Here is a 60,948-nt window from a genome sequence, read left to right as displayed (position 1 = left end):
ACATGTTGTTTTGAACTCATTTTTGGCTTCTGTACACATGACTTTTGTACACATGTTAGCACGTATATATATGTGTAGATCTGTTGAAGGATGATGGACTCATATCAAAAATATAGTTTCCTTTATAATATCTTCTTCACTGTTGATCTATTGCTTATTAGTGATCGAAACGATCATCAACCATGATGATCAATGTTGATGAAAGGATCCATCATCAACAATGATCATTATCGGTAATGATCGGATCCATCACTAATAGTCATGATCACAGGTGAAGATTGTACTCTCTTAATATCTACGCACTTAATTTTTCCTTTCTGATGATGATGTTAATATGCATGAAAATATTCGGTTTGATGTGTTTAGATCTAAGCCCCATTATTTTCCATTGAAAAATATAGAAAAACTTAGTACTTAGATACTCCCTATACACAAATAAAGGTTGTGCATAACCTGAGTGAGAGTTTATTCTCCTACACTAATTTGCTTTGTCTGTGAAAATTTCGGCCATTATGCTCGGCAGTGTGCCCACAAAAAGACGGTAATTTCTCAGTCACAAGAGAGTTTGTATGTAGGCGTTTGTTCTGAAATCCTTTCCGTTGATACTATATCTAACGAGTGAATTTTGGATTTAGGCGAAACAAAGCACGTGACACAGAGTCGTCGAGGACTCAAGGAATTCCAGCTTGTAGCCAAAGGAAGTTACAAGCTATACATGGACAATAACGCTGTTGAAGACGTACTAGGGATTGACGTTCTCCATCTCCGTACGCGCATAGGGCAAACAATAATCCTTCGTGATACTCTTTTTGCATCGGGGATGCGTCGGAATTTAATTTCTGTTTCTAGGCTATTATTTGATGGTTTTGATATTCGATTTTTCGGGACTAGAGTTTCTTTAAGACAGAATAACCTCATCTTTACATGGAAAAATTTAATTTCAGATTTTTTTATTCTAGACGTAGACTGTGATAATGACCCTCTTGCTTTATCTGCTATGTCGAATAAAAATGTAGTATCTAAATCTCAAAAATGGCACGCGAGGTTAGGTCACATCGGAAAGGATCGTATGACAAGACTAGTACGTTCTAGTCTGTTAGACTCCTTATTTAAAGTTGATTTGCCATTTTGTGAACATTGTGTGTCCGGGAAGACATCGAAGAAACCATTTCCCAAAGCGGTTAGGTCTAAGGGCACACTAGAGATAATCCATTCAGATATCTGTGGACCCTTTAATGTACATGCCAGAAACGGATGTCAATACTTTGTTACTTTCATTGACGATTACTCGCGCTATGGATATGTGTATCTCATCTCACACAAATCTGAGGCTTTTGATTGTTTTCTTAAATATAAAGCTGAGGTGGAAAATCAGCTTGAGAAAAAGATTAAAACCCTTCGATCTGATAGAGGTGGCGAGTATACATCTGAAACGTTTAAATTATATTGTGAAAACGTTGAAATTGTTCGGCAGTACATAATGGCTTACACTCCACAACAAAACGGTGTTGCAGAGAGAAGGAATAGGACACTATTGGACATGGTTAGATCGATGATGGCACAAGCCAATCTCTCTACCATATTCTGGGGAGACGCACTGTTAACAGCCGTCTACGTCCTTAATAGAGTCCCATCCAAATCCATTCCTAAGACACCATATGAGATGTGGTCTGGGAGGCCTCCTTCTTAGCCAACCTACGTCCTTGGGGATCTTTGGGATATGTTTTGCTACCTACTCATATAGAGGTAAACTTGATAGTAAAACCATTGAATGCGTGTTCATTAGGTACCTTATGCATTCAAAGGGATACGTTCTAGTTTATGAGGACCATGGACAATGGATTGAGATAGAATCCCGAGACGTGACCTTCGTTGAAGATAGATACCCAAGCCGAATGAAGTAAAAGGTTCCAATAGAACTTTCTGAAATACTCGATGTATCTCAGGAGAGTGGGAGTTCTGCTCCTCAAGATGAAGATGCTCCTATAGTTCACCAGGACAGTGGGAAGACATCTCAGCAGGCTCCTGAGTTACGTCGAAGCGAAAGAGGATTGATTCCCCGAAGATACTTCGATATTGAGGGGCTAACATTTTCTTGCGTTGCAGTTGATGATGATGAGCCTGATTCATATCAGAGTGCATTATTATCTTCTAACTTGGCCGATTGGCCTTCCAATCGCAAAGCGATAGGTAATAAATGGGTACTTAAGATCAAAAGAAAGGCAAATGGTATAGTGGATAAGTATAAAGTACGATTAGTTGTTAAAGGTTTTACACAACAAGAAGGCATTGATTACGAGGAGACCTTTTCACCTGTTGTAAAGTTCTCCTCAATCCACATGATCTTGTCCATTGTCGTAAGTTTAAACTTAGAGTTATATCAGATGGATGTAAAGACCGCATTCTTAAATGATGACTTGGATGAAGAGATATACATGCAACAGCCCATGGGTTATGTGGACAAAAAGCATCCAAAGAAAGTCTGCAAGTTGTTAAAATCAATCTATGGGCTGAAGCAATCTTCAAGACAGTGGTACATGAGGTTCCACTTGGCCATCACCACTTTTGTATTCACCATGAGTGAAGAAGATCATTGTGTATATATGAAACGGTCTGGAAGATCTTTTCTGATACTATCTCTATATGTAGACGATATCCTGTTAGCTGGTAATGACATGCAATTGTTGATATTGACTAAAGATTGGCTATTCTCGAACTTTGAGATGAAAGACCTCGGTGAAGCCAACTTTATTCTTGAGGTAAAAATCATCAGGGATCGCCGTAAGAAATTTTTAGGCTTGTCTCAAGCAACCTATATACAAAAGATCTTAGAGCGGTTCAGGATGAAAAATTCAAAAGCTATTGAAACCCCTATGGATAAAGCAACCAAGCTAGACAGGAAATCATGTCCCCAGACTGAGGCTGAGAAATTGGCTATGTCCTCAGTACCTTATGCAAGTGCAGTAGGGAGCTTAATGTATGCTATGCTTTGCACCAGACCGGATATTAGCTATGCAGTTAACATAGTCAGCTGTTATCAGAGTAACCCGGGACAGTCTCATTGGCAAGCCGTCAAATGTATATTCCGCTATCTCAGAGGAACAAAAGACCTAATGTTGTGTTATGAAGGAACAAGCCTCGAGCTCAAAGGATATTCTGATGCTGCTTGGGGTAATGACGCCAACGAGGGAAAGTCTACTTTAAGGTATGTATTCTTACTCGGAGGAGGAGCTATCTCATGGTCGAGTAAGAAACAGACATCCACAGCTCTTTCATCTATGGAGGCCGAGTACATTACATGTTGTGCTGCAGTTCAAGAGTGTGTATGCTATTGAGTCTTGGTGTTGTACCGAGTGTTCGTCAGCCTATATCGCTGAAGATAGACAATACTTCTGCCATTGACTTAGCAAAGGACCCTAAACACCACCAGAAATCTAAGCACATAGAAATCAAGTATCATTATGTCCGTGATCAAGTGAGAGATAAGAAGGTCGCCCTCAGCTACATTCCTACTAAGGAGATGATGGTTGATCCCATGACGAAACCTATAGCTAGAGATCTATTTCAGGTTCACGTCAGGCAGATGGGATTGAGGAAAGCTTGACTGATGTACTTGTTTTGTAGTACCTTTGATCTTTCATTAATGAATATTATATTCCTTTTTATTCAATATTGAACACTAATATAACTAGGTATGAAGATTATCAGCATTTACCTTGAAATCATGTAGGATTTCTATTTTTTGTCGGCAGGTCGATCACCCACTTGCACGGGTTGACCAACCTTGAATGTACAAGAGAGGTACATTTGAGACTATGTTTATACATTGAAGTATGAACTTTCCTTTATTGTGAATAATAAAGGATGAGGATATGAGTGAGTTGTATCCGCCTGCAATCTTATAAAGATTGAAGATGAGACTGCTAAAGTCGAATAACATAATCGCACCATTCCGTTACATGCGATCAATGTTATGGCTTGAAATTAAAGCCAGGTTATGAGGTTATGAGATGAGTCGTACCTTATGTAGAATGACCTGCGTACTGTAGACCCAACATTCACCTAGTATTGTCTACTTTACGACGTGGATTGTAGCCACGTGTTAGGACTTATTACCTATAGATTGCTTTGATTCGATCTAATCATTGCAACGTGCAAGTAGCCAGTCCCGTAGGTGACTCTTTGTGTCCTTAGCTACCATCCTCTTGTGTATATGAGGATGAGATTGAGTGTTGCTACTTTAGTGTACTATGACGAAATGTCTTTGATTGGCCAGACTCAGTTATGCTAGGAAAGCAACTTGATTAATTTCAAATTACACATCTGCGTGGGGAAGATCCCGTGACAGCTACACCAAGTTTCTAGAACTATAAATACGCACTTAAAGACTTATCCACCGGCAGTATCGAGTTGTTTTTATTAGACTTTTGCAAACAATATTTTTCTTAAAAAGCATATATATATATATATATATATATATATATATATATAAGTATTGCTTTGAATTGGTTTTAGTCGAAGTTTGTGAAAAATCAAGTTTTCAGAATAACTCGATAAGTTGGATAAGTGCGTATGTTGGCCGAGTACTCTAGGTCAGGAGTTAACTCCATCCGGTGTGGTCATGCGGACTAGGACAGACATTGTAAAGCTTAGGTTATTGAATACTAGTCAGGTGGTCACTTAGTACTTAAGCACATGTGAGAAGATTATGGTGATCCAGCTGGTCCCACACCTCTGATTCTTTTGATCGCGATGTTTGATCTTTGATTGTTATAAGACGAGTTAAATGGACAATTTTTTTGTGCCTATCCCACAGTGTGATTGAGTGGGAGACGTTGGACGTATGCTGGTGGGGCCCACTGGTGAGCAATCACTAGTGGGTGGGTCCCATAAGTTTAGGCATCTTCCGGCCTTTCTCCTTTTCTATTATATTTCAAATTCAAAATTGAATTTGATTTATGATAGGAAATAGGGATAAGACCGGATGATATGGTCTCATCCAAACTCCCCTCATTTCCTATAAAAAGGCATGCGCTCTCTCTCGCATCATGAAATATTCAAAATACTAAGAGTATACAGAGAGAGAAATATTGTGCACGAGAGTCTGTCCATTCTGGCTTGTCCTTGGGACGATCTAATTCATAGATCGCGATCCGGGGCCATTATATACCGTAGGATCAGAGGTGTGAATAGTTCCATCTACTCTAGTAGTAGATAGGCGGGCCGTTGGAGCGTCAATCTTCTGCTTTGTAAAGGTTCCAAACATCGTGTAGACCGTCAGATCTTAAGGGCTCACCTTCCGCGCTTCCCTACAGTTTGGAAGTGATAATTAAATTGATTATAGAAAAATATAAATACGGTAAATGTTTGGTTTTGATACGCTTATGTAGGAATGTGGGAGTTTTATCCTAATTAGGTGAATACTAGACTTTGGGAGAGTTTAAAGGAGATTCGTTGTTTTTCAGACTTTCCAGAAATGTTCCAGGCTGCTTTATGTTAGAAAGTAGTATTTCAACTTTAGTGGAAAGCTTAATCTTTATAACAATGTGTGATGCGTGGGGTGTAGTAACAAGGCAATGGTTATGGTGCATCAGGGAAGCACTAGCTTAAGGCGAATCAGTTAAAAATGACTCAAAAGGGTGTTTTCTTCCCCCAAAATCAAATTAATTGTTGATTGTGAACACTTTTCTCAAACTAACCTATGAAACCAAAATATAACACCACATTTTAAATGAGCAAACCAAAGGCTATGCAGAACAGGGAACATGTAAAATCTGCAGAGCCGACAGCACACCTACTGCCATGCAACTTCATCATCAATTGTGACAAAACAAAGAAAGTTTTTATTACAAAATTAGCAATAACTATGATGGAAAAGATACTTCTTCTCACTCATGAACCAAATCCTAAAAACACCGAGTGCATCTTTGGTAACTCTTTCATAAAAAAGAATACAAAGGCGATGCACAACAAGCGTTACGATGAAATGCAAGTCCTGTGCTCATCAGCACATATGGATCCCCATGGACTACTTTTAAGTTGCAACAAACAGAGGATTTAGTACTACAGACTGCTAGCACACTATCACAAGAGTTGCACCAATACTCATTGCCAGTTGCTGCTAAATATTATCAAATATAATGTTAATAAGGCATTCTTATTCATTTTTCTGTTTCTGATGCTTAAGTTAATAAGTAATGTTAGTAATGCTTCAAGTTCAAAATCCAGGCCCGGCCTGGAACGTGGCTAAGCCTATGCGCAATGCCATGCCTCTTACTTCAGAATTGGAAGATATGGTACCAATACCTTGTCTCTTGCTTCAAATGGGAAGATATGGTACGCAATGCCTTGTCTCTTACTTCAAATGGGAAGATATGGTGTGCAGACTCTCTCTCTCTCTCTCTCAACAATCTGTTGTTTAACTTAATGTTGAACAATCTGTTGTTTAACTTAATGTTGAATCAGGTAAAGGTGGGAGTCCCCCATTGTTGTTTGCAGGATTACTGTACATGGGGTCCACTCTTAGTTGATCAGAACCGCTCAGTGGCTGGATACCGACTGGATGTTTTGGGTTTACTGTCTGAAACTTGGAACTGTTGGATGATCCGGAGGGGCCCACCATGTGTTGCAAGCCAACTAAAAGGGTATATGGTTAACATCCAGCGTCAGCAAGTCTATAAGTTGGATCTTTAATATTGCTCAAGCAGGGTAACTGTCGTACTCCAGTCCATTGGATGAGGGGCCGACTAGATGAATGGTTATTATTGGTTATGGTTTCACCCTTACTGTTTAAATGACAATGATGGTTCAATCTGATCATGAAATCAAACGGCTGTGATCCAACTGTGGTGGGACCTACTGCTTGAATGTTACTGATTACTTTGAGTGGGCCTTATGCAACTTTGGTGCCTTTGATGACTATTTTGGCCAGTTTGAAGAGCTCGAAATTACAAGGGAACCCTTTTACATGGAGACAAAAGAGTGGTACACAAATGGGAAAAAAATATGAGATGGACAGAGAGATGAACGTACGCTGCCTTCCATTGTGTAATAATATACTGAGGCTGCGTTTGGTTGCAACAAAATCATGAAATTTCATGTGTAATCAGTCTAATTTGGGGCAGAAATTCATTATACTTATTAAATATTGGTACAACCAAACACACTCTTAGGTAATAAATGAAATCATCCAAGGTTGATATTCATCAACTGTCTATAAATACACAGACCCCAAACCAAATCATAACCAAATACCAACTCGAACGAGGGGAAAGGTTGAGAGAAATCACATGGCTAAGCATCTACTTTCAGTACTCTTGGTCCTTATGGCATGTCTCATTGCAGTGAATTGCTACAAACCACTGAAATCATGCAATCCCAGTGGCTACTTACGTGGCAAGGCCCACAAATGCAACACTCAGAACGACTCTGACTGCTGCAAGGCGGGCAAGATGTATCCTCAGTACCATTGCTCGCCTCCCGTTACTAGCAATACTCGTGCGACCATGACCATCAATAGCTTCGCCCCGGGGGGTGATGGTGGGGCCCCTTCTGAGTGCGACAACAAATACCATAGCGATAGTGAAATGGTTGTGGCCTTGTCTACGGGGTGGTACAATGGTGGTAGCCGTTGCCTAAAGAACATAAAGATCAATGCCAATGGCCAATCCATATTAGCTAAGGTTGTTGATGAGTGTGATTCCATGAATGGCTGCGATTCGGATCATGATTACCAACCTCCGTGTCCCAACAACATAGTGGATGCCTCTCCTGCGGTGTGGAAGGCATTGGGGATCCCTAAATCACAGATTGGTGACTATGATATCACATGGTCTGATGCTTGATACAGGGTTGCGCTGAGCCGGGCCTGGACTGGGTAAATGACATATTAGAATAGCCCAACGGGCCTAGCAATTGCCGCCCTACGTTACATATGACATACTATGTATTTTCGTTGCATCAAAACGTGTAAGACATGCTTATGTCTATAATGTATTACTACACCCTTTATCATCCTCAGTTCATATGTTTTTGTTTTCAGATAGATATATTTGTGCAAAAGAAATTTTAGAAATTCGCATGGGTGTATTCTTTTGAAGTAACCCCCACACAGTAAATGATCCCCAAAAAGCAGCAGTTGTCGGGGTAATCCTAACCGTCAGTTGGGTTGTCATCAAGTGGATGGTTAAGAAGAAGATGGTCTTTGGACCGCATTCATTGGGCCAGACAAGTCAACATTTTGAATAGGCATTGCCCGTTAAGCCCGGTCTGACTCTTTCAAAATCTGGGCAGGAACCAACGTCAGGCCCACCCATTGCCACCCTCGATAATGGACGCGGATTGCGTCCTACTCCCGCCCGCCTCCCGCTGGGAACGGTCAGGAGCTTTGAGTGGCCACCGTGATGTATGGGTGTTATCCACACCGTCCATTCATTTTTATTTTTTATTTTTGTATCATTTTAAGGTATTAGACCAAAAATGAGAAATATCACAAATCAGGTGTGTAAAGTACAAATCACGCACCATGTTGGAGCTTCGGTAGGGCTTGCCGTGATAGGTGTGTAGAGTACAAATCACGCATCAGGTGCGCCACAAAGAGTTCACCGCACACCACAAAAATAGGGCCAATCCACATAGCTAGAGGAATGGCCAGAGGACTTGGGACCCCACACACACCTTCCTTGGTTGGAAGTTTCTATGGTGGGCATCCCCCTCCCCATAGCTTCTGATTGTTTCCCATGGTGTGGCCCACCTGAGTCTTGTGTTAGGTTGATTTTTATGTGCGTAGATAACATGACTGGGCATCTAATTAATGGCTTGGATATCAAACAAACATCTCAGTGGGTCCCACATAGTTCTAACACATGGGAATGCACCTGCCTTCGGATACATGTGATTGCTGTTAATCTTTGGAATGTCTAAAAACTACTCTTTGTATGTTGAATGACAGTCGTGCCCCATAACTGTCTTTAAAGCATCCTTTCTTTTTTACAATAGCAGCCCACTTGATGTCTGAATTGTGCCAATAGGCTGGACCGGGCAGTCATTATTGGCATAGGGTTTGTTCTAGTCCAAGCATGGCGCCTAAATTTTAAGCCCGGGCCCAGCCCTCAGACCAAGTTTGGGTCCCCGTCTCCATTGCTACCCATATCTGGAGGTTGATCTGCCGAATCTGTTTCAGTCGAAGACTTTGAGTGCTCTCGGCTTTATCTAAGTTGTTCATCATGAGGGTCCCATGGTGTTTATCCATGGCCTGAAAATCAAGTTGGCCTACACATAAAGTGGGCCACACGTTTATACAGAAAATAAATGAGATGATCAATGATCCTAATTCAATTTTCATCTCACATCTCACATCCTTCCATCTCCTTCTCTGCACGTGTAATCATTTGGTCCACATCCGTGGATGGTGGACCCGTATTGGGATAGACTCGGGGAGATAACTCCGGCATTGCTTGCAATCGTCTACATCGTTACCTGTTCAGAACATGTATGATCTAAACCGTTATTTCCTTTGGATTCTTCTTCGAAATCTGATATGATTGTATATGGATAGTCTTGAAAAGGAAAATACAAGTTTTAATTATCAGAGAAAAAGTTTTGATTCTAGTGTGTACTCAGCTAAAACCTATATGAGTAGTATTATCATAGCCGTCTCGCACAACAATCATTGTGGATTTTTGAAATTTTTTTAGCAAATCCGTTGATGTCTGTTTGGTACATGAAGTGGTTAGATAATATTATTCTGAATGAGGATTGTAGAGAAATTGTTCTGGGCCTGATTAGATTTTTAGATTGAGAGATCCAATCTGTTCAAGTGCATTCACTCGCATTAAATAATGAATCTAATTTTATCATGGTTAATTGGTATGATCTAAAGGGTTGATCAAAGTGGATTTTAAGCATGTTGCAGGTCGTTTAATGCTTTGACGTATGAATCATGATGGGATTAAATCATGCTGTTGGTGTGGTTTTTACGTAATTAAGGGTTCTCATTGAACGATAGAAATGGGCCATTGTTTTTGCATCTTTTAATGTGTTTTTCATTCCATAAATGTTAGATATCTTGTACTGCGTCTTAGATGGGCTGGATTAACCAGATGTAGATGTGAAATAGGTTGTTTCATACCGTTGGATGAGATCCATGGACACCCATCAATAGAGCGACCCAAGGAAAGTAGGATGAGATCCATGGACACCCATCAATAGAGCAACCAAAGGTAACGAGTGACGGGGTTCTTGAGCCAGGGGATCTTGCATAGATAGGCTAATGTAGGGCCTACCACACATGTTGGGAACCGCATAAGCACACGAAGCGGAATCAAGCAAAGTTCATGTAATCGCACAAATAAATCCAAACAAGAGCAATCCGATTTTTATATGAAAAAATCCTTGTGAGAAAAAAACCACGGTACAAAGCGACGCATAATACACTATGAAAGCATATTTACAAGAGATAAATGATCTTACCGATTCGAATAAGCCTTGAATCTCCTTCAAACCCTAGCTATACCCTTGAACCCTTAGAAATGTTTTAGAAAACCCTATTATACCTTCATCCTCGTTAATCTCAATTATTCTTGATACATATACCATCACAACTGGAATAAGAAACACATTGCGCACTTATGCAATTCTGCGCGCAACTTCGATGGCATCGAGAAAACATCTAAAACAATCTAACAACCAACATGGTTTTATTCTAATTTTTTCGATGAGATCGAGCATCTATTAATGACATTGACATCTGCTTGATGGCATTGAGTGGTTTGTTGATGGCATCGACAGGCCTTGTTATTGACAGATTTAAGACATCAACAACAATATCTACCATGACTTCAATTTTCAATGTCCATAGCTCCTTAGCCTTCACTATCTCTAATTTTACTTTCATCATAATTTCGTCGTCGCTTCTCGTGCATACTTCGTCCTCATTTTGACTTTGCCAAGTCCAAAGAAGTTGCACAAAACTTGAACTTTTATATAGAAATCATTCATTTGGTCCAACCTATCTCTCTCAACTGATGAAACATGAGAGTATAAGCATCGCAACTAAATACTCGCAGCCTCGAGTTGTCTACCTACTGACCACTCCATAATTCATCTGAAATTTTACAATTAATAACAGTAGAAGGGGACTGATTCACCAAGTAATAAGTCGTGTTAACAGACTCAATTCATATTTCTTTACCCAACCCAGCATTGCTCATCATGCAAGTTTACTGGTATTGATGGTGTCCTTAAAGTTTCAAAAGGGGCACTTGTGGTTATGAGAGCGTTAAAGTATGGAAACCTTTATAAGTTGATTGGGAGCACTTCAACGGGTGGAGCGGCAACGACTTTTGAAGATTCCACGTCTATACATATGTGACATGCTCGTCTGGGCTACATGAGCGAGCAGGACATGAAAGTACTATCTGATTGTTTTTTGATTCCAACTTTTAAAAATTCTTATTTAGATATATGCGAACGTTATATATATAGTAAACAATCTAGATTATCTTTTAAATCTAAAAAACATGTATGTAAGAGAGTGCTTGATTATGTGTACTCTGATGTATGGGGGCCATCGCCATAGGTTTTCATTGGGAGGTCGTCATGGTTTGTTTTATTCACTGACGACTACTTTAGGAAAGTTTGACTTTACTTCATGAAACGTAAATTCGAAGTTTTCATCAAATTCAAACAATGAAAGGCAATGGTGAAAAAATAGTTAGGGAAGAAAATAAAGGTTTTAAGGACTGACAATGGTGGAGAATTTCTTCCATTGAGTTTAATGAATATTGTAAGGATGAATGGATCATTAGGCATAACATAGTGCACCACATGTCCGAACAAAACGGCGTGGCTGAGCGAATGAATTAGACTCTCTTGGAGAGGGCCCGATGCATATTAGGTAATGTTGTGTTGGGCAAAGACTTATGGACTGAGGTCGTTAACATAGCTTGCTATTTGGCAAATCGGTCTCCTTCTATGGCAATTGAATGTAAAATCCCAAAGGAAGTATAGAATGGCCATAGGCTGTACGACTTAGATTTGCGCGTATTTGGTTGTGAGGCTTATTCTCATGTACCGTCAGTTGAGAGAGATAAGTTAGACCATAGAACCAAAAAATACATATTTGTTGGCTATGGTATTGGTGTGAAAGGTTACAGGTTATTTGATAAGGTCACATTTAAGGTAATCACTAGTCATGACGTCAGATTCGATGAAAGCTCCCTATTCCACAAGAATGATTAAGAGGAGCAAGATGAACCGGAAAGGTTGACCGTAGACGTTTAGATTGACACAAATGCTACTCAAGAAAAAATAGATGTGCAGACAGAGGTGAAGGAGCAGGTGGAGCAGTCGCCTGTGAGAAGGAACTTACCATGTGATCGCAGGTTACCAGTAAGATATATGGATGACTCTAATATGGCATATGCCCTCATTACAAATGAGGGGGACCCGTCAACTATTCAGGAGGCTCTTAATAAGCCTGATGCAGAAAAGTTGAAGACGACTATGGATGATGAGATGGACTCGTTACACAAAAATTACACATGGGAGCTAGTGGAGCTTCCAGTGGGTCGAAAAGCGATCGGATGTAAGTGGTTAGTTAAAAGGAAACAAGATAGATACGAAGCGAGACTGGTAACGAAGAGGTATGCTTAGAGAGAAGGAATCAACTTCACAGAAATATTCACGCCAGTGGTTAAGCAAGTATCCATTAGATTCGTGTTAACGCTGGTTGCCCAATACGATCTTGAGCTGGAATAGATGGATGTCAAGACTGCTTTCCTATACGGGGAGTTGGAAAAGTAGATTTACATGAAGTAACCAGAGGGCTATAAAAATAAAGGGGCTGAGAAAATTTTTTGCATGTTAATGAGGTCGTTGTACGACCTGAAACAGTTGTCTAGGCAGTGGTATTAAAAATTTGATTCTTTCATGTTGAGTCAGAAATTTACTTAGAGTAAATATGATCACTGTGTCTATTATAAGACACTGAGTAATAAAAAATTCATCATCCTAGTATTGTATGTTGATAATATGTTAATCGCCAGTTATGATATGTCTGAAATCAACATATTAAAGACTCAGTTATCAGGGACATTCGAGATGAAAGATCTGGGGGCTGCAAAGAGGGCTCTCAGCATAAATATTCATAGAGACAGGAAGAGGAACGTACTTTGGTTATCATAGGCAGAATACTTAGGTGCTGATCAAGTATGGGATGGACCAGACAAAGCCAGTGAACGTTCCCCACGTGGCTCGCTTCAAGCTTTCCTCAGAATAATGTCCTAAATTAAATGAGAAAAAACAGTTTATATCTTATGTGCCTTATTCGAATGCGGTTAGCAGTTTAATGTATGTCATGGTTTGTATAAGACCAAATATTTCATAGGCAGTTGGTGTTGTGAGGAGATACATGTCAAACCCCAGCAAGCAACATTGGGAAGTAGTGAAATAGTTACTTTGATACATTCAAGGTACAAAAGACTACGTCTTAACTTTCGGGAAGACATGGACAAAGTTAGTATGTTATGTGGATTCATATCATACAGGCAATGTGGATTTCAGAAAGTCAATTTTTGATTACTTATTTGTACTAGCAGGTGGAACAATTAGTTGGATGCTGAAGCTTCAGTCCGTGGTAGCTTTTTCTACGACCGAAGCAGAATATATAACAGTGACGGAAGCGTTTAAGGAATGTGATTGGTTAAGAGGCATGATAAATCAATTGAGACTTCAGCAGGAGGCTGTGTTGGTTAATTGTGATAGTGAAAGTGCTATTAATTTGGCTAAAAATTCTGTTTATCACTCACATACTAAACACATTGATGTTCCTCACCATTTTATCTGACAGGTGCTTGAGGAAGGAGGTGTTGTACAACACGCTAACAACGCTAGTGAGCCGAGATCCAATCTCCGATTTCACCCACAAAACGATAAACAAGTAGAAAAATAATCTAAAAGTAAAATCTAAGCATATTAACAAACCACAAGACAGAATATACGTGGAAAAACCCCAACAAGGGTACAAAAACCACGGGTGCAAACTTACACTATGAAGAAAAATGAGATTACAATCAATATACTAACCTTGGACGTATAAAAAACCCTTAGCCTTGCTTTATAAAACCTTTTTTCATACCTTAGAATAACTTTAGGACCCCTATTTATAGTTTAGGTAACTCCTTTCTACAACTTGGTGAAAACTGCCTCAAATTTATGCAGTTCACACCAAATCCAAACTAGGATCTGTGTAGCCTCGACTGGTCGAGCGGCCCACTTGACCGGTCGAGCATCGCGAAATTCCAAAACATTCTCGCTGGACTTTGAGTTGAGCACCGCTTGACCAGTTTAGTGGCCCACTCGACCAGTTGAGCAGTTTACTCGACCGGTCGAGCAGCGCAGTGAAAGGCCTCCATTTTTCAACGGGTGTAATTGGTGTGCTAGCTCCACACCTCAACAATCTCCCACTTGGAGACACATCACTGTAAACCTTCGTTTTCTACATCCAGAGTGCATCATCTCCTCGTCTTCAAGCCTGAAGACCAATCAAAGCTGAACAGAGCTTCAGCTTCTCCCGTGTGACCGCCTTGGTCAGTATATCCGCAGGGTTCTCACTTATATGGATCTTCTATAGAGCAATCGATCCATCTTTTAGTAACGAATGTACGAAGTGATATCTGATGTCAATATGCTTGGTCCTTGAATGAAAGGCTGAATTCTTAGCCAAGTATATTGCACTCTGACTGTCACTGTACAGCTTGCAATCTGCTTGCTTCTTTCCTAACTCTTCCATTAAACCTTGCATCCACATCATCTCCTTGCATGCTTCTATAGCTGCAATATATTCTGCTTCCGTTGTACTGATGGATACTATCTTCTTTAACTGAGAGACCCAACTGATTGCAGCACTACCCAGAGTAAAAACATACCCTATAGTGCTTCTTCTATTGTCGATATCTTCTGCCAAATTTGAATCACGTAGCCTTATAGCTTGATTTCTAATCCTCCATAACACAACCCTATATCCACAGTACCCACCAAGTATCTAAGGATCCACTTCACAGCTTTTCAATGTTCCTTCCCGGAGTTGTTCATGAACCTGCTAACAACTCATACCGTTTGAGCAATATCTAGTCTCGTGCTCACTATAGAATACATGAGGCTCTTAATAGCTGATGCGTATGGGACTTTAGTCATGTAGTCTCGTTCCTCACTCGTCTTTGCACCTTGCTCCTTAGAAAGCTTGAAGTAGTTGGCTAATGGAGTGCTAACCGGCTCAGTACCTACCATACTGAATCGATCCAGTACCTGGGCTATGTACTTTGCCTGTGACAAAATTAGTTTCTTATTTTTCCTGTCATGCTTTATCCTTACGCCTAGGATTTATTTTACAGCTCCTAAATCCTTGATAGCAAATTCTCTAGACAGTTGTCTTTTGAGATCTGAGATGTCCTTCATGCTTGATCCGGCCACAAGTATATCATCTACGTATAGAAGAAGGATGATGTATGACTATTAAACTTCTTCAAAAAGCAACAACGGTTTGCATGACATCTCCTAAAACTGTTTCCCGACATGAAACTGTCGAACTTCTTGTACCACTGCCTTGGGGCCTGCTTCAGGCCATATAGACTCTTCTTCAGTCTACAAACCTTGTTCTCCTTTCTTGATGCCACGTATCTTGTCGGCTGATGCATGTATATCTCTTCTTTAAGGTCCCCATGAAGAAAAACTGTCCTAACATCTAGCTGCTCTAGATGTAAGTCCTCTGTAGCCACTATACTTAAGACTATGCAAATTGTAGACATTTTCACCACTGGTGAAAATATTTCAATAAAGTCGATACCTGTCTTTTGTTGGAACCCTTTCATAACCATTCTGGCCTTGTACCGTTTCAAACCATCCTCCTTTAGTCTGTAAACCCACTTGTTATGAAAAGCTTTCTTACCCTTAGGTAGAGTGACTAGCTCCCACGTGTGATTGGACTTAAGAGAGTCCATCTCATCATCCATGGCCTGCTCCTACTTAACTCGTGTATCTAACTGTAATGCCTCTTCAAAACACTCTGGTTCACCATTATCTGTCAGTAGTAGATAATGTAAGGAAGGTGAGTATCAGACCTTGGGTCTCCTCTCCCAAGTAGACCTCCTCACAACCGGTGTCTGTGGCTTTGCCTCATTATGCTCCTATTGCATGCTCATCTTGTGGCATTGTAACACCCGTGCTCGGTAACTCTTTCAACTCTACGAATTCTTTCTCATCGGCCTTATTTTGTTTTTACTGCACACTGTCCTTATGTATCACTTTTTTATTAAAGAATATGTCTTTACTTCTAATGATTTTCTGGTTCTCTGTATCCCAAAAACGGTGGTCAAAATCATGCTGCCCGTATCCTATAAATGTGCACTTCCTGGATTTCGCATCCATCTTGTTTTTGTGCTCTGCATCAATATGAACATATGAAGTGCAACCGAACAGTTTGAGATGTGTAAGGTTCACTTCTTTCGCAGTCCACGTTTCTTCTGGTAGCCCACCATCTAATGGTGCTGAGGGATTTCTATTGATGAGATATGCGACAGTATTCACAACATCTGCCCAAACCATCTTAGGCAACTCTACTTATAACCTCATGCTCTTGGTGCGCTCTAGGATAGTCCTATTAATGCGCTTAGCCACACTGTTCTACTGTGGTGTCCTTGAAATCATTTTTTGATGTTTGATTCCATTTACTGCACAATACTCCTTAAACCTCTTATCACAGTACTCTCCCCCATTATCTGATCTGAGACATTTTACTATTTTACCTGTCTCATTTTCTACCATTACTTTCCACTTCTTAAATACATCAAATACATCAGATTTGTGCTTTAAGAAATAGACCCACAATTTTTTACTAGCATTATCAATAATAGAAACAAAATAACGTGAGCCACCAAGAGATGATACCTGTGCCGGTCTCCACACATCAGTGTGTACAAGCTCCAACAGATGCGTCTTTGGAGTGCATCTTGTTTTCTTAAAGCTTATACTCTTCTACTTGCCATACACGCAGTCCTCGCAGAATTTCAAATCAATAGATTTTAGCCATGGTAGTTTTCCTTTTGATAATAACACTTTCATCCATTTCTCACTCATATGTCCCAACCTCAAATGCCATAACTTCCCATTCACTGCAGTTGATGTGACTATGAGTGAACTATACGATCCTGAAGTTACGTACAAAGTACATTCCTTCTTGCCTCGAGATATTACCAAGAAACCTTTTGTGATCTTCCAAGAATCACTAGTGAATGTTGTCACATATCCGGTATCGGCCAACTGCCCCATTGAGATCAAATTCCGTCACAAACTCGGTGCGTGTCTGACATCCTTCAATTTCAAAACCATTCCATTTTTCTGACTTATATGAATGTTTCCCTTTCCAACAATACTGCACAACTTATCATCACTCAGGTAGACTCTCTCGAAGTCACCTGACATATAATTACGCAGAACTTCCTTACACGAAGTGGCATGAAATGAAGCACTGGGGTCTATGACCCAAGATTCATTCCTCGCATCAAGAGACAAGATCAATGCCTCTGTGTCACTCTTCTCAGATAGATTCATTAAATCATTCCCGCCTTGAGAGCTTCCTTCTTATTTCTTAAGTGCCCTGCAATCGTGTTTTATGTGCCTCTTCTTCCCGCAATGCCAACACCTATCTTTGTCTTTAGGTCTCTTGGACTTCTTCCTTGACTTAGAACGTCCGTGTTTATTACCTCATTTGTTCAACGATCTTCCTCTTCCTTCAACGTTTAGAGTATTCTCCGAATCCTCTAAAACTCCCAATGTCTTTCTTGTAGATTCTTCGCTGAGAATTAGACCAGTCATATCATCGAATTTCAGTTTTGTCGACCTTGAAGAATTGCTCACGGCAATCACCAAACGATCCCAACTATCTGGCAAATTGGACAATATCAATAATACCCTGACCTCGTCCTCAAAAGTGATGCCAACGGATTCTAATTGGCTCGTGATTGTATTGAACTCATTTATATATTCAGCCACACTCCCACCATCTGACATCTTCATGTTGAATAGTTGCTTCATAAGATAAACCTTGTTGGACGCTGAGGGTTTCTCATATATCGTAGCTAGGATTTCCATTAATTATTTTATGGTCTTCACCTTGGATATATTGAAAGCGATGCTTTTAGACAAAGAGAGTTAAATCGTTCCTAAAGCCTTTCGATCCAATAAAGACCATTTATCATCTATCATCTTCTCTGGTTTCTTCTCTTTTCCTCCTAGAGGAATATAGAGGTTCTTCTGATACAGATAATCCTTCATATGCATCTTCCAGAAGGTAAATTTTGAACCATCAAACTTCTCAATTCTAGTCTTCCCTTCTTCCGTCATCGCTTCTACTTGAATTAAACCAATAGCTTTGATACCAGCTGTTGCGCAACACGCCAACAACGCTAGTGAACCGAGATCCAATCTCCGGTGTCACCCACAAAACGATAAACAAGAAGAAAAATAATCTATAAGTAGAATCCAAGTATATCAACAAACCACAAGACATGATATACGTGGAAAAACCCCAACAAGGGTAAAAAAAACCACAGATGTAAACTTCCACTATGAAGAAAAGCGAGATTACAATCAATATACTAACCTTGGATGTATAGAAAACCCTTAATCTTGCCTTAGAAAACCCTTTTTCATACCCTAAGATAACCCTAGGACCCCTATTTATAGTTTAGGCAAGTCCCTTCCGCAACTTGGTGAAAACTGCCTCAAATTTACGCAGTCCGTACCAAATCCGAACTAGGGTCTGCGTAGCCTCGACTAGTCGAATAAGGGCCTCGACTGGTCGAGCACCGCGGAATTCCAAAACATTAGCTTGTTGGACTTTAAGTCGAGCATCGATTGACCGGTCGAGTGGCCCACTCGACCAGTCGAGCAGTCTACTCGACCGGTCGAGCAACGCGGTGAAAGGCCTCCATTTTTTGATGGGCGCAATTGGTGTGCTGGCTCCACACCTCAATAGGAGGTGTAATAATGAAGAATATTCACACCAACATGAATTCGGTAGACATGCTCACAAAGGTCGTTCCTAAAAAGAAGTTCAAGTTCTGTGTAATTTCTCTAGGCTTAGCAATGGTGTAAAAGAAGGACATAGTGTGTACGAGAAGTATTGATTGAAGCTATATGATGTGATGGAGAAATTAGAGAAGAGGTTAATAAGCTACATGTTTGAAGATTGAAGACATGGTGGAGATTGTTGTTAAAAAGGTGTCTTAAATCTGGATATCTTCAACTAGCCCTGAGAAAGTTCGGCTCGAAGTCCAACAACTATATATTTGGAATTCCTAAGATCTTCGACGAGTCGAAGGACAGGCTCGATGAGTCAAAGGTCCTTCGACTAGTCGATGGTTACATAGATTGTGCACGGATTGCTTAAATTTGAAGCGATTTCTAGGGAGGTGCGTAAGTAAGAGTTCCCTAACTATAAATAGGAGTCCTTAGGGCCATTATATGGTATTCTAAGATTTTCTAAATGTGTTTCAAGAGTTTCTAAAAAGGTTCTAAGGTTTTCAAAGGGTGTAGTAAGGGTGAGATTTGAGGTTGTTCGAATCGGGTACATCCTCTCTCTTTGTAATTTATGCTTTCATAGTGGATGTCTATCGCTTTGTGCCGTGGTTTTTTTCCGAAAGAGTTTTCCAATTTAAATCTTTGTGCTCTTAGATTGTTATCCTAAATCCATCTGTGTGACTCCGAAACACAATCCCCAACATGGACTACTTTTAAGTTGCAACAAACGGAGGATTTAGTTCTACAGACTGCCAACACACTATCACAAGAGTTGCACCAATACTCATTGCCAGTTGCTGCTAAATATTAACAAATATAAATTTTATTTTATTTTATTTATATATATATTTTTTACACACACGCACACGCACCCAACACACTCACGCTAGTGGAATTTCACCACCTATGGATACTCGAACCCTTGACCGGGTGTTGAAACTCCTAGAGTCTACCACTCGAGCAAGAGTAAGGATCCATCAAATATAATGTTAACAAGGCATTCTTATTCAATTTTCTGGTTCTTATGCTTAAGTTAATAAGTAATGTTAGTAATGCTTCAAGTTCAAAAACCAGGCCCGGCCTGGACAGTGGCTAAGCCTATGCGCAATGCCGTGCCTCTTACTTCAGAATTGGAAGATATGGTACGCAATGCCTTGTCTCTTCCTACAAATGGGAAGATATGGTACGCAATGCCTCGTCTCTTACTTCAAATGGGAAGATATGGTACGCAGTCTCTCTCTCTCTCTCTCTCTCTCTCTCTCTTCAACAGTCTGTTGTTTAACTTAATGTTGAATTAGGTAACAAGGTGGGAGACCTCCCCCAAGCTGTCTGTTCTGATCGAGGGGAGACCTCCCCCGAGGATTTGTGGCCTATTATTCTTGGACAAAGTAGGACTGGGCAGCCTGCGAATAGGCTCACCACCTTCGGTGTTTCCTGGTTTTGGTAACTTTTTGCGATAGGTGGGCCCAAATCGTGGGGCCTGCCCGAATCATACAATGTAAAAAAAAAAAAGGATTTTGTGATCCATTGAAATGAAATTTCTCTTAAAAAAAAAGAAAGTAAGGTGGGAGTTCCCCATTGTTGTAATTGTTTGATTACTGTATGTGGGGCCCACTCTTAGTTGGTCAGAACTGCTCTGAGGCTGTACACCGACTGGATATTTTGGGCTTACGGTCTGAAACATGGAACTGTTGGATGATCCGGAGGTGCCCACCATGTGTTGCAAGCCAACTAAAAGGGCATATGGTTAACATGCAGCGTGAGAAAGTTTATAAGTTGGATCTTTAATATTGCTCAAGCGGGGTAACTGTACTACTCTGGTCCGTTGGATGAGGGGGCCAACTGGATGAATGGTTTTTATTGGTTATGGTTTCACCCTTATTGTTCACATGATAATGATGGTACTATCAGATCATGAAATCAAATGGCTGTGATCCAACTGTGGTGGGACCTACTGCTTGAATATTACTGATTACTTTGAGTGGGGCCTCATGCAACTTTCGTGCCTTTTGAGAACTATTTTGGCAAGTTTGAAGAGCTAGAAATTACAAGGGAATGCTTTTACATTGAGACAAAAGAGTGGTACACAAATGCGAACAAATATGAGATGGACAGAGATGAACGTACGCTGCCTTCCATTGTGTAATAATATACTGAGGGTGCGTTTGGTTGCACCAAAATCATGAAATTTAATGGGTAATCAGTCTAATTTGGGGCAAAAATTCATTATTCTTATTAAATATTGTTACAACCAAACACACTCTTAGGTAAGAAATGAAATCAAGAAAGGTCGATATCCATCAATTGTCTATAAATACACACAGACCCCAAACCAAACAATAATCAAACACCAACTAAAACGAGGGGAAAGATTGGAGAGAAATCACATGGCTAAGCATCTACTTTCAGTACTCTTGATCCTTATGGCATGTCTCCTTGCAGTGAATTGCTACAAACCACTGAAATCATGCAATCCCAGTGGCTACTTACGTGGCAAGGCCCATAAGTGCAACACCGAACATGACTCCGACTGCTGCAAGGCTGGCAAGATGTATCCTCAGTACCATTGCTCGCCTCCTGTTACTAGCAATACTGGTGCGACGATGACCATCAATAGCTTTGCCCCAGGGGGTGATGGTGGGGCCCCTTCCGAGTGCGACAACAAATACCATAGTGATAGTGAAATGGTTGTGGCCTTGTCTACGGGGTGGTACAATGGTGGTAGCCGCTGCCTAAAGAACATCAAGATCAATGCCAATGGCCAATCCATATTGGCTAAGGTTGTTGATGAGTGTGATTCGATGAATGGTTGTGATTCAGATCATGACTACCAACCACCTTGCCCCAACAACATAGTAGATGCCTCTCCTGCGGTGTGGAAGGCATTGGGCATCCCTGGATCGCAGATCGGTGACTATGATATCACGTGGTCTGATGCTTAAGACAGGGCTGCGTTGAGCCGGGCCTGGACTGGCTAAACGCCATATTTGAATAGCCCAACGGGCCTAATAATTGCCACCCCTACGTTACGTATGACATACAATGTATTTTCGTTGCATCAAAATGTGTGAGGCATACTAATGTCTATAATGTATTACTGCTTCTTCCATACTTATTATCCTCTGTTCAAATGTTTTTGTTTTCTAATTGATATAATTCTGCGCAAAAGAAATTTTATAGATTGCATGTGTGTAATCTTTTGAAGTGGCCCCCACACAGTAAGTGATCCTCCCTCAAAAAACAAATTTAGAAAAAAAAAAAAAAAAAAACAATTGTCGGGTAATCCTATAACCGTCTGTTGGGTTCTGACTCTTTCAAAATCGGACGCGGATTAGATACTGACAATATCAGTAGCGAAATCACTACTGAAGTGACATCATCAAGCGTGGACCCACCACGATGCATTTGTTGTATCTATACCGTCCAACCATTTGTAGAGATCTTTTTATGGCATTAGAAAAAGAATGAGATAGATCTAAAGTTCAAATTGACCCACCACATAAAACCGTGGAAGCAGTCACACCCACTGTTGAAACATTTATATGGCACACCATGATGTATTTTTGAGATCCAACCTATTCATTAGTTAACATAGAGATAGTTGAAGTGAAAACAAATATCTCAGCTTGATCGGGAACTACTGTGGCCCCTAAGAAGTTTTGAACGGTGGATGTCACTGTCACCACTGTTTTCTATGGCGGGTCCGCTTGAACTTTAGATCTATCTCATTCTTTTTCTAATGCCATAAAACGATCTCTCCAAATGGATGGATGGTATGGATACAACACATGCATCATGGTGGGGTCCACATAACTCGGTGACGTAACTTCAGTAGCCATTTGGCTACTCACCTTATCAGTATCTAATCCGCGTCCTTCAAATCTGGGCAGGAACCAATGCCAGGCCCACCCATTGCCACCCTTGATAAGTAGGAAGCGTAGTAACTCAGTATGGTTAGCATACTGAGAAACTTTGTGAGGTCCACCATGATATATGTATTTTATCTTCTCCGCCCATCCATTTTAAAAGTTAATTTTAGGTCTTGAGGCCAAAAATTAGGCATATCCAATGGACCACACCATAGGAAATAGTTGAATTGAACGTCTATTGTTGAAAAATTCTTGGAGGCCACCGAAGTTTTGGATCAAGCTTATATTTGTGTTTTACCTTCATCCATGTTTTTATGATCTTCTAAAGAGGTTGGATGGCAAATAAACATCATTGTGGGGCCTAGAATGGTTTGAATGGTGGAAATCATTATCCCCACTGTTTCCAGTGGTATGATCCAATTGATCTTCGGATGTGCTTCAATTTCGGGCTCAACCCCTTAAATTAGATGGAAAAACGGATGAACGGTATGGATTGACTACATACATTCAAGGTGGGCCTGAGTTTACTCAGTACGATATGAGCATACTGAGTAACTCAGTACGCAATCCGATTTTGATTACCCTTTATCGGAAGCAGATTGTGTACTGTCGTGATTTATGTATTTTATCCACTCCGTCCATCCATTTTATCATATAATTTTATGGCATGAGCCTAACAAGGAAGTATATTAAAACCTCAAATAGACCACATCACAAGAAACAGTGTGAATTGAACATATACCGTTGAAATTTTCTCGGCGACCACAGAAGTTTTGGATCAAGATTGTATTTGTTTTTTCCATTCATCCATATCTTTGTGATTTATGAACAGGTTTGATGAGAAATAAACATCACCGTGGGTCAAAGAAAGGTCTCAACGCTGGAAATCATTATTCCAACTGTTTCCTATGGTATGGTCCACCTGATCTTTGGGTATGCTTAAATTTTGAGCTCAACCCCTAAAATAAGATGTAAAAAACGGATGACGGCGTGGATAGACCACATACATTCACGGTGGCCCCAACGGAGTTTACTCATACGATAAGTGCTTATTGAGTAACTCAGTACGCAATCCGATTTCCCCTTTATCCGACAGCCAATAGCCTTCTAAAGCAGCATGTTCGAGCTTCTATAGGGCCTGCCGTGATAGGTGTATAGAGTACATATCACGCATCAGGTGCGCCATATCGGGTTCACCATACATCCCAAAAATCAGGCCAATCCACATAGCCAGAGGAATGGCCAGAGGACTCGGGGCCCCACACACACCTTGGAAATTTCTATGGTGGGCATCCCCCTCCCTGTGGCTTCTGATTGTTTCCCATGGTGTGGCCCACCTGAGTCCTGGATTAGTTTGATTTTTAAGTGCCTAGATAACATGACTGGGCATCTCATGGATGGCTCCGTTGTCAAACAAACATCTCAGTGGTCCCACATAATTCTAACACATGGGAATGCACATGCCTTCGGATACATGTAATTGTTGTTATTGAGTTCTATTCCATCTGTATCTGTCTTTAAACTACTCTTTTATGTTGAATGACAGTCGCCTATAAGTGTCTTTAAAGTATCCTTTCTTTTCTACAATGGTGGCCCACTAAATTTTAAGCCCGGGTCCAGCCCTCGAACCAAGTTTGGGTCCCTGTCCCCATTGCTAACCTTATCTGTAGCTTGATCTTCTGAATCTGTTCCAGTTGAGGGCTTTGAGTGCTCTCGGCTTTATCCAAGTTGTTCATCATGAGGGCGTCATGGTGTTTATCCATGGCCTGAAAATCAAGACTTGCTGTAGACTGCTAGCCACTGCTGTAATGAGAATCACTTGCTGCTTTTCCTGATACAGCAACACGATCACAACACTCCAATTTGTAGGTTTAACTAGTGATTACAAAAGACACTACTGCCCCTGCCTAATACATTCACTAGGACTATAAAGACTACTGATTTCTAAAAATAACAAATAGCATTGGGCAACCAAACAGTTTTCTAGAGAAATCAACACTCCATGTATCTGAATGAATCTGAAAATACCGGTTATGTAGAGCGGGTCGAGGGCACTTTCATATTCAAGATGGATCAAAGAAGGCCCGATCGGAAGTAGAAGTCATCAAGACCGTCAGAACCTTAAAACAGGCATATCTCGCTAACCTGAATGAGTTACTTGATGTACCATATACGATTTTAGGATAGGACAAGCTGCTTTAGCCAACCAACCCTGGGATTTGTGAGATTCCATAACATCGACAGTTGAAAATCAATTTTATTTGTGTTTTTACTATTTATAGTAAGTTTTAGTTTGATTATAACTCTTCATCTGCTAGGCTTTAAGAGTTGTGTACAACATGAAAAGTGTTTAGAAAAATAAGAAGAATAACATGGTGGAGTCACATATGACCCTTACTATAAATAGTAAATTTACTATTTATATATAATAAGTTACGAATTTTAGGGAGTTTTAGTTGTAGTTTAATTCTGAAACTTCTTCTAAAGCTTGATATCCTCATTTAAAGGGTTGTAAATTTGTTTTTATTATTTATCAATCAATTTATGAATTTTCATGAATACTAATTCCATTATCTTGCTTTTTCCTCATGCCTTCGAGAAGTCTATGTGAGGAGTCCAGAGAAATTTAGTGGATTCAAAGTAGTTATCCTTGAGGAAGACGGTGATCGACCTCATCCCGTTCATCCCTGCGTCAATTGGTATTAGAACGATGATTCCCCTCGGGCCGATGGCAAACAAAGAAGGCATGAATCAAAATTAATCATGTGGATGGTGATACAAGAATTCATTATCTTTCTGAGAGAATGGAAGCTTTCCACCGGGAGAGTCAGTTGACCATGCAAGGGCTGCAGTAACCCTCGTAGATGCGCTACTTCCACCCCAAGCCCTACCAATACGTGAAAAATGGAAAAAAAAAGGACGGATTTCGAGACGGTTCTGAACCGTCTCTAAAATTGCTTGGTTTAAAGACACTTTAGAGACGGCCGTAAACCGTCTCTAAAATTTTAGACGGCCCCTGACCGTCCTTAATATTGTCTTAAAAATTTAAACGTCCAAAAATCATTTAAGACAGTATTGACCGTCTTATATGCGGTCATTTGAGACGGTCATTGGCCGTCCGCATTAAAGACGGTCCTTGACCGTCTTATATGCAGTCTTCTAAGACAGTCATTGGCCATCTTTTACTTGTAATCCGAGACTGTGTCCTTAACCGTCTTTTAGCCTCGTCAAAGACCATCTCTATTAGAGACGGTCCTAAACCGCCTCTATTAGAGACTGTCAAAGACCGTCTCTATTAGAGACGGTCCTCCTAAACTGTCTCTAATGCTCAGGTCCACTACCAAGCTCAAAAAATTTAGGAATTTCGAAAAAAAAATAGTTGAGAAGCTTAGAAAAATAATTAACAATGTTTAAGAAAAATTTAAATTTTGAAAAAAAAACTATAATTTTATAAAAATCTAGATTTTGAAAAAACAAAATTAAGAACTTTGAATAATGTTGATAATTTTGAAAAAAATTCGATAAAAAAATGATATTTTGAAAAAGAAAATTTAAAAAATTAAATAAAATTGTGAAAAAATTGACAAATTGAAAAAAAAAAATATTTTTTAAAAAAGAAAACTAGATTTTGCATTTTGACAAAAAAAATTGAAAAGTTATATAACAAAAGTGAGATTAAAAAAATGATATTTTGAAAACGAAAATTTAAGAAATTAAACAAAATTATGAAAAAATTGACAAATTGTAAAAAAATATATATTTTAAAAAAGAAAACTAGATTTTTTTATTTTGACAAGAAAAATTGAAAAGTTAGATAACAAAAGTGAGATTTTGATGATGTGTTGTATATCCTTACTGCCCCTATGTTTCTCCAACCCATTTTTGGGCCGGGTATAAAAAATTGTGTAGATTTAAATCTTAAGTGGACCACACCACTAGAAAGAATGATAATATAGTACCTCGCCATTAAAAATTATAAAGAGCCCATCATAAGGTTTTATTAATGTTTATTTGCAATCCAACTTGTTAATAATGTAAAGAAGATCTAGATGAAAGTAAACTACAAAGATCAAATTGATCCAAAACTTTTGTTGCCTTCAAAAGGTTTTTAATAGTTATTCATCATTGTTTTGATTGGTATGACCTACCTGAGATTATTGAGTTCTTGTGATTTGAAATCACATCCTAAAATATGATGGAAAAATATATGGACGGTGTCGATATACATAAAATATATCAAGGTGGGCCCTACACGGTTAGAGTAACACCCATGAAGGAGTTACCTAAATAGTGAAATGGTACTATACGGTCACTTCATGGGAACTTCCCATGAGGTCAATCTGTGTGCGCCCCACCATGATGTGTGTAGAACATCAACACCATGCATTTGATGTGCCCCCTTTAAGTCCAAAAATCAGTCGTATATGAAACTCAGGTGGGCCGTAGCATCTAAAACTGTGCGAAGACATCCCTAAATCATATAAAAGCATTTGGTGGGGCCCACATGAGTTTTGGATGTGTATGAAACTTGGTTTGACTCCTCATCCAAGTGGGACACACATAATGAATGGGCTGGATCTATGAACCACATCTAGGTGGGCCCAATAAATGATTATGAATGTTTTAATGGGAGGGTAACCCTCTCAACTATAGTATGTGGTGTGGCCCACCCAAGTCATGGATTGACTTTATTTTTAAGCTCGTGGCCCACCATGGAATGGTGCATCTGATTGACGGGGCAGATCCAAAGTTCAAGTGGACCCACCATAGAAAAGAGTGGGATATATAGTGACACCCACTATTGAAACCTTCTTAGGGCTCGTCGCGATGTTTATTTGAGATCCAATCTGTTTGTAAGTTAATACAGACATGGATGCCGTTGAAACTTGGTCTGATTCCTCATCCAAGTGGGACACATATAATGAGTGGGTTGGATATTTGAATCACAGTTAGGCAGGCCCAATATATGATTATGAATGTTTTAAGGAAACCCTTCTCTACTACATTTAGGTGAGTTACTCATTACTCTTACCAGAGTAAACTCTATGGGGTCCACTGTTGTTTATTTATTTTATCCACTCCATTCATCTATGTTAACAAATAATTTGAGGTATAAAGAACAAAAAGGAAGCATATCGAAAGCTCAAGTGGACCACACCACAGGAAATAGTGTGATTGAACCTCTACCATTTAAAATTTCTTGGAGGCCATAGAAGTTTTGGATCAAGCTGATATTTGTGTTTTGTATTCATTCATATATTTTTGATATTATGAACAACCTTTAACCGTTTTTGGACAATCTGATCAGTCTAGATTAAAGAGTAATAACTTCAGATGTTTAAATCAAAATTCACTCAAATTGTTGATCAATCTTGTTTGTCCAATATCTTTCTTATATGTATCATGATCGGGGCAAGTAACTAGTCAAATTGAGAGTAATGATAAGTAAAATAGAGTGAGTGGACCAGACATGTAAAATGGGTTAAATATTCTAGTCAAAATTGTGACCCAACTTATTGACACCCTGAGATTTTAAGAATTAATGTTAGTAAGTTTTGTGGGGCCCAACATGATGTGTATCGAACATCAACACCGTGCATTTGATAGAAGTTTTGGATCAAGCTGATGTTTTTGTGTTTTCCCTTCATTCATATCTTTTTGATATTATGAACATGTTGGATGGCAAATAAACATTACTGTGGGCCTAAGGAAGGTATCAACGGTGGAAATCATTATTCCACACTGTTTTATGTAGCATGGTCCACTTGAGTTTTGGATTTACCGAAAAGTTGGGATTAACACACATCGTTCATCCATTTTTCGAGATCATTTTACAGAATTATCTAAAAAATGAATCATATTCAAAGATTAAATGGACCACACCACAAATAAGGGGAACAGATTGGCTACTCCCCCTACACCATCCATTGGCTGGTGGTTGGTGCTGTGTGGGCCCCACCATGATGCATGGCCCCACGACCATTTTTTCTTTTTTATTACTTTTGAACCAGTTGGATTTCAAATAAACATTACGATGGGCCTTAGGATAGTTTCAACGGTGGGAATCACCCTCCCGTTGTTTTCTGTGGTGGGGTCCACTACAGATTTTTATCTGTCTCATTCTTTGGCTCGTGACTTAAAATGATATCTCAAAATGGACGGATGGTGTGGATATAACAAATACATCATAAGTTTTTATATTTTTAAAATATTATATATATATATATATATATATATATATATATATATATATATATATATATATATATATATATATATATATATATATAATCATGTGAAGACATGCCTAAAACATATAAAAGCACTTGGTGGGGCCCCACCTGAAATTTGGATGCGTCTGAAACTTGGTATGACCCCTCATCCAAGTGGCACACACATAATGGATGGGCTAGATTTGTGAACGTGAGCCCAAAAAATAATTATGAATGTTTTAATGGAGGGTAACCCCTCTCAACTTTTGTGTTCGGTGGTCTGTGGGCCCCACCATGATGTATGTGTTTCATCCATGCCGTCCATCTATTTTTATAGATCATTTTATAATATTACAAAAAAATGAGTTATATCCCAATCTCGAGTGGACCACATTACAGGAAAAAGTGTTGAATGAATGTCGACCATTAAAAACTTTTTGGGAGCCATAAAAGTATTGGATCAAGCTGATCTTTGTTTTTTCCCTTCATCTGGGCCTTTATGACCAAATCAACAGATTAGATGTCAGATAAACAGTACAATGGGCCTTAAGAGGATTTAAATGATGGATATCCAATCACTATTGTTTTCTTGTGGTGTGGTCCACCTAAGATTTATATCCTCTTATTTTTAAGATAAAAGCCTAAAATGATCTTTAAAAATGGATGAACGGATTGGATGAAACACATACATCATGGTGGGGCCCACAGACCACCGAACACCGGCCACGGGGCTGGTTTCAGGGGGAGTAGCCAATCCGTCCTGCGCGCGCCCACGACCCCAAATCCCTAAATCTCTCCCTCCCTCCCTCTCCCTCTCTGCAATCTGCTCTCTCTCTCTCTCTCTCTCTCTCTCTCTCTCTCTCGTCGGTAGCTAATCCTCGTCCCCCTCTCCTCTCTCTCTCGCCCTCCTCTTCTCCCTTCCTCCCTCTCTCTCTCTCTCTCTCTCTCAACCTGTCAATAGCTAATCGGCGTCCCCCTCTCTCAACCTGTCAGTAGCTTATCCGCGTCCCCCTCTCCTCTCTCTCTCTCTCTCTCTCTCTCTCTCTCTCTCTCTCGCCCTCCTCTTTCTACTCCAAAGCCTAACCCATCATCCACTGACGATGTCCATAGTCTTCCCCATCGGCGGTAGTAGCGGATCAAGTCCCAATGCATGACCGCCCAACCTCCATCAACAACAGCTATTGTCAAATCGAAGGTACTCTCTCTCGATCTCTCTTCCTTTATCTTTGTCTATCTCACTTCCCCTTTCGATTTGGGGATTTTAGGTCTTACAGATTTGGGGATTTTAGGGCTTACAGATTTGGGGATTTTAGGGCTTATAGATTTGGGGATTTTAGGGCTTACAGATTTGGAGATTTTAGGGCTTACAGATTTGGGGATTTTAGGGCTTATAGATTTGGAGATTTTAGGGCTTACAGATTTTAGGGATTTTAGGGCTTACAGATTTAGGGATTTGAGAATCAGAGTAGTGGGCCTGATGGAAAGCTTGGATCCAATCAGGGCAAAACTCAGTTGGTGATTATTATGAAACTTTAATTGGGTTTCATGTTTTCCTGGTGACATGCATAGTTTTGAATTGGGGATGGTGTTGCCTATGTGATTTGTGAGAGGCCATTGATCTGTTTGAGTGTTTTGCTGCTGATTTTGCAATGGGTTTTGGTGATTTTCAATGATTTTGGTCTCTAATGATTTTTCCTTTGATTCTCATGGTAAAGTTGTATTTTGATTTGGGAACTAGACCATGGATGGAGCATATTCGTAAATCACACTTACCAGATAATCCTAACTGTCAAATGCCATTGAATGGGCTGTTGAAAGAACACATTTAGCATTCCAAATTCATCATGTGAAATCAGGTGGTTAAGATCATCAGATCAGTGTGATTTTTGAACTGCTTCCATGCATGCCGTGTTATGTTGAATGAGCAACAGCTTACCATGTTCTAGCTCTTTGCTTTTGAATAATGTTTGTATATAAACCTTTTCGCAGGGCTTCGTGTCCAACAATGGAATGTCCTAGTACTGACTAGCTCCTGTATGCAAAATGCTACAAAATATGGGAAATTTTCATTGTAATGATGATGATTTATTTGCTATTGCACCTGGTTATGACAATTGGTTTGGGTGTTTATATAGAAAGTAATGAGAGATTCATTTTTTTTATGAGTTTTGTTAATAATAAAGCTAGAAAATGTAGCTTTTTGTTTTTTTAGTAAAAACTTTGATACTCTGGCAGAGTGTGATGGTTGATATGCAGGTACTTAGAAATTCCATACATAGTCAAATTAAACTATTCAAATTGTGTAATCCGGTGTAGATTTATAATCGCACGAAAAATAAAACTTCTTTGTTTATCTGAATATTGGATTGGTAGACATTTATTAGACGGCTAAAAGTGAAAAAAAAAAATACAATGCTCCTATTGCCACATATTGAGCTGTATGATTGTTCATTTCAATATACTGATTGATTTCCACCCTTTCTTAGTCCTTTCATTTGTGGTCTTCTCTCATTTTATGGGCTACAGGTCAGGCATATTTTCTATGCTTCAAGGGATTCAATGCTCATCAGGCCCATGACCAGCCTTATACAAACCAAACATAACCAACTGTGCAAAAATCATTTAGTTGTTACCATCCATCTAAAACACCAACCCAATTTGAAATCGTGTTGGGTTCATGTTGAGCAAGTTTCTGTCATGTTAGGTCCGATTTTGAACAATCCCATGTATTTGGGTTGAGTATCAAGGAATTCAGGTTGGCTCGGGTTATGGGTTGGATCCTCTTGAGGTTGGGTTAGGCCTAGGAAAAGAAAAATAGATGAATGAACCTACATTCACACACCAAAATTGTTACAAAAAGTACTAAATGGTGTTTGATCAGCTCACTGTTTGCTATGGTTGTATCTTTTTATGTTGATCCTTTTGGCATGGATTGAAAATCTGATGTGTTGGCATGTCTGCCACCTATTCATGTTAGAATCAAAAAGAATTTTTGACTTCTTTTACACAATCATGCCATAAATGAAGGTTCTTTTTACTTAAAATCTTTTTGTTGGTGTACAAAACTTAAATGGCTGCATCTCACTTGATGAAAGTGCCTTGTTAAAAATAAAATGCTTCAATCTAAAAAAGATTTTCATTTATTTCTTTATCATTTGGTACTCACTAGACACATTTAGGGTCTTTTCAATTTCTTTGTATTTTTAGTTGATGTATTGTCTGTGAAAATTGAACCATACCCATTTTTCAGAAAAAAGTAAAAAAAAAAAAGAGTAGAAATGTCCTTTCTTAAAAAAATAAAAAAACAAACTTTCTAGGGTAATTTAAAGTTAGTGATTGGTTGTCATCATCCAATATTGATAAAAATATGTGGAAAGTGAGAACATCATGCCAAGGATCTGATCACTTTGATTGGGAACTCTGGGCGCATATGGGGAGTGATAAGAGAATTCAACTTAGGCTAGTTACCTCTACATCATATGATTTTGTTTTGAATTACAAAATTTGTGCAGGCAATGCGATTTACTCAAGGTTCTTCAAAACCAATATTCATATCGATTGGACATCGCATATCTCTCGATGCATCTGTCAAGGTTATTAAAATGTGTTGTAAATACTATGAACTAGAGCAAATCCGGCAAGTACAGTTTATTGCTTTGTTTTATGCTCACATAACACGAGTCTGTCTTATTTCAGTTTGAACTTTTTCAAATTTTAGTCTAGTGATTTACTTATTTTAATCGCCTCATTTAATGTGAAATTTGAGGATTTGATTTTCCAAGAGGCATATGAAGTAGCCAAAACTTTTCATAAAGACGGAGTGACTAGAGCATCAGTCATTGCCTGCTCTTAGTATTCAAAAGGTTTCTGAGTACTATTTTCCAACAGTTTCCTATATAATGTTCTCCACGAATCAGAGGTTAGGATTGCTCAACCAATTTGATTTTGGGACTGTGACTTAGCGACAGTAGATTCCACGATTTAGTTGGTTTAACTTGAGTTTATGTAAGACGTGTACAATTTTTGAGTGCCTGTGTCTCTAGCACCATGCCTTGTCTGAGTATTCCCAAAAACGAAAGAAGTAGAAGTTGCAAAACTGATGATATTGCAAGTACCTTAATTTTCTAAGTCTACGTTTGGTAGAAGAACATATGAATTCAGTTCAATCAAGGAAATGACAAAAGTTAATGGTATCACTACAAGAAAAAGGGGCAAAGGCTACAGACAAAAACTGTAGCTAAAGGCTTTTTGCTATGGATATAGTCTGTAGCACATCCGTAACTATTGGTGGTGTAGCTAAAGGTCCAAAAACCAATAGCTACGGATTCAATCCGTAGCGATAGAGATCAGTCGTTACGGACAAAAGCCGTAGCGATAATTTCTGTAGCGAATTGTGGTTACTCCTACAGATTAAATCCGTAGCAATAGATATCAATAGCTACGGATAAAGGGCGTAGCTATAACATCTGTAGCGAAATACACCTACGGCAATAGATTACTGTAGCAGTAGATAGTAATAGCTATGGTTTTCAGAACAATAGCTACGGCTAAAATCTGTAGCTATTTTTTAAAATTTTAAAAAATAAATTATAATAATGGTGCCTATTTCCATTGCAAAAACCTGTTGTTTCCATCTAAGCTTAACGTTGATAAAAATAGGACATAAAATGCAATCAGGAAAAAAAATGATGCATTTATTACAAATAGCAATCAAATCATACAATGCATCCCACATTCACATTTTTAAATAAACAATACTTGACTTTGCTCAACCTATCATAAGAATTACAAAAAAGGAACCTGTTTGAACTTTAGCTTCGACTCCAACTCCAAATACTTCCTATGAAGTTCTTCCATATCCCACTACATTTGAGTAACTCTTTCCCTTTCAATTAAGATGGCTTGTTGCAGGTTTTGTTTATTTTTCTGCTTAGTACTTTCAAGTTCTACATCCAAATCTTTCACCTGGGTAGGCATGTTACCATTTACGAGAGTTATAAACACAGCAATAACCATGTAAAACATATGTAAAGTTTTAATTAATTACAAGACAAGCTAACAGAAAAAGAAAAAGAAAAGAAAAATATAACTTAATTAGCCATCCAATAAATTAAAAAAACACAGTAGTCTAATCCAGATAAAGTAATCCAAGAGATACTGAATCAATGAAAAAAGAAATCCAAACTCACTTGCCTCTTAGATTCCATAAATGTATGGCCCATGACTTTTGAGATTTAGATTGTTGACCAAAAGAGTGGACTACTATGATCTTCCAATCTGGTAGCATTTATATGCGTCAGCCATCAACAAAGAGCACATCATATTGATGGTCCAAATAGGCTTACATGTATGAATAATGCGCCCTGCCTAATGAACCGAAAGGATCTGGCACATGTACACAAAGAAGGTCCCACAAGAATGCACAAGGCAGTGAGAGAGAGAGAGAGAGAGAGAGAGAGAGAGCTGCAATGTGGCCAAGTCACCAAAATAACCAGGCCTAGTCACTAAAATACCAGGGCAAGTCGTGCAACGTGCTGTGCCTCAGCCCTGGATATTCAAGTAGAAAACTGAATGACAGCTGAGTTCTGTTGACATGATCCAGCCAAGTAATACCAAGTCAATGCAAATGAAAGTTAACTCAGAATATGGCTGTTCTGAGTTGATTTGGGTGAGTCCCAAGTCAACCAGCTGAGTTCGCAACAATGAGTCAAAACCATATAAAATGCAATCCTACAAAAATCAGAATGCCAACAAACAGTTGAAAGAGTGATTTTGTAGATGTACGAAGCTAATGAGAAAATGAGAAATGAACTTGCCTGTGTGAACGTTGTTGCATCTGCAATGACAAATGGCACATTCACAAAATGAGCTAATGTTTTTGCAAGCAATGTCTTCCATGTCCTTACAATTAATATTACAGTATGTAAGCAAGATCATGAACCTCAGTCCACGTGAAGGCAAAAATCCACAGATCCTTAAGGCAAGCACCAAGAATAATGTGATTGATAAATGAATTAGCAGACAACCAACACTTCCATGCCTTTATAAAGCAGAGGCCATACCTGAGCCAGTTGGACCCATCAACAATACATTGCGTTTCTCTAGCTCCTCCGAATCATCATCCCTCGTACAATGCAAAACAGTAATTAAAAAATAGAATTTGAGAGAGAGAGAGAGAGAGAGAGAGAGAGAGAGAGAGAGAGAGAGAGAGGAATCGGGACTAAACAGCAAGAAAATAAACACGAGTAGCTTTCCAATTCCCAAAATGGAGAACAGGTGTATGCAAATCAATTGGGTTTAAATATCAGCTTCCAAACAACTTTTTTTGTGTAATTTTATTTTTTTTTTTATTATTTTTTTCAACTAGTTCACATTTAGATGCGTCTAGCAAATACATTGTTCATGGAGTAAAATAAAAACCAGTCAATCAAAAGGCAAATATTATGTTCCATATTCTACTGTAAAATCAAGCTACCTAGATGCAACCATTGCTTGAAATGAGTGTCCTTACTCCTTATGGAGGAATAAGCAAAAAGATCTTATAATCTGAAACACATATGCATAAATAAGCTGCATCAAGCTTCTAACTGAATAACAATGAATCAGATTCCAATAGGACAAATGCAACCATGACCCAGTCGATCTATCCAAATGATGTAGCAATCAGACGGATCCACGACCAAAAACATGTGTAGACAACCTCAAGCCTTTTTTGAAGCACGGCCCAACAAGAATTTGGTCGGCTTGACTCCTTTTCAATGACTGCCAAAGCACGTAGTGCCGGAACATGAAGACCATTTGCAATTATATTTTTTCTTGGAATCTGATTCTTACATTTCCTGAAGTTCTCTTCTCAACATCGAGATTCTAGCAGTCCCTTCTTTCCATCCTCGTTGTCGAGCCATCTTCATTGCCTTCAATTCCCCAATGCTCACTGGAACCACACCCACAAGAGAATTCCCAGACATATTCAACAGCTGCAAGTTACTAAAAACCCCAATGTCGGACGGAATTTTTCCAGAAAATAGGTTTCCAGATAAATCCAAGATCTGAGTGGCATCCAACCATATACAAGCTCCAATGCATATTAAATATACCTGAACCTTGAAGCAATTCCATTGCATATCACTAGCAAACACCCCATTTTTCCTACAGCCACATTCTTGCATATCACTGGCAATTCCATTACATATCACTAGCATATCATTGCCTCTTTATGGAACTTCATATTAAAATTCTACATGATTTTTGATTGCTTGCATGTCTTATATATCAATTTGGATAAAGGGGCTGACTTATTGATTGTGTTTTCATCTGGTCATACAAGGCCAGGTTCTCTCAGAACTTGTGTTTACGAAGGTGCAAGAAAAATCAATGATTAGCCTCCCTGACTGGTATGACTTTATCTTTGTGATTTATATCAAGTTGCATTCACTAATGAGAAATGGAGACTGCTGAACTGTTTTTTATTCAATGATTCTCAATCCACTAAACTAGAAAACCAATGGAAAATAGTGAGGGTCCTACCTCCAAGATGGGTCTCCATTTGTGGTTAGAACCTCAAAAATCCCATTATCAATTGTCAAGATACTGACATCGAATGTCCCACCACCAAGGTCAAACACAAGGATGTTTTTCTCCCCACCTTTCTTCTCCAAACCATAGGCAATGGCTGCGGCTATTGGTTCATTGATTATCCTGGCTACATTCATTCCAGCAATAACACCAGCATCCTTGGTAGCCTGTCTTTGAGCATTGTTAAAATATGGTGGAGAGCACATAAGGAAAATCAAATGAGTAGATGTTCAAGATCATAAGAGTAAATCACATAGATAATCACATATATCATAAGAGTCGAACTCAAAACAGAGTTTATATGTCCAATGTTCCAAAAAAATATTTAATAGTCAGATCAAAAATCAGATCGTAAATCATAAGAAACTATCGTTGTTTGACAATAAGGGATGATGACTAGTCCTGATTTGTGACCTTTATAAATGAGAAAGCTGAAACTTCAACCAACCATTTTGATGAAACCTGCAACTGAGCAAGTGCTGAAAACTGGAGACTATAAACAGACAGACTATCAAATGATACAGGTATGTATCGTTCTAAAGTAGCAATGGTGAAAAGAAGACATGCTTACTTGTGAAGAAACATGAGCCTAGACTGCCACATCCATTGGCTAACCAGTTCTGCAATAGGAGAAAACAGAAGTTAGTTACAAACTCACATTGTTCAAATGTGAGATATGACCCAACACCAATCACAATAAGAAATTTCAGAACTGGCATAGCTGCGGAAATAAAAAGATGGTAGCAATACATGTGGCCCATCTTGTTGAGTGGATAGGATGCCCCAAGATACTATTGCATTGTGAAAAAAAAAAAAAACCCTAAATGAAACTATTGCATTGGATTATGCAATTGGAATTAAAAACCCAAAAATCCAAAACAAACCCAAATCAATTCCCTATTATGAGGCCTTTTACCCATAAAATCCTGTGCAACAAGCACAAGTGTCACCCATTGATAGTTCATCCACTGTACGGTCGGAGACAAGAGAAACCCACCGACCAGAGACGAGAAAGACAGTCGTCCCTATAAAGTTAGGTCCAACAATAGCTTGATGACATTGAGGTGGAAACAGCCTTTGCGCGTGTTTGGATTCTACGATAGAAGATGCAACAGACAAAAGCATCTCAATCAGATATATCGATTATGAACTAACTTAAATAATACCACTCCAAACTAACTTTAGAAAGAAACACCACAGTAAGAAATGCTATATGAGAAGTAATCATGTCAGACACCTTTTAGATAAAACTCATTTTTAGGTGTCTAACAAACAGAGACTTATGTAATTCTCCAGACATTACATAGAATCCATACATAAAACCAAGGAGTTCCAATCCTTCAAAAGGCTGGAGTGCCTGAGTCAGATACTCGGATGCTCAGGTAACATTTCAAATTTATCCTTATATAGACTTTGAATGGAGACAGGGGAGTGAAGACTATAGGTAGTCCGAGCAGGTATCTACAATCATACACATCCCATGTGAGATTGTTCTTGTTTCAAACAACTTTCTAGAATCAGAGTGGGCTACATAAGAGCTATATAACCCACAAGAGAATGTAAGATAAGTGACTGAATAAAAATAGTTACATCCTGAAATGAAATACAATATTGGTTCCACCTGATACATGGCTCAGGTGTCCCATGCGTACCAGCATTGATGTGTGTGACCTGGTGCTATAAACATCAATGTCTAAGTTAGTTAACAAGCACTCACATTTATGGGATCTGGACCGTTTATCTGTTTGGCCACACACAAAGAACCACACCAATCTAATAATCCTAGATTGACCTAATTAAAGTTCCATGAAGATTTTGGATGAGATATGAATAATGTTTAAAGTCCAGTATTGAGTGTGTGTGTTGTATGACAGCAAAACCATTTGAAAATTTTGATAACCACTCGACCTTAATCGAGTTATTTGGATTTGGAGAAAAACGAAAAGAAAACAAAATGGCTAAGCTAGTTTTTCCCAATATTTGTGTATTCATATTACAAGTAAAAAAAAAAAAAAACCCACTTATTTTCCTTACCCAAGAAAATGTGAGGATATCTGCAGTTTCATGACGACCTGTCAATCTTCTTTCATTGCCCTCTCTATATGCATAAATGTGTTCCTTGTGTCGCAGGCCCAGCTTCTCGATGGCTTTCTTGATCACATTAATTCCTCCATCTCTCATCGACTTGGTGTTGACAGATAAAAAATAATAATAATAAATAAGAGAGAGAGAGAGAGAGAGAGAGAGAGAGAGAGAGAGAGAGAGAGAGAGAGAGAGAGAGGAGAGAAGAAGATTGGATGGATGTGTTAAGAGAACTTTCTGCTAGTTCTGTGAAAAAGATGAATGGATAGGCAACATTCTCATGCCCAGCGGGCCATTATCTAATCTAGATAGTGAGGTTAGGAGTTTTTGCCAAAACTCACCTATAGTTTGTGTAAGCACCAGCACCATTCAAATCACCCTGATTTTCATCAAACCAATCAATTAAAGAATATATAGATAGAAAGAGATGCATAAATGACCAATTTCAGCTTCTGGAGCCTACTATAAAAATCAGCGAAATGGATAGTTGGACCCAGCACGATAAAACAAAGGAGAAGGGTATCCTCAAAGCAAAGTTAGAAAATTATCATTACATCCGCATATATGAATTCATAAGTAGTGATCCTATAAAGAATCAGTATCAAGAATCATGAGTAAGCCTATTAAAAAAAATCATTCTCATAGAATCATGAGACAGTGTCATTGTTCGAAATATTAAAAAAATTGGGACCTTACTCAAACTTGATGATGGCCTGAGTTGTCCTCAATCCAAGTCGACCCAAAACTCAGTTGAGAACTTCTATAAGAAAAATCAGGAGAAGAAGATTCCGCTAAAATCAAGTTTCTCAAATTTAATCAACTGTTTGATAGGCCTTTCAATACCTAATTAGGATTTTTTTTTTCTTGGGTTTGTGAAAAACCAAGTTACCCCATGACCCGATGCTTAATTGAGTTGGCTTGACTTAGCAATTTCTAGACACTGTTTGTTAAGTAGTTCTTTTTCCTTTTTCGAAATATAGTAAAAGTATAGACACGAAAACACATGAAGGGTATGGAAGCATAAGATGGAATTTCTTTAAAACAGAAAACAAAGATTACAACAAAGGGAGTCCATCATCAACAACGATTTGTGATGAAAAATGTCCACTTAATAACAATCCCCTTCAGTGTTTGTTCGTAGTGTATCTAAACTTTTTAGTTCCTCCATATCAACCCACCAAGCCTTATCACAATCAGCTAACCCCAATTGAGCCTAAAAATGCACAGCAAGTTCTACACTAGCCTGAAAAGGTTTTTTTTTTTTTTTTTTTGAAAAGTGAAATTTTATTAAGCAAAAAGTAAACAGAACAAGGATGTAAGCAAGAGTGAAATACTTAGTCCAACCTCAGAAATAATGATGATAATAAGTTCAAGGCATGTTTGGATGCTCAAGTGAGCTAAACTACTTGAAATCCAATATAGAGGAAAAAATAATAATTTAATTCACAATGACTCAATGAGGAATTTAATTCATATAGAGGAAAAATAACTTATTTTAATTCCAGGTGCTTAATATTGGAAAACAAATGACTCAGTTTCAGTTTGTGGAAGTCCCTTCTTATGAATGGAGTGGAGCTAGCTGCACATTGGTCGTTTCCACTTTAATGAATCAAATATCAAACCATTGTCATTCTCTGCAACTAAGCATCTGAATGCACCCTCAGGTAATGCTGATTTCTTGCTATAAATCTTTCAAATACCTTGGGAGAGCAAGAAGCAATGAAACTCGAAATGGTCGCGGGCAGATATCAATGGATCAATCCCATCTTCACTGCTAAATTATCAATGGATCTAAAACACCATGTAAATATATTCACAAAAGCCAGGTTTGCTAATTACAATACACTGATATAAGGCATCTTGTCTTCATGCCATCAGATGTGCCAACATGGTACACAGGTCTGAGATCCAAGCCATCCACTAGGCAAGTCATATCATGTAAATAAAATAGCCAACAAATCAAGTTGATCCAGTCATCAGGTAGGCCCCTAACAGCGAAATAGATGGATTGCTCCCAACTTTTCTTAAGCCATCAGATTATTTCTAAACACATGGCCCATGTTAGAAGGACCCAACTATAGACATCTACAAAAAGAGAAGAGTAGAAGACCCAAATTGGAACATGTGGTGGCATGAAATTGCAATGGCTGGTACTCATGTCGGAATAGCAAACGTTCCAATGGGTGTGTGCTCATGAACAGCAGATAAATTTCTAGAAATTTATAGGAAAATCACATCACTGCCCATAAGCAACAATTCCAGGTCTAGAAACCAAAATAAGAAGCAAACAAATAATTTTAACAAAGAGAATGAACCAAAAGCAGAAAAGGAATAGAAGAAACTGACCCAGCTAGCATCTCTAAGTCTTTTTTTCTTCTTCTTTTTTTTTTTTTTTTCAGCAAATCCGTTCGATCTAATCAGATCCAAATGCGGCCCACCAGATTGAACAGATCCAAATGCGACCCTCGTCTTCTCTGTCTCTCATCTCCAGTGACCACCATTGTAGCCCGTGATTGCCGAACCCATCCACGCAGACATCATCGTGAATCCATCTCCGTCCCTCTGCAATGGAAAGAGAGAGAAGAGGAGCTTCACAGGCGTGTGTGTTCTTCATGGCTGATGCATTAGAGAGAGAGGGAGGAGAATGAATCAATTGAATCTTTTCACTTTTTGTCCATGTTTATGAATCAATTGAATCATATCAGTTCCATTGTTAAAATAAGAGACAGGGAGATAACCCTTTTTGAGCGCGACTTTGTTTTCAGCGCGCGCCCAAATTTGGGCATCGTCCCACGAACGGACTATGGACGGTCCTGACAGGGGCTCTGTGGGGCCCACCATGATATATTTGGTATATCCATTCCGGCCAATAATTTTATTAAATTATTTTAGGTTATAATATCAAATTTAAGGTAGATTGAAGGCCTAAGTGGACCACACCATAATAAACAAATGTGATTTAATATCCATGTTTCATACCGTGTGGTCCACTTGAGCCTTCGATCTAGTTGATTTTTGATTTCATGCTCTAAAGTAATATTTTCAAATATATGGATGGCTTAGATAGAATATATATATATTTTTAGGCCCCATAGAGCCCCTTACAACACCATTAATTATTAATAGTGTGTTAACTTTTTAGCTACGGATTAAAACCATAGTAATTATAGCTAAGGTTTATATCCATAGCAAAAGAGTAACGTGGTCTGCATCCTTTGTCCTTTTTTTAATCAAGGAAATGACAAAAGTTAATGGTATTCACTTGAAATCAAGAAAAAAAAAAGCTGGGTATGATGAAATTACAAGTACCTTAATTTACTAAGTTTGTGTTTGGATGAACAAATGAATTTATTATTTACTTGAAATCACAGCGAGGAAGTACCTTTCAAACTACAGTTTTGCTTTGATCTTTCAATCATTCTCTAATTTAATATTCAATATCTTGCTAACCTTCATTTGTGGATGATCTTGGCTTCTGCTTAGATGATTTTCGTGCATATTCAACATTCCATCTGGAGCTAGAATGGAATGTGATTGGTAAGTATTTATATATGTTCTCCATCCTTTTGGCACCAACATGTACACTTCTTTTCTTTTTACAGGTGGTCACTTGGTCATCATATTTGTAGTGTAAGAGTTCCTATTATACCTTTTAGTGTTATAAGTCTTGGGCTCCATTTGGTCATCACATAAATTTTTATGAATATAATTTTTTTTCTTAAACCAAATGGAGCTTAAGCCCTTTTTTAACTTCGCTAATGTAACTTCTTGCATTGCCCCAAGCCTGGGTAAAGGAGGAGGGAGAAGGGCGTCAAGGTGAGTTGTGTCCTTTTCTTCCATATTTCTTTAATACAACAGTGCTAACAACAATTTGATTGGCCCACTTCTTATTCTCTGTTGTAGGTGTCATTGCTGAACCCTAGGCTTGAATGGGATGCATCAATTTTTGATGAACCGGTGATTCTTTTAACACCAATCTTTGCAGCTCCTTTTAGAGCTCTGAATTGCAGTCTCATATATAAATGTTATCTTTTCACTTTTTGTCCATGTTTATGAATCAATTGAATCATATCAGTTCCATTGTTAAAATAATTCCGTTGAAACATTCATCATATGTTACATCATAGCTATAGAGTTGCTATTTTTTCTTATTCCTTATATTGTTTCCCAGTTATATTTGTGTTGGTTTCAGAGTACAGGTAGCAATAGAAAGTGTTGGTCGATTGATGGAGCAACCAACAATACGAATATGGGAGGCCTTCCCCAGGTATCCAGATACTTTTAGATATAATTATGTTGTTTTTAAATGTATTAGCTCGAAATTGATGAAGCAAACCTGGATGTGCATCGGAGCTATCCGGATGTTGAGCGGGGGTTCCTGGAAGGTGGGAATAAAGCTGTCCATTTCTTATGGACAGCATTGGAGTGGCCTGGCCATTTAGACAGGCCATGTTTATGTATTTAATCGAAATTGATGGAGCAAACCCGGATGTGCGTCGGAGCTATCCGGATGTTGAGCGAGGATCCCTGGAAGATGGGAACCACTGTTATAACTATGATGAATCTGTCCATTTCATATGGACAGCATTGGAAGGGCCTGGCCAATTGGAGCAAGCCGTGTTTATATCTGTATTTGCAGGGACCATACCCTTAACCTATAACCTAAACCTATTCTCAAATCCCAAAACATATAACTACAACCTAAACCTATAACCTAAACCTAAGCCTAAACCTAAACCTTAACTTAAACATAAACCTAAACCTGTAACCTATAACCTAAACCTAAACCTAGAACTTAAATGTAATCTCAACTCCCTAACCTAAACCTAAACCTAAACTTGAAAACCCAAACCTAAACCTGTAACGACCTTGGAATTTTTGTGCCAATCTTTCCTTAAGTAGTTGTTTTTGGGGTAATTAGCGATATACTCGATTGCTTGTGAAATTTGCATCAATCACTTTAAATTGTATCTGCATGGCTCAAAACTTGTAGATTAGTTAGCGCTACATTACTCTGAAATCTCATTGATCTGGAGAATTTTTGGAAGATCTAGATCGGACTTGGACCGTGCTCGAAAGTCCGATAGTGATGATCTTAAGTTATGCGGCCACCGAGTTGGGCTTGACCATCACCTCGAAAATCAAGTCCATGTGATGTTCAGGTCGATTTGATTGAGCTCGGAGTGAAGAGTGTGAGAACGGTTGGAATTTAATAAGTTTTTATGAAATTTGAGTCGTCTCGCGCAATGATTTTGAGCAATCTATCCGTTGGATTTCGACCCAATTTCACCCTCCGATCAGGATGGTGGCCCAGGCATATCCTAGTACTTGTGGACCTGATCGAGTTTCGGGGACCGTTGAATTGAGTGTGGTCCGCCACTACTGATCTGAAGAGCCGATCGGAACTGCTTGACCTAGATCCATGGTCGTGAGCTTAAGTCCGACCTTTCGTGGTTATAGGCCCACCAAGTGCTTCGTTGGATCGAGAGGCTTACTTTGGTTATAACCTAAGTATACCTTATCCCTGAGGTTATTTCCATCATTCTGAGGCCTATGTATAGTCCTTAAACCCTAGCTCTCCTTTCCATACAAATTTTCTCTAACCCTAGCTTGGAAAGAGAGTGGAAAAGAGAGAGAAAGTGAGAGAGATAAGTTGGTGAATCATCTTGGATTCTTCTTTGTTCTTCTTCATCTTTGAACCTTCACTTTGAATCGTTCTTGACGGTTTTGAGTTCTTTTGGGGTAAGTTAATCTAACCCTAACCTGTGTTAGAGCTTAGATTAGTTTTAGAGTTGTTGTATCTCATTTCTATCCTTGCTTTAGGGTATTCTTTCGTTGACGAAGACAACTCGTCTAAATCAGTTCGGTGTCCATTCCTTGCTTAAGGTGCGGACTTTAAGTGTATAGGTTATGGTTTTCAAGGCTTTCAACGCCAGTGAATGATTTATTCTTGTTATGGATGAGATTTCGCATGCCAAATGTTGTGTTTACGTTGCTTTCCCGATATGCATGTGCTATATTGAGATTTATGTATTTATGTGTATTTATAAAGTACCGTATACGTATAAAATATGCACTTATGTTTGCCATGATTATTTGTCATGTATGTATGCTAGATACATGTATGACAACTCCTTGGTAAAAGGAATTGTCTAAATGCATGTATTTCAACATACGTCATGTATGTTGTTCCATGTATGCTAAGTGTTTGTAGAAATGCATGAATGATCTAAAGTGTAATTTATTACACTAATTGTGGGCGTTGAGAAGTGATTCTCAACACTCCTATTGATGTGCATGATTTCTTTTATGCAAGTTACATTCCAAGTTCTTTAAATTCAAGCATCTCCTATGCTTACATTTATGTTAAGTTGATATTCCTCAAGTGCTTATGTACCATGATTTGAGTTGTTGTTCCATTATTGTTTTACATTCCATATGAATACCTATAGTAGTGTAGTGTGTTTGGGACTATGCCTTAGTCCAGGAAATTGGTAATCAACTCTATGTTCGTGGCTGAGATTGCTTTCACCACATAGGACGTATTAGACGAACCTGAGCCGTATTAGAGTTGTCGGCAGTGGTTTAGCCACGCGAAGTGTTTGCGCACTCTATGCCGTTCAATTCAACGTGCGCTCGTGCTAGTCGAGTTCGTCAAGTAACCCGATTGTCCGATGTATGTTCACCATGTATTGGACGCTACTGTTTGAATCTAGGGTACCGAACTTACCAGTGAAATCCTATTAACTATGGTACTTGATCCGCTAAGACTCATGAGCTGGACATGGTGGTATGGGACACCGTGGTCGAGCTGTCGGCCTACGCTAGGGTGACGAGCCTCCCCGTAGTGACCAGTGAGCAATTAAACTCGTGAGCCAATTATGGTGGTATGGGACACTATATTCGTGCTGTCGGCCTACATTGATTGGTGACGAGCCCTTTGTAGTGACCTCGAGCATACCTGGATACCGCAAGGAGGTGACGAGCCGATCTGTGGTAGTAAAGGCATGAAAGGCGTGCATTGATTGGTGACGAGCCCTTTGCTACGACCTCAAATATATGATCATATGAAATGCCTAGGATTACGACCCTAGAATGGATCACCGTTTGGATGGTGACATGAGGAAGGTATCTTAGCTTCCCAATCTTGCTGTGTGAAATGGACTAATAATAACTTGGTAATCATATCCATGCACCGCATTTGCATGTGCTTTGTACATGTGGCGCACTTTGAGGCGATATCATGCGTAACGTAAGATGAAGACGCTGAGGGTGTACGCGTGAGGGCACGCATCATATTGCATACATCCTTGCATTAACAAGAATACTTAGGATTTATTTAATTGTTCTGCTTTATCATTACTGTTTGATTGAGTCGATAACATGTTTAACCCAGTGCCTTATTGTTCCACCGAGTTGATCACTCACTCCCACGTTTAGGCGGTGTTAAACACCCACCGGACTCTATCTTAGGCTCGATGTTGCGGATGTGGATGCGACTTCTGAGGAGCGCGAGCTGGATGATGATGAGGTGCTTTCTCTTTTATGCAGTTTTCAGACGGGTTCTAGCGAGCCTTGGTCTGATGCGCGGGATCTCTGGGATTATTTTTGGGAACTTAATGATGTAACTTGATACTTATAATTTTGTTAAATAACACTTTCATACGACTTGGCTTGTATATGTACTTCAAGGATTTACACTTGTACACATATTTTTCTACAAGTCTTCCGCTTGCTTTATTCACTTATCCCTGAATCATATCTGTGTTTTGGCTTAATCTATTCCATGTTTTATGCACTAATACAGTCAACATACATTCATCATTAGATACGTTGTATTTCAATGTCATGGGCCATAATATATCAAAGCATGCTTGAAAACCTAAACCCGATCCGAACCCGAACCCGATTTCCTAAACCTAAACCTTAACCTATTCTCAATTCCCTAAACCTATAGCTTATAACCTAAACCTAAGCCTAAGCCTAAACCTTAACCTAATCCTAAACCTAAACCTGTAACCTATAACCTAAACTTAAACCTAAAACCTAAATGTATTCTCGAATCCTTAAACATAAACCCACACCTAATCCTAATCTCAACTCCTTAACCTAAACCTAAGCTTAAACTTGAAAACCCAAAACTAAATCCGATCCCGAACCTGAACCCGATTTCCTAAACCTAAACATTAACCTATTCTCAATTCCCTAAACCTATATCTTATAACCTAAACCAAAACCTAAACCTAAACCTAAACCGAAGCCTGTAACCTATAACCTAAACCTAAACCTAAAACCTAAATGTATTCTCAAATCTCTAAACCTAAACCTACACCTAATCCTAATCTCAACTCCCTAACCTATACCTAAACCTAAACCTATAACCTATAACCTAAATGTATTCTCAAATCCCTAAACCTAAACCCTAAACCTAAACCTTAACCTATTCTCAATTCCCTAAACCTATTGCTTATAACCTAAACCGAAACCTAAACCTATACCTTAACCTAAACCTAAACCTAAACCTATAACCTAAACATAAACCTAAAACCTAAATGTATTCTCAAATCCCTAAACCTAAACCTACACCTAATCCTAATCTCAACTCCCTAACCTAAACCTAAACCTAAACTTGAAAACCAAAACCTAAACCCGATCCCGAAACCGAACCCGATTTCCTAAACCTAAACCTTAACCTATTCTCAATTCTCTAAACCTATTGCTTATAACCTAAACCGAAACCTAAACCTATACCTTAACTTAAACCTATAACCTAAACATAAACCTAAAACCTAAATGTATTCTCAAATCCCTAAACCTAAACCTACACCTAATCCCAATCTTAACTCCCTAACCTAAACCTAAACCTAAATTTGAAAACTCAAACCTAAACCCGATCCCGAACACGATTTACTAAACCTAAACCTTAACCTATTCTCAATTCCCTAAATCTATAGCTTATAACCTAAACCTAAACCTAAACCTAAACCTTAACCTAAACCAAAACCTAAACTTAAACCAATAACCTAAAACCTAAACCTAAACCTAAAACCTAAATGTATTCTCAAATCCTTAAACCTAAACCTACACCTAATCCTAATCTCAACTCCCTAACCTAAACCTAAACATAAATTTGAAAACTCAAACCTAAACCTGATCCCAAACCCGAACCCGATTTCCTAAACCTAAACCTTAACCTATTCTCAATTCCCTAAACCTATAACATATAACCTAAACCTAAACCTATATAACATATAACCTAAACCTAAACCTAAAACCTAATGTATTCTCAAATTCATAAACCTAAACCTACGCCTAATCCTAATCTCAACTCCCTAACCTAAACCTAAACCTAAACTTGAAAACCCAAACCTAAACCCGATCTCGAACCTGAACCCGATTTCCTAAACCTAAACCTGAACCTATTCTCAATTCCCTAAACCTATAGCTTATAACCTAAACCTAAACCTAAACCTAAACCTTAACCTAAACCAATAACCTATAACCTAAACCTAAACCTAAAACCTAAATGTATTCTCGAATCCCTAAATCAAAACCTACACCTCCTAATCTCAACTCCCTAACCTAAACTTAAACCTAAACTCGAAAACCTGAACCTAAACCCGATCCCCAACCCGAACCCGATTTCATAAACCTAAACATTAACCTATTCTCAATTCCCTAAACCTATAGCTTATAACCTAAACCTAAACCTAAACCTATACCTTAACCTAAACGTAAGCCTAAACCTATAACCTAAACATAAACCTAAAACCTAAATGTATTCTCAAATCCCTAAACCTAAACCTACATCTAATCCTAATCTCAACACCCTAACCTAAACCTGAAAACCAAAACCTAAACTCGATCCTGAAACTGAACCCGATTTCATAAACCTAAAACTTAACCTATTCCCAATTCCCTAAACCTATTGCTTCGAAACCTAAACCTATACCTTAACCTAAACGTAAACCTAAACCTATAACCTAAACATAAACCTAAAACCTAAATGTATTCTCAAATCCCTAAACTTAAACCTACACCTAATCCTAATCTCAACTCCTTAATGCAAACCTAAACCTAAACTTGAAAACTCAAACCTAAACCCAATCCCGAACCCAATCCCGATTTCCTAAACCGAAACCTTAATGTATTCTCAAATCCCTAAACCTAAACCTACACCTAATCCTAATCACAAATCCCTAACCTAAACCTAAACCTAAATTTGAAAACTCAAACCTAAACCTGATCCCGAACCCGAACCCGATTTCCAAAACGTAAACCTTAACCTATTCTCAATTCCCTAAACGTATAGCTTATAACCTTAACCTAAACCTAAACCTAAACCTTAACCTAAACCTAAACCTAAACCTAAACCTAAATCAATAACCTATAACCTAAACCTAAACCTAAAACCTAATTGTATTCTCAAATCCCCAAACCTAAACCTACACCTAATCCTAATCTCAACTCTCTAACCTAAACCTAAACTTGAAAACCCAAACCTAAACCCGATCTCGAACCCGAACCCGATTTCCGAAACCTAAACCTTAACCTATTCTCAATTCCCTAAACCTAAACCTAAACATATATAACATATAACCTAAACCTAAACCTAAAACCTAATGTATTCTCAAATCTCTAAACCTAAACCTACGCTTAATCCTAATCTCAACTCCCTAACCTAAACCTAAACCTAAACTTGAAAACCCAAACCTAAACCCGATCCTGAACCCGAACCCGATTTCCTAAACCTAAACCTTAACCTATTCTCAATTCCCTAAACCTATAGGTTATAACCTAAACTTAAACCTAAACCTAAACCTTAACCTAAACCAATAACCTATAACCTAAACCTAAACCTAAAACCTAAATGTATTCTCGAATCCCTAAACTTAAACCTACACCTAATCATAATCTCAACTCCCTAACCTAAACCTAAACCTAAACTTGAAAACCCAAACCTAAACCCAATCCCGAACCTGAACCCGATGTCCTAAACCTAAACATTAACCTATTCTCAATTCCCTAAACCTATAGCTTATAACCTAAACCTATAGCCTATAACCTATAACCTAAACCTAAACCTATAACCTAAATGTATTCTCAAATCCCTAAACCTAAACCTACACCTAATCCTAATCTCAACTCCCTAACCTAAACTTAAGCCCGATCCCGAACCCGAACCCGATTTCCTAAACCTAAACCTTAACCTATTCTCAATTCCCTAAACCTTAACTTATAACCTAACCTAAACCTAAACCTATTACCTGCACTTATAACCTAAACGTATAACATAAACCTAAGCCTAAAACCTAAACCTAAACCTAAAATCGAAATGTATTCTCAAATCTTTAAACCTAAACCTACACCTAATCTTAATCTCAACTCCCTAACCTAAACTTAAACCTAAACTTGAAAATCCAAACCTAAACCCGATCCCGAACCTGGACCTGATTTTCTAAACCTAAGCCTTAACATTAACCTATTCTCAATTCCCTAAAGCTATAACCTATATACTATAACCTATAACTAAAACCTAAACCTTAATCTAAACCTATAACCTAAACCTAAACCTTAACCTAAACATAAACCTAAACCTAAACCTAAACCAAAACCTATAACCTAAACCTTAACCTATAACCTATAACCTATAACCTATAACCTATAACATAAACTTATAACCTATAACCTATAACCTAATCCTAAACCTAAACCTATAACCTAAAACCTAAAACCTAAACCTAAACCTAAAACCTAAATGTATTCTCAAATCCTTAAACCTAGACCTACACCTAATCCTAATCGCAACTCCCTAACCTAAACCTAAACCTAAACCCGATCCCGAACCCAAACCCAATTGTTGTAATAATGTAGCCCAATCACATGGCAAGAAATAAGAATGTATCCCTTTTAACACATGCCCCTTTTTGCAAAGCTTTAATTTTTGTTGTTGTTTCTATTAACTTGAATTGTAGCCTAATCATATGGCAACAAACAAGAACGTATCCCTTTTAACACATGCCCCTTTTTACAAAGCTTTAATTTTTCTTGTTGTTTCTATTAACTTGAATTGAAATACTTTTTTGCATTATTTGCTTGCATTAGTTTTATTTTAATGATCAGTTTTATTTTAAAAAAGTGCCCACTTTTTTGGAAGAAGTTTATGCAATTCTTCATGATTCTGAATTATAATGTTTTATTGGTTTAATATTTTTTTTCAGATGAAAGACAAAGAAAATTGTTGCTGATTTTTTTCCTTTTTTTTTTTTTTAAAATATTTATGATGTTAAACTTATATATATTTATGCGTGGATGAATGTAATGTGGATAAGATTGTTTGTGTTTGGATGGATGTAGTTTATGTTTGGATGAATGTAGTTTATGTTGGATTTACATAGTTTGGGTTTAGATGGATATGAATGTGAATATGATAAAATATATTATATAACAAGTATATATCATGAAGAATACGATGAAATATATTGTAACAGGTGTATATTGATTCTCTCAAATTTGAAAATGTGCTTTGAAGGCTCATAAGAGACAGTCCATGACAGTCCTTTTTAAGGACGGTCCGTGGCTGTCCTTTGAAGGCTCATAAGAGACGGTCCATGACAGTCCTTTTTAAGGACGGTCCATGACCGTCCTTTTAAAGGATGGTCCATAGCTGTCCTTTAAAGGGCCATAAGAGACGGTCCATAATAGTCCTTTTTAAGGACGGTCCATGACCGTCCTTTTTTTGTCAATAAGAATGACAGTTTTCGACCGTCCTTTAAGTAATACGACACGTCAAAATTTGACGGCCGATGCGACGGTCCATGACCATCCTTTTTCATCATTTGAAACGGTTTTAGACTGTCCTTTTTTCGTATTTTTGGCGTAGTGTACGTGATACTCCACCACCTGTGGTTGTTGTATGACACAACCATAATTTCCGTAGAGCACTACTAGTGGTAAATCGTAGGGATACACCAGATGATTCAAGTTATAATGACGATAAAGGCTTTGCGTGATGACTAATCCATGGAGGCGATCGTTTAGATCGTGCTGAAAGAGACTATTGAGGTAAGGCTGAACTTCCAAGCTTTAATAGCCTATTACGCATATAAGATTTCCTCGACTGGCTACTCGAAGTAGACCGATATTTTGATTACATGGACGTGTTAGAGAATAAAAAGGTGAAATTAGTAGCATTTAAATTAAAATCTAGTGTTTCTGTATTTTGGGAGCAATTACAACTCTCACGTGCCCAACAGAATAAGGCTCTCATCTCATCATGGATACAAATGAGGCGCCTTCTTCGATCATGATTCATTCCTAGTGATTACGATAAGGTACTATTCCAGTAATACCAAAACTGACGATAAGGGAATCAAACTGTCACTGATTACGCCAAAGAATTTCAGCAGTTGACAACACAAAATGACTTGTCAGAAACAGAATCAAAGAAGGTAGCAAAATTTATAGGTGGGTTTCGACTGACGATTCAGGATCAAGTTCAAATGCACCTAGTCGGGATCGTGGATGAAGCAGTTTAATTAGCAGGTATTACAGAAACACAACTTGTAAGAGCCCCTGCTCAGCCATATCCTTTAACTCGACCCCCCATGACGGGTCCCACATAGGATCCAGTGTTGACATGAGGAAAAGAACCAGTAAGAGAACGTCACCAACCTCCTGCAACCGCAAGCCATGATACGAGGAGCGGTTCATCTAAGCCTCAACGTGTAGCACCCACAACGATGGGCCCGAGTAGGATTCGTAATCCTTATATTCGGCCAAGGTGGAACAATTGTTATCGCTGTGGCCAACCGAGTCACTTATCAAACACCTGTCCTTAACGTCCCACATCACACTTGACCATAAACGAACGGGGCACCGAAGGTGAGGCCACAGAAGAAGACCTTGGCTCTGATGAACATGAGCAAGCCACTAAGGAAGGAGCGGATGACGATGAATGGATGGGCGAGGATCGTGGTGAATCTCTAGTTGTGAGGCGATTGCTGTACATCCCATGGAAGGAATTACATTCATAGTGATGCAATATATTCCATATGCAGTGTACCGTCAATGACAAAGTCTGTGATATAATTATAGGCAATGACAGTAGCGAGAACATCGTCTCAAGAGCAATGGTGAACAAGTTGCAGCTACTAACGACAAAACATCCTTCCTCGTACTCAATTGGTTAGATAAAAATGTTGAACAAGATCAATGTAACTGAACAAGGCACTGTCTCATTTTCAATTGACAAAATTTATAAGGATCAAATACTTTGTGACGTGGTCGACATGGAAGCATGCCGTATGTTACTTGGTTGACCATGGCAGTCGAACTGTGATACAATCCACCGAGGATAAGACAATGTTTATGTCTTCATCAAGGATAGTCGAAAAATAATCATTGCCCCTATGACACTAGAGAACCACCCTAAAGCCTCTAAAGTGAAGGGAAGTTCCTTCCTGACCATTCAGGATTTCATAGAGGAATCCAAGGAAATAGGCGAGGTATACGTCATAGTTGTAAAGGGTGAGAAATCGGAGCCCTCAAACATTCCTCTAAGTTTAAGATTATTGCTAAATGAATTCAAAGAAGTTTAGCCCAAAGATTTACCCGATGGATTGCCCCTCATAAGGGACATCCAACATCACATAGGCCTTGTCCCTGCAGCTAGCTTGCCCAACCGCCCTCACTATTAGGTGAATAAAAAATAGTGTAAAATTTTGCAAGCACAAGTAAAAGAAATGATCCATACTACCCAAGTCAAGGACAGCATGAGTACATGTATTGTTCAGATCAAGAACCTATGGCCAAGTATAAGAAAATGGATAATAAAAATCGAGATCAGAAGTTATCGAGCTAAGTCCCTTGAGTAACTCGAGGAAGATTTTTTTTTTCAACTGGAGGGGTTTGATGACGTGTCATAGATACACTCTTAGCATGGTTGGACCAAAAGAAGGTGGGGCGTAAATTGATCATAACTTTTAATTCAGGTATCGTTACGACGCACCTAATCGAGTATCAAGAATTGAAGCAGGACGAGAACCCGAGGACGAGTTCTTTTGAAGTGGAGGAGATTGATGTAGAGTGGGTCATGGACACTTTCATGTTCAAGATGGATCAGAGAAGGCCCGATCAGAGGCAGACGTCATCAAGACCGTCAGAAGCTTAAAACAGGCATATTTCGCTAACCGGAATGAGTTACTTAAAGTACCATATATGATTTTGGGGTAGGACGAGCTACTTTAGCCAACCAACTAGGCAATGCCCAGTTATCCATACCTAATTTTCCAGATTCTATTAGATCGACGGTCGAAAATCAATTTTATTTATGCTTTTATTATTTATAGTAAGTTTTAGCTTAATTATAACTCTTCATCCGTTGGACTTTAAGAGTTGTGTCTAACATGAAAAGTGTTTAGAAAAATTAGGAGAATAAAGTGGTTAAGCCACATTGGACATTTACTATAAATGTTAAATTTACTATTTATATAAGTTAAGAATTTTAGAGAGTTTTAGTTGTAGTTTAATTCCAAAACTTCTTCCAAAGCTTGATATCCTTATTTAAAGGGTTGTAAATTCGTTTTTATTATCTATCAATTAATTTACGAATTTTCATGAATACTATTTCTATTTTATTGCTTTTTCCCCATGGATTCGAGAAGTCTCTGTAAGGAGTCCAGAGAAGCTTAGTGGATTTGTAGTAGTTATCCTTGAGAAAGATGGTGATCGACCTCATCACGGTCATCCCTACGTCAACCAGGGAGGATGGATATGGATGAATCTGGAAATGCCAGGGAGGATGGAACTGCTGGATGAATTTGGACTGGTTTGGTTTGGACATTCCAAATAATACCTTCAACATGGCTTGGAATCATCTACGTCGTGACCTCTGTTTACATGTATGACTTAAACCATTCTTCATTTAGATTGATCGTATATAGATGGTCTTGAAATGGAAAATACAAGTTTTAATTAGTGGAGAAAAGTTTTCATTCGAGTGTATACTGGCAAATTAAACTTATAATATAAAAGTGGTATTATTAGAGTAGTCTCGTACAATAATCATGCATTGTGGACTTTTGAATACTTTTAGTAAATTCATTGATGTTTATTTGTCACATGAAGTAGTTAGATTTTATTCTTCTGAATGAGGATTGTAGAGAAACTGGTTTCCGTGTGAGTAGATTTTTAGATTGAGAGATCCAACTTGTACTCAAGTCGATGCATTGGCTCACGTTCAATATTGAATATAAATTTATCATATATGGTTAATTGGACATGATCTAAAGGGTTTATCAAAGTGGATTTTATACATGCTGTAGATCGTTTAATGCTTTCATGTATGATGGGATTAAATGACGTCGGTTGGCGTGGTTTTCACGTAATTAAGGGTTATCATTGAACGATAGAGATGGGCCATTGTTTTTGCATCTTTTAACGTGTTTTGCATATATATATATATATATCTTGTATTGCGTCTTAGACGGGCTGGATTAACCAGGATGTAGATGTGGAATAGGTTGTCTCGCATCGTTCCATAAGATCCATGGGCACACATCAATAGAGCAACCAAAGGAAAGGGGTGACGGGGGTTTTCGGGCAATGAGAAATTCAATGGACGAAGGGGATCTTGCACACGTAGGCTAATGTAGGGCTCACCCTACAAATACTGGGTAAGAACGGACACGGATTTCCAGCGAAAGCCTTTCGCAGGAAGTTCCTGCACAAGGATGTTGGGTGGGGCCCACCGAAATGTTTGTGAGAAATCCACCCCGTCCATCCGTTTTAGAAGCTCATTTTAGAATATGCTATTAAAAATGAGATGTATCCCAAACTCAAGGGGGCGACACGAGAGGAAACAGTTGGGATTCAGTGGACACCGTTGAAACATTCTTATGGCCATAAAAGTTTTGTATGTGTTTTCACTTCATCCCCGTAGAAATGACCATATAAACGGTTTGGATGGCATATAAACAACAAAGTGTTTTCTTTTCTTCTTCTTCTTCCTTTTATTATTATTATTATTATTATTATTTTTTTTTTCAGATGTCAAAAATTTTCAACATCTCAATTATTTTTAAATATCAGATTTTTTATTTTTAAATCTCAATTTTTCTCTTACATTGTTATTTTTTTCAAACTCTTGAAATCATAATTTTTTATACTCAGAAATTTCAATTTTTACCATTTTTTTCAAATTATTAACTTTATTCAAACTTCTCATTTTTTTTAAAAGTGTCAATTTTCTTTTCAAAATCTCAATTTTTATCGAATTAATTTTGTTTGTACAAAATCTCAAAATTTCTCAAACATTGTTAAAATATTTTTAAACTTCTCAACATTTTGTTTCAAAATTATAATTTTTTTCAACTTCTAAATTTTCTTTTTCAAGATGTCAAATTTTTGTCAAAATTTCAATTTTTTCTTTTTTAAATTTAAATCCTTTAAAAATATTTATTTATTTATTTTTTAAATCTCATTTATTTTTTTCAAAAACTATAGCTTAGGGTATATTTCATGTGATATTACTAGGCATTTAAAACTGGTTTTCATGCAAAAATAAACATTAATTTCACTCAATTGATAAAATAAAAAAAATCGATGCATTCAATCAAGTCATACAAAAAAATTTATATTGTTGCTTGGGGCAAATGTTAGTAATTCTATTAAAAATCACTTCTTTTATTAAAATAAAGTATAATTTTCCAAGAAATTCTAAAAAAAAAAAATATTGAGGTTTGAGCAAAAGTTAGAAAATTAGCAAGATTTGCCACGGACCATCATTGGTTGCACAATGATGAAAAGCCCATCGCTAAATGTTGAAACGTGGAAAGTTGGTGGAAGTTTTCGGATGGACTTGGTCCGTCAACAAACTTATTTTTTGATAGATATAATCCGTTACAAAACTTGTGACAGATAATACCCGTCGCAAAATAACAATTTGCGACAAATTCTAGCCCATCAAAAAAATCCTATGTAGTTGCCCGAGCAGGACTAGGATTTAGTGACGGACCTTCTCTACTTTCGTGAGCAAAATTTGTCGACGAATCATATCTATTAAACCCCAGCATTCGTGTCATTTTTTCACTATTTTGGCACGGTGATCGATTACTCAAGGATGAAGATCTTTAGGTGTCCGCCATACATCCACATGTAAAGTCAACAAAGGACGGATCTAAAATCTAATAAGAAAATAACCGAAACAATCAACAAGATACCTAAGAGAGTATAGCCAGGAACATGGAGATAACTATTAGAGCCTTGGTTTGGTATGGGTTTGAGGATATAGTTTCTACAGATTCTAGCCAATCATGGATTCTAAAGTCTTATTCTGGCTACTGGCAACTCCCAAAGTGCTCGAAATACTCGAACAAGCCATTTTATTAACCTTGAGAAAGGTATTGCACTGTGTTAAAGGAAACAAGTGGGGTGCATATGATGTGGGCGACATTCATAACATCATTACTTCCCTCCTCAAACCCTATTCATTAGCTTTCCATTAGGTCTAAGCTTTGTGACTTGTCGAAATTTCAGATCCTATCTCATCAAATGACTCGTGGTATCCTAGTTCTCATGCATTACATTCTAAACACTCTTTGTACGTATGCTCCGTGACTTGTAGGAATCTCAGATCTTGTCACGTCATAAATTTGAGTGTCTAGTCCTATATTTATTACTCTATCATATATAACCATCCTCTACATGTGCAATTATAAACAATTTGATAGGTATGCGTGAGCACTTATTTATCAATGTTCATAAAATCCAAACCCTAAGTCCAAGACCATAAAACCTAAATTGTCAACACTAGACCCTAAACCTTACCCTATACCTTACCCTAATCCCTAAACATCTAACCCTAAACCCTAAACCTTTAACCATAAATCATATTTCCTAAAATCTTAAATTAAACAAACTCATTTCTAAATTTTCACATGTATAAACCAAATAACCTAGTGATATCTACTACGTGCTAGTAACATACAATCAATATTGGGGTACCATAACATACGCTACGAGAATATCATTTCCCCCTAAAAACTGAATCCTCTAGGATGATGATGATGATGATAATAATAATAATAATAATAATAATGATAATAATAATTATTATTATTAGTTGATTATTTCATACATCACCGTTTCAAATAAAAATATGCAAGTAAAATATAATATTTAAAAGAATAACTTAATTTCCTAAACCGTAAATCCAAATCCCTAAACTATAAACCCAAAACCCTAAAACCTAGACACTAAACCCTACACCTTACCCTAACCCTATCCCTTAACCTAAACTCTAATCCGTAAACCCTTGCTATAAACCATAAAACCCAAAAATCTAATGCTTAAGCTTAAACCTATACACTAAACCCTAAACCTCAAATCCTAAACCCAAAACTCTAACCTAATCCCTAAAACCCTAAACCCAAAATCCTAAAACTCAAACCCTAAATAGTAAACTCAAAATCCTATACTATAAACCCTAAACCCAAATAAAACCAAAAGCCCTGAACCCTAAAGCCCAAACCCTAAATCGAAAACCGTAAACTTTGTTTTTTTTGGTTATCTTGTTAGTACACCCCATTGTCAGTTCACACTTCAATGTTAGCCACCCCCTCTAGGGTATTGAAACCAAGACCTCAGTGTTGAAACGAGGTATCTTTCACTCAGGCTACCACTTGAGCTATGGATCAAGGTGTTGAAAAATGTAAACCCTACTCTAATACTTAAACACTAAACCTACAACCAAAACCCTACTTAAACCTGAAACCCTAAATATTAATCCCTAATCCTAAACTCTAATTAGGATGGTATACTTTGAATTACTTCAATATTAATGATGCAATTTCTTAGTGCTTGTCTATTATTTGTCAAACTCTACTAAAGTCTACTAAAGTATCAAAGTTTTTCTCACTTTTGGGGAGCTGCATAAGGGATGATCTAACCATCAGGTGAGCCTCACATGTGAAAAGAAAATGGTGGTGAAAGAAAAGATCCTAATCCATGTACATTTACACGTGGGGATCACTTGGTGGGTGGACTGAACTGATTTTTGGACCAGGTCACCTATAAATGTCCCTGATAATGAGTAGCTTGGGTGTATATTTATTTATTTATTATTTTTAAAAGGAAGTGGGCTCTTGCCACGATTTCATTAATCACAGGAAATATACATACCTTCGGGTGTGCCTTAACAAAAAGAAAATAGTGCACACCTATCTTGTGAAAACAAAAAAAGTAACTACAAAACAGAGCAACAACGAGACATCGAACAACCCCCCAATAAAGAAACCATGCCGGCCCAAAGGTCCACAGTTATTTAGGTCTAATCGATCCCAAGCCTAACTTGTCCAGGAAGATAAGACCCCTGGACTGAGAGGGAAGGCTATTGGTATCATCAAAAAGAGAGAAGTCCTGGTTCTCACTGCCAAGGTGGGCCATCGAGTCTGTGGGCGCGTTACCTTCACGATAAATGTGGGCCCACTCCACTTGAGCACCTGAGATGAGGGCGTTAATCCTGCAGAGCCAAGCTCTCCACTTCCATCCCGGAGATGCCTTCCCGGAAATGAAATTGATGATAAGCCGGGAGTCAGATTCCACAATTATCTTCATCAAACCTCTAGTTAGACATAAAAGCAGCCCATCGTGGAAGGCCTTGAGTTTTGCATGAACATTAGACCCGTGGTCGTATCCAGCCGCAAACCCAAAAATGAAATCACCTCTCTCACTGCGACATACACCCCCTCCTCCAGATAATCTTGGGTTACCAAGGGCCGAGCCATCGACATTAATCTTCACCCATCCAGCCCTTGGTCGATACCATCTCACAACCTCGACACCAACATAGGAGAGAGGAGAGCGAGCAGGCTGGTTGCTCTACAAATGGGCCATGTTTGGTGCTTGAGGCCTGCCGTTTGCATTAGAAGGATCTTGGTTGGATGATGAAGCTTGAACCCAGGGAGAAAATGGAGAAGAGCGAGCACTTGAGCCATGGCTTGAAACGCATTTGGACCACCAGTAGATCCAAGAAATAATCTTAGGGAGAGAAGGGTTCACACTGTCGAACCTCGCCGAGTTTCTTGCCTTCCAAAGTTCCCAAATGATGAAGCATGGTAAGACCCGTATCCTAGCCCATACCGTTCTGTAGGGTTCCGCGGTCCTCTCGTTCGAATTCCGGCAGCTCGCGACCTATAATCGGCAGTTGCGCGCGACCCAAGCTCGTATCCCATTTTCCAAAGTCGGCTTGACCCGAGACTTGTATCCCTGCGACCGCGCCGTCGCCGCGGTTCCGATGCCACATCTCACGCGCCGAGATGATACCCGAGCCAGGAGATGTGGGCCCGTGTTCATTTCGAGGGAAACGCCGCGCGTTGCAATCCCATGGGAATGTCCCATCAATCGCATCAAGTGTCAAGTACTCATCCCATCATGTCAAGTACAAACACCCATCCCCAACCAACCCCTAAAGTCAACACACTCTCTCTCCACCCATCAAGTACACCTATCCATCACTCCTCTCACCTATCACCTCTCTCTCTCTCTCTTCCTCATTTCTCCCAAGCTCCATGAGAGCAACTCACGTCCAAACCTTCCTCCATTTTTCCACCTACCATGAGGCTTAATACTCCATCATCCAACCTCTAAAATCCAATCTCAACCATTGATTCTTTCTCCTTGGAGCTACATTGCCCTAGTGCGGAAGAAGGAGTAGTAGTTTTGAAGGTGTGTGCTTCTCTCTCTCCCTCTCTTTTTCATTTGTTTTGTGTGTAAAGATGTAATTATGTGGCCCACTTAATGAGTTGTGAGATGTCCAAACCGTTCATCAAATGGACCTCACCTTAATGTGTGTCTTATGCACACCATCCAAACATTTGTTGGCCCACCCTAGTAGCACGTCTATGGGTGGGACCCACCTTATATGTGTTATATGCAGCCTTCCAGTGTCCCCCTGGACGCTGGATGGGCTTCACAATTAAGTGTGAGCTAATAGTGGATGCACTAAAAAAAAAAAAAAAATAGGATTTGGGTGGGCCACTTGTTTAGGCCTCCCTTAATATATATTTTCAATCCAAGCCATCCACCCCCCCCCTTTCCTACCTCATTATAGGCGTTGAGCCAAAACATAGAGT

At 38.6% G+C, this 60,948-nt stretch overlaps 2 protein-coding genes across 4 annotated transcripts; one reads left to right on the top strand and one right to left on the bottom strand.

Moving 5' to 3' along the window:
• Positions 1-7,289: 7,289 nt before the first annotated feature.
• Positions 7,290-22,019, top strand: LOC131225119 (uncharacterized). The gene is made up of 2 exons (XM_058220557.1): positions 7,290-7,838; positions 21,543-22,019. Exons 1-2 carry the CDS (start codon positions 7,290-7,292, stop codon positions 22,017-22,019), a joined length of 1,026 nt encoding a protein of 341 aa, XP_058076540.1.
• A 14,406-nt stretch (positions 22,020-36,425) lies between these two features.
• Positions 36,426-41,457, bottom strand: LOC131225853 (luminal-binding protein 4-like). 3 transcript variants are annotated; one of them, XR_009161592.1, is made up of 3 exons: positions 41,162-41,457; positions 37,305-37,353; positions 36,426-36,900 (listed from the first exon to the last, which is right to left on the bottom strand). XR_009161592.1 is itself a non-coding variant. In XM_058221451.1 (3 exons), the coding sequence occupies exons 1-3, from the start codon at positions 38,912-38,914 to the stop codon at positions 36,845-36,847; spliced, it is 252 nt and encodes an 83-aa protein (XP_058077434.1). In that variant the 5' UTR covers positions 38,915-38,962; the 3' UTR covers positions 36,426-36,844. The 3 variants fall into 3 exon arrangements, 2 of the variants coding, with proteins under 2 accessions (XP_058077434.1, XP_058077433.1); XM_058221451.1 differs by lacking the exon at positions 41,162-41,457 and adding an exon at positions 38,768-38,962; XM_058221450.1 differs by lacking the exons at positions 37,305-37,353; positions 41,162-41,457 and adding an exon at positions 38,768-38,961.
• Positions 41,458-60,948: the final 19,491 nt, after the last annotated feature.

The sequence above is a fragment of the Magnolia sinica genome, chromosome 14 (assembly GCF_029962835.1).
Source record: "Magnolia sinica isolate HGM2019 chromosome 14, MsV1, whole genome shotgun sequence".
Classification (NCBI taxonomy): Eukaryota; Viridiplantae; Streptophyta; class Magnoliopsida; order Magnoliales; family Magnoliaceae; genus Magnolia; species Magnolia sinica.
This window is presented reverse-complemented; position numbering and strand designations above follow the sequence as displayed.

Coding starts and splice junctions, on each gene's coding strand:
- LOC131225119 (XM_058220557.1), top strand. CDS start 7,290: ATGGCTAAGCATCTACTTTCAGTACTCTTGGTCCTTATGGCATGTCTC. Junction 7,839..21,542: donor ATGATATCACATGGTCTGAT/GCTTGATACAGG, acceptor AAACCACTGAAA/TCATGCAATCCCAGTGGCTA.
- LOC131225853 (XM_058221450.1), bottom strand. CDS start 38,914: ATGAGAGATGGAGGAATTAATGTGATCAAGAAAGCCATCGAGAAGCTG. Junction 36,901..38,767: donor ATATCCTCACATTTTCTTGG/GTAAGGAAAATA, acceptor GCTCAAAGACAG/GCTACCAAGGATGCTGGTGT.